Source organism: Vigna radiata, chromosome 2 (genome assembly GCF_000741045.1).
Source record: "Vigna radiata var. radiata cultivar VC1973A chromosome 2, Vradiata_ver6, whole genome shotgun sequence".
Lineage (NCBI taxonomy): Eukaryota > Viridiplantae > Streptophyta > Magnoliopsida > Fabales > Fabaceae > Vigna > Vigna radiata.
Window position 1 is genome coordinate 23029232 of NC_028352.1, and position 68889 is coordinate 23098120.

The following is a 68889-nucleotide window of genomic DNA, read 5'->3' on the forward strand; positions in this document are numbered from 1 at the left end:
TATATTTTTTATGAAATTGATTTAAGAGAAATGAAATGAAAAAATAGTAAAACAAACTTGGTTTCAAATTACTTTTAAAATAATCCTCCTAAACACAAATTAGTTTGGCTAAAATACATATTTTTTTCTCCGCAATATAACAAACTAGTTTTTTTTTTTTTCTTGATCTTTTGCGTGTTTATAAGCTTATCAAAAGGTAAAATTACGTGAACTTCATCCACAAAGTGTAAAATTCTGATTAGAAAATCACATAACAACATAGCAAATCTTTCAACAAGCACGGTTCCTTTGAGGATGATTTAAGTACACATGAATGTTCTGAGAGAAAAAACAATCAACAGTAGCTAGTGAGCCTTAATGACATGGAGAGTGGGAGAGATAAGAGGAAAAGTGGAAAACTGTGCCTGGGTCAACTATTGCCATTTTAAATTTAAATTATTATAATAATAAAATTAATAAAAAAGAATTCTAATGCAAATTGTTTACATTTATTTTTTTATCTTAATAATTGAATATATGATATAAAATTCTTAACCCACAAAACTTTTTCAAAATAAATTAGAGAAACGGATCAAATATACTCTTATAGTATATCGAATAAGTAAAGTTTTCGTTGAGACGATGGTTTAAAGAAACTAATTCTATTTTAGGAACTAGTTACTATTTTTAACGAAAAGATTTATATAAAGATTTTTCAATCAATCATATTACAATTTATATTATAATTTATATAAGTAGAAGATTCAAGTAAAATAATTGATTAGACATGCATTACATTGTTTAATACTTCTTTATTCAAATGTTATATAGTTTGAGTGTTGGAATGTTTTTTATAAATATTTTTCAAATAATATAAACTATTAACAAAACATAAAATTTGAAAACATATGTTTAATAAGTATTTGAAGAGATAATGTGATCTGGAAAAAACATTCTACATCAAAATGAATAAATGGTGTATTGTTGTCTTTATATGCGTATGTTTGAATTAAAGTTATATAATTTTAAAAAAAAATTATTAATTTTTTTTTCTTAATTAATGTATCGAAGCATATGATTTATTATAAAATTTCATAAAAAGACCTCTGTAACTTTAAATGAAACATATATATTTTCTGGAAAAAATAACGTATTAATAATTTCTTAGTGGTCGTAGGTGCGTTGGCCGACTCTTTATTTGAAAAATATCTACTTTACAATTGTAATCATGTTGCTTCTGTACTCTTTTACTTTTATTATTATTGTTTAATTAAGCTAGAGTTGAATTTGTTCCTCGATATCTCTTCTAGTGTTCAATCCACTACATTTAAGTGTCACTTGTTATCTTTTCATTTTAATTTAGGTCATAATAGGTTTTTTACGGTTTTAACTAATGTGTTCTTTTTAAGCATTGAATCACAATGCAATAAATTATCAGTTTTTTTTTAAGTTACATATAATTTTTAATGTAAAATATTAAGACAATAAATTTATCGATTATTTTTATTTGAGTTGTTTACTATTTTTTAAAGATAGTTAAAATGTAAACTTTCCATCTAAGTCAATTTTACATGAGATTTATATTCATTAATAATATTATAAATTGGCTTTAAAGTAAGGTTAAAAAAAATTAAGGTTGCAAACTAAATATTTTTGTAAGTATACAAAATTTTAGAATATTCAATATATAAAATTTACAAAAATTAAAAAGAAAAAATATATTTATTTACACATTAATATATATATATATATATATATATATATATATATATATATATATATATATATATATATATATATATATATATGAAAAAATGGAAGGGTTAAGGTCTTCCTCTCATTCAATACTGAGTTTTTTTTATGGATAATTTTCTATTTAATTTGAGATTTTCAATTTATTTTTAATTCTTATCAATTTCTCTTTAATTTAAATAGGTCTCTTTTGGATTAGAATGTTTTCTTCTCAAGTGGAAACATTTTTTAATATTAGCGTGGATAGATAAAGATGAAAGTTTAGGATTTTTTTCTAAAAGATTTTGAGTTAGTTATTTGAGTTGTGGAATGAGAATAGATCTTGTTAACTATATCTTTAAATAAAATCATAGTTTAAAAGCTTTGAATGCACGTATATTATATTAATATAATTTTATATATTGGATGACTATAATGGTATAATAAGATATACCTTATATAAGTTGTTTTTTAGATATGGTAACGAAAATGTTTTATTTTAATAGTATTATGTTATTAAAATTGAATGATATAGTAAAATAATCTTGAACTTAAAATGTTTTAAGAATAACTATACACATATAATTAGAATGAAATTCACAATATTTTTAAAACTTATCAAAAATAAAGAAAATTTTGTTTAAAAACATTTTAAACATTAAGTATAATATATAAACAATTTTAATAACTTAGATATTCTCAAACATAAACATATTATTTTAATCAATATATGAATATATTTATCTAATATATATAATTAGACGATAAATTTGTCTAATATGCATTATTAAACAAATTTACTTCATATATGAAAATATTTGTCTAATATACATAATTAGACTTATCCAATAATTATATAGACATATTAAACAAATTTATTCCATATATGAAAATATTTGTCTAATATATATAATTAGACTTATCCAATAATTATATAGAGACTATGGCAAGACTTGTTTAATTATATTATTATTTTACATCTATAAAATATAATCATATTACTATTTTAAAAATATTTGTATCTATATTGATATACTAATAAAAAAAAAAAAAAAAACTCACATCGATGTATAGTATATATAATGCTCCAATACTTTGCAACCTAACTCCATGACAACGACAAGACAAAAACACCTACGCACCAAAATGTATTGGTAAAGCAACCAACACACCAAGTACAAGTACATCCTTGAAACTGTTTATACCAGGTTTGATTGGAGATCAACTAGAAACAAACTAACTTTGCTTTATCTCTGTTCTTGTCTTCCATCCTCTCTACTTTGGATTTAGGTAACGGTTACATCTTAACTAGTCAGAACCTTTTTTCTTTCGTACATTAATTTCCATATAATGCTTTCATACATGGTCAATCTATTTGAATTAATCAAAAAGAAAATAGTTCATTTTTTTTAATTATTTATTATAATTATTTAAACTCGGATTCAAATAAATCAGTTTCATGTTAGAAACGTGAAATTTTTATTCCACACGATGAAGTAAGAAACTATTATTCTCTGATGTCACTCAGTAAAATGTAAAATCCCTCTGTTCATCGATCTCTTATTACATATTTTATTTGGTGTGAAACCGAAGCAAGGCTTTTTGTTGGTCTATATAAGTTTCTTTGTAGAACCAAGTTCTTCAACTTCGCAGCTCTTCAATTCACAGGTAAGTCTGATGAGAGTGTAATCAATCAGTTTTCACGAGACAAAGTTCTCCCAAACACTTCAACATGGCTTCTTCAGCGATGGAAACCTGCAAATCAGAGGATTTGCACATGCAGGTTGACGTTGAGAAGAACGCAGAGGATGTAAGGTCTCAGTGGGTTCTTAACGCTCCTGAGCCCCCAAGTCCATGGCGTGTGGTTGCAGATACTGCGAGGAAAACTATCTCTCACTATAAACAAAAGTTTTCCTCTCTCTCAGGTCAACCCTGCACCACACTCCTCATGTCACTTCTGCAGGCCGTTTTTCCTATTCTTGCTTGGGGCAGAAACTACACTGCCACTAAGTTCAGGAAAGATCTTCTTGCAGGCCTCACTATTGCCAGTCTCTGTATTCCCCAGGTATACAAATCTCATCTTATTCTAATTAATTGGAATAACACTACTTCTAACACTACCTCAATTTTGATCATAGAGCATTGGATATGCAACCTTGGCACATCTTGATCCTCAATATGGACTTTGTAAGGCACTTCCTTTTTCCTACGAATCATTAAAAGTTTTTAACATGTTGAGGAGTCCTTACTAATATGTGTAATAAAACCATTTAGATACAAGTGTGGTACCACCAATTGTATATGCTGTGATGGGAACTTCTAGAGAGATAGCAATTGGTCCTGTGGCAGTGGTTTCATTGCTTTTATCCTCAATGATGGAGAAACTAGTAGACCCTGCTTCTGATCCAGTGGGTTATACAAAGCTAATTCTACTTGCTACTCTCTTGGCTGGCATCTTTCAGACTTCCTTCGGCCTCTTGAGGTGAACGTGTTTCATATTCATGTTTCTTTCATAATTTTTGTAATCAGTATACATAGTAAAAGTCATTTACAAAATGGGTGATTGGTGACTTATTAACACTTTTTGAAAACAGGCTGGGGTTCCTTGTGGATTTCCTATCCCATGCTTCAATAGTTGGATTTGTGGCAGGAGCAGCCATCGTTATAGGGCTTCAACAGTTGAAGGGACTCTTAGGAATCAGCCATTTTACCACCAAAACCGACATAGTCTCTGTCATGAAAGCTGTCTGGGAAGCAGTTCATAATCCTGTAAACTACTTCCCCTGTCCCTTTGCTTTTTCTTTCTTTTCCCTATAAATTGGAGCTGGGACACCTCATTCCAATTCAACATTCGCTACACTTATTATAATACGTTATTTTCATTATTAAAAAAATATACCACATAATTCGTTTTTCCTATTTACATATAATGAATTCGGAATGTATTTAATTTAATTTTTATTTGTGAAAAAAATTATTTTGGAAGCCAATCAATAGTTTTTTAATGTAACCAATTTGTTTTAAATTGTATAATAAACTCATTAATTTTTTTTAAAAAATTATTTTTATGAAAAAAATGTAACGAACTGTTTATACACACAGGCCTAGGACTCGTTTTAAAATTTTAAAATTCACTCTCCAATCCTTCTAATAATATTAAAAAAAGTAATAATAATAAATAATGCTCCTATTATAATTTCATCAGTCCAAGGTTCCAAATTAAAAAGCAGAAAACTTCGATTCAAGAACTAAATAAACAATTTTTGTTAATGCATATTAATGCTCGCATATACATGTTGAATTACAGTGGAATCCTCGAAATTTTATCCTTGGATGCTCGTTCTTGGTCTTCATCCTAACAACAAGATTTCTGGTGAGCAATAAATGGAATGAGCTTTCAATTCCCTCCCTCTTATTTGCATGATTCTGGTGGGGTTCTAGTTTGAACACTGATTAATTCCCTTGCCAGAGTAAAAAGAAGAAGAAACTGTTCTGGTTGGCATCAATTTCTCCTCTGGTGTCAGTTATTTTGTCGACTCTACTTGTGTTTTTGACAAAAGCTGATAAAAATGGAGTAAAAATCGTGAAACATGTCAAAGGAGGACTAAACCCGATCTCCATCCATGAGTTAGACTTCAGCAGCCCCCACATTGGAGAAGTCGCAAAAATTGCACTAGTGGTTGCTGTCGTTGCCCTTACAGTGAGTAACAAATTATAATTATATATCAAGTTGCCATATTAATTATATTTTTGTTTTCTTATTTTCCATTTCATGTTGATACGATACAACCCATTATAGGAATCTATTGCTGTTGGGCGATCTTTTGCATCCATCAAAGGATACCAACTAGATGGAAACAAGGAGATGATGTCAATAGGTCTCACAAACATCATAGGATCTTTTACCTCTTGCTACGTTGCAACTGGTACATAGGGAAAATGAGTTTTTCTTGTTATGTTCTTTAATAAAAACGATGCTGTTGTTTTTGTTTAATTGATTAAGCAAGATTAATTGTGGCGCGCAGGTTCGTTCTCCCGCACTGCTGTTAATTATGCAGCTGGGTGTGAAACTCTGGTGTCAAACATTGTGATGGCGATGACGGTCTTGGTATCGTTGCAGTTTTTGACAAAGCTCTTGTATTACACTCCTATAGCTATTCTTTCTTCTGTGATCCTATCTGCTCTCCCAGGACTTATTGACGTCACTGAAGCTTACAAAATCTGGAAGGTTGATAAGATAGACTTTCTTGCTTGTGCTGGTGCCTTCTTCGGAGTTCTTTTTGCTTCTGTGGAGATTGGTCTGCTAGTGGCGGTAATCATTGCCACTCATCTCTTCTTTCTTCTTCACCATCACTATAAAACAGTAAACATAACTACGTAAATACTTATACATATATGTGCATGATAATTAACAAACAATTAGTCCAAATGAAACTATAATATGAAGATATTGATTGAGTTCAAGTCTTAACATAGATTAATTATCCATATATAAAACAATGGATATATGTCAGTTTTTGCCGATACTATCTTTATTATAGTGGGGCTACTGGTTTACAGCATGCCGAACTGTTCCTGTTTTAAGAACATCACATTAGACAGCATATGTGCTAATGGAGTCTTTTCACTCAATCAAATTTCTTCTATATTCTTGAAGAATCAACATTAGCATCATTTTGTCACCTTACTATGTATGCATTTAAAGTTTCAACTGTTTGTGCCATCTGAAATAATAAACTATATATGAATGATGAGAATAAATTCATATATATAGTTTGTGAAAGCGCACACAAACTGAGATTTACTGTTGAACATTATGAAACGCAATAATATTTCAACTGTAGGCAACTCTTGAGTGGATATCTAAAAGCTTTTAAGTTACAAGCTATATTTGTACTTTTTAAGAGTATGATTTTTAACAGAAAAAAGAAATTCTAGTATTCATGAAAACGAGTGACTTGTACATTATATATAAGCAATCCCCACCACTTGACTGGACCCACATATTTGGCACTAAGAGTGATGCAGAATGGATGTGCACCGTTGAAAACTGCATATTCTCTTTGGTTGGGACATATTTATACCTTGAAAATTAAAGCCACCTTAAAAATTCTCTATATGGAATGATATTCCTTGCTAGGGTTGCAATCACATGACTGAGATCTCACATATAAATTTTTTTCAACAAATCACTAACGCTTAAAGTTATTAGGTCAAATTGTTTCTTTGTCTAAATGGCCTAAACAAGTAGTCCTTTTCTCTTGGAAGTGACAAGACATTCAAAAGAAAATTAATGAAAGGAAAAATATTGCTAAGGCCAAATGGATAAGAGTTTACTTTGTTTCTTTTTAATTGTATACTAATTACTTTGTTTCTTCATCTGTAGGTGGTTATATCTTTTTCAAAGATCATTCTCATCTCAATTCGACCAGGCACAGAAACTCTAGGAAAACTTCCTGGCACTAACTTGTTCTGCGATGTCTATCAGTATCCAATGGCAGTTAAGATTCCAGGGGTTATGATAATACGAGTCAAGTCTGCGTTGCTTTGCTTTGCAAATGCCAATTTCGTTAGAGAAAGGTATTTGTCATATACAAATGGGAAATCAATGTCAGAAACATGAATAAAATTTTAATCTTCAATCTGTGTTTCAAGGATCATCAAATGGGTCTCTGAGGAAGAATCAGAAGATGACAAGGGAAATTCAACAACCACCATTCAACTCGTAATTCTTGACACCTCCAGTAAGACTTTCTGACACTAGCTTTTACTATAATATTGATCTTTCTTAAAAAGGGAAAAGAAAATGAAATCAATTAACAGAAGAAAAAAAGAAAAAGTAAACATCTCAGCAAATGGAAAAAGAAAACAAGTACATACACTTACATAATACAGTATGATATGAAAAAGAAAATAGACAGAGACGTGCTAAAGTGATATTTTTGAAAATTCTACTCCGTTGACTTTTAATTAAATGGAAATAAAAACCTTTAAAAATGCAAATATTATTCAAGCATCTTAGAATATTCGTGTTGTGATTAAAACATTTACTGTCTCAGTTGTTGTTTCTTGGATTGAATCATGATGTTTGGTTGCTATAGATTTAGTGAACATTGACACCTCTGGAATTGCTTCTCTGGAGGAACTGCACAAGAGTTTGTCTTCACATGGAAAACAGGTAACTTCATTTTGTTTCAGTCAAAACCGATGATGATCAAGGGAAAATTTTCACGGCCATTTTTAAGCTTGGTTAAATGGACGATAAACAATATCAAAGTGTTGTATAAGAATGATGATGTAGTGGTTTTTGTGTTGTTCTCAGTTAGCCATTGCGAACCCTAGGTGGCAAGTGATACACAAGCTAAAGGTTTCAAACTTTGTCTCCAAATTCGGTGGCAGAGTATTTCTCACTGTTGAAGAAGCTGTTGGCTGCAAGAGCCGCTGCTAAGATATACGATCGCAGCTTCAACTGTTAGCTGCTCTGTCTGATGTTTGGTAAAATAAAAAAGTTAAAAACAGTATCCAATATCCATTTATCTCTGGAAAATCGCAACAGTGCTTATGAGTTTGCTTGTATTTCTAGTCCCAATTATGTAGAAATGGGACATTAGAATAAGTCATCTTGTAGAAATATCTTGTTGGAGATGCTGCAAGTTTCTGCTAATGTGTGTGCTTAATAAGATTGCTGTTTGAAGTTGTGTGTAAAACTGCTGCAAATACTTTGGTTCAGTGTTGGTGGAAGTTTTTTAGCTAAAAAATTACTAAATGTGAAGTTCATTAGGTAGCGTTTTATTTTAAAGTGAAAAAGTTTAGCACATATAAATATATATCAGGAGTGAGCATCGATTTTATATAAATGAATGAAAAATTAGAAGTGTATACGAATACGATAATCTAAAAATATGTAAAAAGGAAAATTAAAAACAATTTTTTTTAAAAAAAAAACTTTTTTTCTAAAAAATATTAAGACCCTCATGCCTAATTTTATTAGAAAAAATTAATCTCTAATCGCCAAACAAAAAAAAAAACGTATACTGACCCTAATGTTATTAAGTAGAATAATAATATTACGAGATACTTTTACGTTTATTGATACATAATAAAAAAATAAAATAGTTATAAATATATGAATTTTTGTACTTTTTAAAAGAAAAAGAAAGTAAAAAAATTTATGTATGAAAGCATTATTTTTCTATTAAATGACGTTGAATGTACATGTTTCCAACTTCCTCCAATTCATTTTCATTTGTCCACTACTAGTACATTAGATTTTGCAAGTCAACTCCTTTGCACACTTACTACTTTTCTGCCACATTATATATTGGGTATTGGTCCTTCGATGTTTTTCCTTAAATATGTTCATTATGTCTTAATTCTCCTCTAAGGTATGCATACAAAAATGATGGTTTATTTTTTTATGAGCAAAAATAAATATAATTAAATAAAATAATTAGACGACAGGGGGTGTCATATTCTTTTTAAATTTTCAACCACAATTAATTAGAAAAATAGTGTGGGTGTAAAGTTTTCATATTAAATTATACACATAGGCTTTAGTGAGTTACATGAGAATGGTGTTATTTTTATAGTCTAGGGCTTTTGCAGAACTGAAAAGTAGATAAAAATAAGTTTAGTGGTTGATGTGCTTAGACGGTAAGAGGGATAGATTCATACAAGTAAGTGTTCTGAGACACTAAGCATGCACTAACTTTAGGCACAACTTCACGTTTTCCAAAATTTACATTTTGGGAACTTCTTAGTGTACTTCTCTAAAATCTTGTCCACATTCAATCTATATATACTGTTCTCTTCTTTTTCTCACTCCTTCTTTTTATTTTTTTTACTATAATATTTTAACAATTTTTCATAATAACAAAATTTTCACAATAACAAAATTTTCAAGTTACTTTTTAAAAATATATATAATATAATAAGAAGCACGTTGCTCTTTCATCATTAGGTCATTTTCTTAAAGTGGTAATGGAAATACTTTTTAAAAATATCATTTCCGAAAGAGACGTCATCTTGGTAATTCATCCTTCCTATAAACCTTAAAGTAGAGTCGTCAAAATGGGTCACAACCCGCGAGCCAATTTGGCCCGTCACGGATTCGGACCGGGTTAGGTTTGAAAAATACAACCCACTTATATGTGGGTCAGATTTTAACCCGGCTCATTTAGACCCGGCTCATGCGGGTTGAACCCGTGGTGAGCCGGGTTGGCCCACCAACCCACCTACCTAATTTTATTTTTTTAATTTATTATTTTATTCATAAAATCCCAAAAAATAAAATGTTTTCTTCACTCACTGTGTATACCAAAAAAGTAACATCTCCACTCACAAATCACTTTCACGGTACTTGCTCTCATTTGACGGTACTCTCACCCTCACTTCACTAAAATTCTTCAAGGAGCAGGTAAAACATCCTTCCTTTTTTCTTCTCTTTTCTCCACATTTTTGTTTTCTCACTTCTCTTTCTTTGTTTTTTTTTTCAAAAATCCTATAATGACAAAAATAAGGGTTTGTGAATTTGTTTTTTGTTCTACGGGATTTGAAGACATGGAATGATTTTTTCATGTTCTGACATGCTTGTATCAGATTTTGTTCATTTTAATTAAATAATTTGAGTATACATTATTTGAACAAGCTCTTTTTGATATCTTTGAATTTGGGAAATTATGTTACAGATTAAAATATTAATTTTTTGTTGATGTTGTTGAGTACTGATTCTCTTTTTTTTTTACTAACATTTTTTTATTGATTGTTGGAATTGTTCTGATATTAGGAAAATCTTTATTAGTGAATTTGGAGACAACAAGAACAAGGGTCAAGGGTTATAACAAGAACAAAAAATGATGAATATAAGAAACTTATTTGTATGTTTTTTGTGTTTGTTTTTGAATGACATTTGGATTATATTGTACTTTTTATTATTATTTTAAATTGTCTTTAACATAATTTTTTGGGAGTGAAAATTGTTTAAATTTAAATTACAGAAAGTTTGTATTTTTTTATTTAAAAAAAATGTAATTAAATGGGCTAGTGAGTCAACCCGTTTACCCACCAACCCGTGGTGGGTCGGGCCGGGTTCAAGTTTTTCTGACTCGCTAATAAATGAGCCGGGTTGGGTTGGCTCACTAAGTGACCAACCCATGGTGGGCCGGGTCGGGTCGAGCCGGGTTACCCGTTTTGACAGCTCTACCTTAAAGTGATTGAGAGTAAGCGGATGTAACCCTTGGGCTTTTCTCGTAGACTATTTCTTCTTGCACCTCATCTAATTTCTTCCTGCAGCCTACCATGGAAATGTAGGTTTCCGGAAATTTTGATCCGAACTAGGTTGGTAGCCCGTACATACTAAAGCCTACAAAGAATTTGTTGCAATTATCTGTTTATTTATTTGCCTCAAATTTTAGCTTTTATTTTAGAGTGCTCAAAGTGTATATAAAGTAAATTAAGGGAAAATGATTTTGCTCACGTACGTTTTTTTTTCAAGCTTCCCTTTGATCCTTTTTTTACCTTTAAAATTGATTAATCTAATCCTCCCATTTTTAAAAGTATTTAATTTTATAGCAAAATTTATTATCTAGTGACAATCTTTAACTCTGGAAAAATTAATAGAAGAACTAAATTCAGATAATGTGATATTAATAGTAAAATTCATATATAAAATGACTAGATGTAAACACATCTAAGTTTGATGACTAAATAATCAATTTTTAAAATATAAGAACCAAAACCAAAATTAATAAAAAAAAACAGATGAAAATTATATTTAACCCATGAATCACTCACTACCTTTGATTTACATATTTATTTTTTTAAAGCAAATAACTTTGACTCGGTTCATTATAAGGATGATATGAAAAGCTATATTTCCAACCCTGCTACACAAATTGTAATGTTTAAAATAATTGAACATATTTTATATTTTTCAAGATATTTATTATATACAATCAGTCTTTCATTTAACAATAACTTACAAAATATCAAAAGAATATGGTAAGAGAATGTAACATAATGCAAATAAAAAATGGAACAAATAAGAAAGAGTGCAATTGACCAGTAGTAATTAAAAATGCGCAGCAGAGCTTAGAGGGATAAGCGCTTTCTTAATTCTCTCTACTGCTGTCTTTAAAACAGTAAGAGATTCTGCATAAGAAATGCGGATGCAACTATCATCTCCAAATGCACTTCCCGGCACCAGTGCAACCTGTTGTAAATCAAAACAGCAACACACCAAGTTAGGCTATCAAGTATCTATGCTTGAACTCTATGATGTAGGTTAATTGTGAATATCATATGGAATATATTATGATAAGTAAAAATAATTATCTCATCAAAACCGATATATTATAATAGATAAATTGAATATATTATGATTGATAATCAAAAGGGTGATGATATTTAATAACACTTTTTGATAATATTTTTAACAACGGAATATGGGTCATTATTTTATTGGTCTATTTGAATTTACGTTTAAAAAATATTTAAAATATACTAATCACAAACTGTCATGTATATATTGTCTAAAAATTATTAAAAAAATGTTGTTAAAAGAATTTTTTCCTAACCAAAAATGAGTTATGATAGACTGAATATATTATAACACGTGATAGAAAGTATTTCATAATAAGAGATTCAACTTATTATGATCTACTTTTTTTTTTTTTTATCACGTCATAAAATGTTCAAACTTTTTAAGATTGTCAAAACTATGAGACCAAAACATCAATCATAATAAGTGGTCATAACACTTTTTTAAATTTTTCAGCTGATGAAATATGTATAGAATCTTAAGAGGATATTTAAATGAGTATACCAGGCCCTTTTCCAGCAGGTATCGACAGAGGGAGTCAGAATTCTCAATTAAGCCAAACCCTTCAGCTTCTCTTCCATAATAAGAGCTGAAATCAATGAAGAGATAAAATGCCCCCTGAAATTGAAAAAAGGTTTTAAAAGAAGGAAGGAGCTAAAACCCGGAGAAGGAGGTTCAAGCAACATGCTGATGAGTTCACACCTGTGGTTCAGATATTTTCACACCATCCATTTTTGAAAAGCTTTCAACCAAGAAATCCCTTCTTTCCCTGAAGGCTTTCACCATGTTGGAAACAGCCTCTCCACCTGCATAGCCGAGTCCTAATGCAGCAACACCAGCTTTCTGAGATATACTGCTCGCCCCTGAAGTGAACTGTATTCAATAAAATGTATTTGATATCCATATATCAGTAGTTAGTTAAGCGTTGGTCAGAGTAGAATAGTTAGAAATATCAGTTACGTATCATTTCAGAAAGCTAAGCAGTATATGTTAGGTATAACATAAATAGCAACACAAGCCCAATTTCTTTAGCAAAAGGAAATCAAGAAAGTTTGATTTTGAGTTGTGCATAATTCACAGAAAGTGAAATGAAAATGCAGCCTACCTGACTTTGAATCTTTCCACAGGCAGCAACAAAGTGTTTTGGACCAGCAATATACCCAAGACGCCACCCAGTCATGGCAAATGTCTACAAGAACAGTTGAAAAGCATTTACAAGGCTTTTACATTTATCATAATTTACAGACATTCTAAGAAATACATCATTTGCATCAACATGCCTAACAGAAAATTTATACCAATTAGAAACTATACTTTATACGTAAGAGAACATATATCATCATAGACCAACCTTGGAAAACCCATTCACTGTTAGTGTTCTGTCCCACATTCCAGTTAAAGATGCAAAGCTTGTGTGAGTTGCAGGTGAATAAATTATGTGTTCATAAATTTCATCAGAGAGAACCTGTACGTAAAACAGCCGTAGAGATCTTGAAATGGACTATCATTGAGGAAAATGTGAAAACACATTCAAGAGTAAAGGGTGCTTGTTTGTACCAGAAGCCTGGGGTGCTTTTCTACAATTTGGGCTATCTCTTCAAGTAATTTCTTAGAGTAGACAGACCCTGTTGGATTACAAGGTGAACAAAGAATAAGTAGTCTTGATCTTTCTGTGAGGTTGGCTTCAAGCAGTTTCGGATCCAAAAGAAAGTTATTAGATATGTGGGTTGGAATAATCACAGGATTTGCATCTGCTAGTCTTGCCATTTCTGGATAACTCACATAGAATGGACCTGGAATGACAACCTGAAACATTCGCAGCAGAAGAAGGTAAAAGAAAACATCCACAGCTTAAAAAAGGATAAATAACATCTGTGTTGTTAGTTTTCTAAAACCACCAATATCGTAAGTGCGTCTTTGGTTTCACGTTAACTTAACTATAATCACTTCAAAATTCAGCTAATGTGGTTTTAGATAAACGCTAACACGTTTTTTCATGTTAAGGAATTAATTTTGGCTACCTTACTGACTTTTTGCTTAAACAAAATCAATTCTGTTAATACCCACCAAAACACAAACTAAGAAATTGTAGATGTTCATGGTAGAGTATATAAGGTGTTTCATTTCATACCTCATCTCCTGGGGAACAAACTGCAAGCACTGCTTGAACAACACTCTGTTTCGCTCCATTACTGACCAAAATCTCATCTGGGGTATATGTGATTCCATTCTCCTCTACAGAAACAGTCATGAAACATACTTCAAACTGCTAATCTCGCATAATGATGATAATAATGAGAAATGTACTCGTTAAGCATCTAAATTCTAAAGTAACCTTTTAGCTTGTGACATATTGCTTGGCGTAATTCCAATGTTCCGGCATTAGGAGTATATCTAGTGTGACCGTCACGAATTGCATTCATCCCAGCCTATATCATCCTTATGCATGTCAGGTCATGATCATGAATTCGTGATACAGTACAGAAATAAAAGGGACAAAAGAAAGAAGAACAAACACATTTATCGTTAACATTTACAAACAAATGGAAATTTACACAAAACTCGCCTCGGCTATAACAGTGGGTGTGTCAAAGTCAGGTTCTCCAGCCGCTAAGCGAATAACGGGAACTCCAGCTTGTAACAGAGCAGTGGCATGATCGCTTATTGCCATAGTTTTGGAAGGCTTCAAAGCATTAACTCTGTGGCTCAAAGAAACATCAACTTCTACGTCATCAAAATCACTCTTATTTCTTGCCTTTATCAGTACCACCCTTTTGTTGAGCTCCACGTGATTTCCTTTCTGCATGGCTCTACAAAGCCAATAAAACCATTAATTAGCAACGACAATGAAGTGATGCTGAAGTGGAATGGCAGAAGAGAATCGAGGTAACCTGAAAGGAAGTGTGGATAGGGATGGAAAAAAGCAACGAGAAAAGGAATAGTGGTCTCCAAACGTGATTGTGGAGATGGCGGCGTTTTGTAGTGCATTGGCCATGGAAAATGATAAGAAGCTCTCTATGCAAATTCAACGTTGAAACGCTAAGAAAAGAAGGAAAGTGCATTATATATAAGTTGAAAGGGGGTAGAGGAAGATGTGAGGATGGAGTTGGTGGAAGTTTTGGCGCGTGCTTAAGAAGCAAAGCTAAGGGTAACTTCTCTTTTCCTTCACATCTTTCTCTACTACTTCTACCAGCTTTTTGTTTGCGTTGGTCAAATATGTACACTTCAACTTCACCAACTAGACCGACAACATTAAAATTTCCTATTTATAAGTGTTTTGTAATGTAAATGATTTTTGACATAGTACTACATATTAAAAGTTTAAGTTAAAAAAAATAAAAATATTAATATTTTAGATTTTCAAGAAAGTGTTTTTTAGTTGGGTATTAAAATGTGACCATCCTAACATTTATAATCCTATCTATTAATAAGACTGAAATATTATTCCTATAAAAATAAACTAGAACGTGTAGAAATTGTTGATTTTAATTGTTCTCCTTCTGGGCTTAAGAGAAGAACAAAATTAAGTTGGAAGTGAGTGCGCTGTTTCAAAATAATGTCTGGAAAAAGAATGTTTTATAACTTGGCACAAAAAGTGTACTTGAGCGAATAGTAAGAAAATGGCTGGTAGAGATGAGATTCAGATACGATGATTGTGATCAATGATAATAATTTTACATCACCCAGAAAATCAATATTCAAGATTCTTCATTACTTCACTTTGTAATTTCTAGCAGGAATCTCAAACTTTCTGTAAATCTTTTTGTTTAGAAATAAATGAAAAACTGAATGTATTTTTAAGAGCTTAGAGAGATGAGTGCATTCTTAATTCTGTCTACTGCTGTGTTTAAAGTAGAAAGGGATTCTGCAAAAGAGATGCGGATGCAAGAATCATCTCCAAATGCACTCCCTGGAACCAAAGCAACCTGTAACGAGTAAAAACATCATGTTATGACTTAGGCCATTATTATGTTTCTTAAGTTTGAACTTAATACTCTTAATATATCAGTAAAATCTTGAAGGCCATTAAATGAGAATACCTGGCCCTTTTCCAGCAGATAGCGACACAGAGAGTCAGAATTTTCGATTAAACCGAACCCTTCGGCTTCTCTTCCATAATAAGAGCTCAAATCAATGAATACATAGAATCCACCCTGAATGTGAAAAGAATAGTACATTTTTTCAAGAAAAGGAGAAACTAATAATTGGGAGGATGATAATCAAACACCTTTCACACCTGTGGTTCACATATTCTCGCTCCGTCCATGTCTCTAAAGCTTTCAATCAAGAAATCCCTTCTTTCCCTGAAAGCTTTTACCATGGTAGAAACAGCTTCTCCTCCTGCATAGCCTAATCCTAATGCAGCAACTGCAGCTTTCTGAGATATGCTACTTGCTCCTGAAGTAAACTGTGCTCCATAAAATGTGTTAGTTATCCCCAAAAGTTATCTATATAACAGGGCAGAAGAGTAGGGACTTTGACTTGGATCATTTGAGAGTACTAAATAGCAAATTTCATTGTTCTGTACAATTTCATTAAAACATAATATTTCTTTTTATTTTCTCATTGAATATCCATTAGATGTCTTGAAGCAAAAGGAAATCAAGAAAAGTTTCATATTTGGTTGTACATAATTCATCAAATGGAAACGAAAAAAACAGCATGCCTGGCTTTGAATCTTTCCACATGCTGCAACAAAATGTTTTGGACCAGCAATATACCCAAGCCGCCAACCAGTCATTGCAAATGTCTACAAGAAGACAGTTATAAAGCAACATAATTCAGACTCGAAGCTTTCTACATTGTCATAATCTACGAACTTTCCGAGAAATAAAGAATTTGCACTGAGTAGAAAATGAAAACAAGGGATGAACAACACAGACAACAACATGCTGAAAAGAAAATCTATAGTAATTAGAATTTACACTCAATCAATAAGAGCACACATATCATCACTGAAAAACCTTGGAAAGTCCATTAACAGTTAGAGTTCTGTCCCGCATTCCAGGTAAAGATGCAAAGCTTGTATGAGTTGCCGGTGCATAAATTATGTGTTCATAATTTTCATCAGAAAGAACCTGAATACAACAGCCATAGAGGTGTGTAAGGAGTTATAGTTGAGGAGAAAACATTGAAGTATCATGGATGTATTTCTGCACCAGTAGCCTGGGGTGCTTTGCTACAATTTGGGCTATCTCTTCGAGTAATTTCTTAGGATAGACAGACCCTGTTGGGTTACATGGTGAACAAAGAATAAGCAATCTGGATCTTTCTGTAAGATTGTCTTCTAGCAGTTTGGGGTCCAAAAGAAAATCATTCAGTATGTGGGTTGGAAGAATCACAGGTGTTGCATGAGCCAGTCGTGCCATTTCTGGGTAACTCACATAGAATGGAGCTGGAATAATAACCTGAAACATTCTTCACAACACAAGGTAAATCAAAGCCTCCATAGTTTGCAAAAGGATAACATATATGTAAGTCTTCTAAAACCACAATGGAAGCAATTTTATAAATGGAAACAGGTGCACAATATGGACTAAATTTTAACTTGGATAATGGTGAGAACAAGGTTTGCAGGGCCTGGAATATATGACAATCATATTGAGTTTGAAAAACGGGGAAAGACAACATGGAAGATAAAAATATTCTAGAATAAGGAAGAATGTCTAGTTGCAGAATAATTTGAACAAAAGAAGCCATGTCAATAAGTTCAGACTAATTACAGAATGATATTAATACAAGTTGCAAATATGCGCACAATACAAGAATAAGGCCTCAAAAGGAGAGCACTTCTGAAGCTTCATATGCTGTTTAACTCAATTTTGTTCTCAGATTTTAAATGGATTAGACAATTTTCTTTGACTTCAAAATAACAATTCTAGATGGTTGTGGTAAGTATAAAGCTGTTTCAAACCTCGTCTCCTGGGGAACAAACTGCAAGCACTGCTTGAACAATACTTTGCTTGGCTCCATTACTGACCACAATCTGATCAGGAGAATGTATAATTCCATTCTCCTCTACAGAAACAGTCCAGTCACATTTTCAAACTCCAAACCTCACATAATATAATCATAAATAAAACACAGAAACACGCAAGTCATCTGAATTCTGAAGTAACCTTTTAGCTTGTGACATATTGCTTGGCGCAATTCTAACGTCCCAGCATTGGGGGTATATCTGGTATAACCGTCACGAATTGCGTTCATTCCAGCCTATCATTCCCATACATCTCATGATCATGAATATACAACACACACAAAAAGAAATGGACAAAAAGCAAAGAAGAATAAACACTTATATTGTCAACTTAAGAAGTGAAATTTACAGAGAAATCACCTCAGCTATCACAGCAGGAGTGTCAAAATCAGATTCTCCAAAAAATAAGCGAATAACAGGAACTCCAGATTGTGAAAGAGCAGTGGCGTGATCACATATGGCTAGAGTTTTGGAAGGCTTCACTGCATCAACTCTGTGACTCAAAGAAATATCAACGCCCGAGTCATCAAAATCGCTATTAGACTTTGCCTTAATCGCCACAGCCATTCTTTTCAGCTCAATGTTTTTATCTTTATGCATGGTTCTACAAAGGCCATAAAAGCATTAGCAACAAGCGATGCTGAAGAATAACGACTCAAGGATATTGGAGTAACCTAAGAGTGGATAGGGATGGAAAACCAAAAGACATGGCAGCGTTATGAAGCGCATTAGCCATGGAAATCGCAAGTGCAGTTGGATAGGCAGATGAGAAGAATCTAACCAAAGTTAAATCAATAAGTAAAGAATGAAAGTATTTAAGTAAAAAGAGGCAGAGGAAATGAAGACGGAGTTGGAGATATAGAAGCAGAGCTCAGAGAAGCATGTCTTTTTCTTCTATACTTAAGCAGATACTTTCTTGTTTGTGTTGGTTGACAACATCTATTTCAACTTCATCGACATATAGGGAAAACCTCAAAATATAAATAAATTGTAGTAGGTGGCAAGGTTTTTTTTAAGGAAAAAGTCGGTGGACGATGTGGTAGTATAATAATATTTATTTAAAAATTGTTGATTTCTTATGTTCTGCTTTCGGGCTTGAGATGAGAAGAACAATAACCATTGGAAGCGAATGAATGAAGCTGTTTTAATATATCGATCATTATTAGTTCGAAATCTCTCGGTCAAGAAAAAGAATAATAGTTACTTTCTTTTTTCTAATTCAAGCATACTTCAATTACCAGTTTGATAATGGTGGGTAGAGAGATATGAGATTCAGATACAGTGGAAGATCATAATTTTTTATGAACAAGAAATCCATTTCTTTTTTCGCCGATCGTGTTGCGAGTGAAAAGGATGTACAGGAATAGTCCGCGATTTGGAATATTAGAGCATTTCACTTCGATAAGTTTTATCAAGATAAATTTACGTTTTATAGGTTATATATTCGGGAATCATATGACCCATGACATTTAGTAATAACGTAAATTCACTGATCTGTCTTGCTTCTATATGTATATGCCATCTTCTTCACTTCAATTATAACTATATCTTGATTTCCTTCAGAAGCATTCAAATTGTATTTTCCATTTCACGACTTCATCATTACCTTTCTGTCGATTCGCACAAGCATCTTTCAGAAAGGCAGTTTTTCTTAATCACCATCTTTCACGAAAGGCAGTAATACTACTCGGTTCATAATCAGATTCTAATGGATTTCAAACTGTTTGACGATGTTGTGAGGGACAAGTACCTTTCAGTAATACCATTTTGACTTTAATATCAAGCCATCCCAAATGACCAAATGCATTAAGTGTAGAGATATATATAATAGTCTTAAAATGTAACATAATCAAATGAGAACACACGTCAATTGCACAAGAATTTGGGATTACATTTTTACCTCATTTTCTACCAATCATATTCAATAAACAGCAGCGAGGTCCGATGAGGAAATAAAAGCCATATGCAAATATCAATCCGCAGACTTGAAGTACAGTCAACAGGGATAAGCAAAACTAAAATACAGAGCTCTTCCTTTTGGGGCCAGGATTATGTGATGAAGAAACCAACACTACAACAATACAATGACCTTGATGAATTGAATGAATGTAATGCAAGAGTTTTGTTATAATCATTAGTCTCTCATATGAATAGAATTTTGACGCTGTCAGGTTAGGAAAGCATACAGCCGAACAAGATGTGTGAACCAGCCAGACCTAATTACTTTGGTCCATATTTGTACCTATTCATTCACCAGGCAACCTACTGGATGTCCCATAGCAAGGACGAATTCAGTGTCGAATGGTTGAGTAGCAATTACCAGTGATTCTTCCTTCGTCATGCTGGCGAGTGGCATTTCTAGGAATTTTAAACAAACACACCACACCTCCACTATATCTGCATATCAATAGATCAACCAGATATAAGAACATTTCCTCCAAATATATTAAAAAGTAAATCTTTAAATTGATTTCTCTAGCAATTTCTGTGCATTTATTACAATTATCTTCTACTCAAGAGAAAGAATGAAGAATCTTGCAGCCTTCTAAAAGTCAACCACCACCGCTTTTGTCTTGTAAGTGTTTATTTCTAAAGGTTTGATTTTTGAAAGCTTTAAATATCATTTATAAAGTTTAAGATGACATTAGTAACTGCTCAATCAATCATACTCATACTTTCCAGCTTCCATTTAATTAATTCACATATAAACATTTGTTCTAATGTAGAAACGAAAAAAAAAAAGGTAAAACAATTTTTTATAAATATTTAATTAAGATCAAGAAGATTTATTATATTTCTTTATTTCTAAGAACATCTCCCTTGCAGGCATACATTAGATCATAAGATTAAGACCCGGGTCTTATAAGATCTGGGCATTGGAGTAAGTTGCTATGCCATAAAAATAAAAGTCTAGATCATAAGAATGAAAAATTATTTTTCTCCTCCGAAATATATATTTCTGTTAACAACCAAATAAAACATTACTGAGAGCGCAGGTCTTATTTGTGTAAAAATTGCAGTAAGATTGTAAAAGTGATGTGACAGTGGAATCCACATTAAAACCTCACATAATGACTCCCACAAAGGAGATGCTCTAAAAAAACAACTTTAAGGACGCAGAAAAGATGACTAGGAGGAGCATTTTTTTTTTTTATTTCACAATTAGACCGACCATTGAACCGAGATTGAACAAATATTAATCAAAATATTATAATAATGAAATTCACATTAAACAATAATATCATAATTTTATGATATTAAAAAAAATAAAAACGTAAAATTTATAGATAATTAACTATTAAAATACAAATGAAAGTTCAAATAAAATGTTAACATAAGTAAATTGAAATTTCAATAGTATTTTTTAATAACAACAGATTTTATACCAGTTTTCTGCTTCTTTGACAGTTTTTTCAGACCAGTCCGGTCCATTTAGAAAAAAGAAAAGGTATGTTATACTCACAGGTAAGTCCTAAAATGCTGATACGACTACCATTGACAAAAACAAGCACCAATGCTGAAAGTAAGATCAGAAAACTAAAGATTGTTCATCTTCCAAGTGCATCTCCAAAGCACCAATCCAAAGATGCGACTTCATCTAACACAATCACTCAAGAGAGACGAGGAAATTTGGTATTGGAGCAAACCCATGATGTCGTTCCTTAACCAGAAATCACCTATTTGCCTCATGAAAGTTCCACCACAAGAAAATAACCACAGATAAAAACTTAAAAGATTCCATGGAGATCTACATCCATAGGCCCCCTCCCTAACCATGACATTCTAGAAGCCTTTGCTGCATACAGACTGACAGACAAATTCCGGACCACAGGAAGCTCGAAGTTTAATGCACTGACTATGATATTCGGAAACCTTGGCATTTTTGAGCTGAGATGGTTATTTTGCATCCCTCACGACAAACCAAAAAGAAAAACCAAGTGGAATCAAATTTATACTAGGCTTCGGAAGAAAACAAAGGATGAGAAAGGTGAAGATATCGCAAAATTAACCCGCAGCTCAGTACAGGATACTTCAATTACATCGAGATGCAATTATTTATTATTCATGAAAATCCAAATCCATCAACAAGACACACACAGACAGGCCAAAGAAATTGTTGAATGTTGTGCAAACAAAGAAATGTAGCATCTAGCACTACATCATATAAATTAAACGGCAGAGAACTTAGATGTTGTTTCGTAATGCTATCGGTACTATTGTCCAATCAGAACTGGAGTTTTGACTCGATAATTAGTATAATAAAAGATTGCATCAAATGTCAACAAAAATTACCGAAACATAACTCCAATTATAATGAAGATTGCACCTAAATACCAATGAAAGTGTATTTAAGTTTTGCCCAATGAAAAGAGAAAACAGATCGGTGATACATTAGAAGAATACAAGTCAAAAGCAAAGCAAAAAAGGGAAAGTAACTACTTACCTCATGTACGAGTACAAGATGCATCAAAATCATCAGGTGCAACACGAGCAATCCAATTACTAAGCGTTCTCTTAATATCAGAGTGATTAACATACGCTAATTCATACATACTACACAAATTGACAACAAGCGTCTCATTGAGAGCCACCGTGGGAACTCTCTCAAGCGCACTCTCCAACACCTTAATAGAATCCGATAAGTCCCTAAGATACATCAAACATAGAGCCTTGTTATTCACAGCCACGACATCCGCGCTGTCCCTCTCAATGCACTCTTCGTACTCCCTCACCGCCGAGACATAATCCTTACCAACCAAATACACCAACGCCTTGTTCCTATTCACAAGGTTCTTAAACTCAACCTCGCTCAACGACCCGTTATTCTTTCCCTCACTCTCCACCTTCAAAAAAGAAACTTTCGCACCCTCCAAGTCCCCAATCTGCAACTGCATATACCCAAGTTGCGAAACCAACAAAGGGTCCGAACCATCATCGCGAGAGAGAAGCTCCTTCATCAAACTCAAACACACGCCGAACTCTTTCTGACTTAAATGGTGCCCTATGATGCAATTCACGACAAAAACTTCTCGTTTACGCCAAAGTTTAAGGGAGACGCCGAGGTTGTTGTTTTCCCCCTTTTCCCTGATCTTCCCGCGCACGAAGTCAAGGAGTGTGTAGAAGCGATCCATTCCCTGCTGACGTTGCCCTAGTTTGATTGGAATTAGGGCATGGAGCCACCGGAGGGAGAAAGGGACCATCGATCCCACCCGGTTAGGGTAGATTTTGGGGTAGGTTTCGTAGCGGTAGTGGGAACTATCGAGGTCTTCGAGGGAATCCAGCTCCGCCGAGGCTTCGTTGAAACGACGCAGTTTTGTGAATGCGAGGGCGTTGAAGGCGAGGTAGGTGAGGTGGTCGTGGGGCTTGTGGAGGAGAGACAGGGCGCGGGCGCGGGAGACCTTGTCGATGACTGAACGCCACGCGCCGCGGTTCGCGAGGTCTTCAAGGGAATTCATGTCGTGACACGCGTCCACAGTTTGGCTCGAGAGAGGGTGCGGCTGAGAATCAGGGACTTCAGATTCCGAGTCCATGACGGAAAGTGACGCCGGATATGTGAAACGGATCTCGCCGGAGTCAGCGAGAAATAATTCACAGTAGAGAAGCAGGGGGTTTAACTGGATTTGTTTGTTAATGATTTCTTACTGGGCCTGGTCCACTTTTTAGGCCCATTAATTACCAGCCATAGAATCTCTTCCAATACTAAAGCTATTACTACTTATACAACCAACCTTGTATTATTTTTATTTCATTCTAAAACCATCTCCAAACTTTTACTTCTTAATATTTTTTATTATCCTTATTTAATTTCGTCTAAAAAAACAAATGAAATAAATTTTTAGTAATGTCTTGTTTAGGTTATTTGTTGTTGCGATATAAAAGCACATTTTTATCATTTTATAATATATTTTATCTTTCGGTGTATAACTTGATTGTGATTAGATATCACTGTGATTTGTAATTTATCATGTAATTCTAAAGGTGTATTATATAATCAGACAACTCATGATATAAAATAAATTGAGTTTTCATGACGAGATCGCAAGTCAATTTACTAATACATAATTTTACTCTTTGGATTATGTTTTATGTACTTTAGTGTATTCGTCTTTAGTGAGATATCACATTATTATATGACTACGATTTTATTTTTTTTTAAATATGTTATTGTAGTGACTGCATTTCTCTACAAATTTGTGAAATATTGTCAAATTACTTCATATGTTGTGTTTTTATTTTATTTTCTTTTCCGTTTTCTCTCACGTACCTCAACTGAATATGAATAATAGTAACATAAAGAAAACTTGGAAATTAATTATCGTAAGATGTTGAATGTTCAACGAGTTATTCGAAGTTCAATAATAGAAAAAATGTTCCCAGATGAAAACTATCTATATGTAAGAGTGTATTATGCATTCGTAGATAATATGGATTTATATGATAAGATTTATATTTATTTATATATTATAAATTCGTTTTAATTCTAGCATGAAAGACTTTCAATATCATCATCAATTATATTTAAAATCAATTTCACAAAATTATTTTCATTCAAAATCAGTTTTACTAATTATAGCCCAAACTAACTTTACTAGGAAATAAAAAAAACAAGTTCATAAGGTTGTATTTCTCAGAAATGCAAATCTGTGATTCTACGGTTCAAAACATATCAGGAATCTGCTGCATACAGCTTCAGTTTTCACATATACCTGCAAAAAAACTAAGGTTGCCTCCTTAAACAAGTAACAACCAACGTGACAACGCGCTGCAAAACTACCACAAAGTAAGGTTCAGTATATTGACTGAAATAAAATAGTTAAGAAAAACAAAGGATCACAAGAACGTCTCCTCACATTACTACACACCATATAAGACATTGAAACTAAAGCAAACTATATTTAAAACTTGAAAAATATACAGTGCCGTGTGAAAAACGGTAAAAGAGCACTTGTTTTTAACGTAATCTCTCTCTCTCTGTCCAGTTTCTACATGATGGAACATGCATTCGGGTTTTCATCACTGAACATGGTGGTGTATGGATCTCCATAAGTTGTCACTGTTCCAATGGTGGCAGAGTTGTCCACTCTTCTCACGTAACCCGGAGGAGCCTTCTTGTCATAAGCTTGAACAGTATAAGGATTTGCCACCATGCTGTAAGGCACGTAAGGCCATATCTCAGCCTTCTTCCCCGTTGACTTCGCCTTCTTTAGCACCTTGTTTGCTTCCACGTAACCAGTTACCGTCACTTTCTGCTGTTTCCTGTTTATCTCCACTGATTCTACTCCTGCACTTACACCATTTTTTTACCTTCATCTTATCCATATACGTTAATAGAAGCTCGGTATAAGAACAAAATTGAGGGAAAACGTTAATTACCATCTAACGAAGAGAGAGTTTTTTTAACCTTGAGCACACAGCCATCACAATCCATCGTCACCCTCAGCTCTACGGTCTGCAATTGCTTTCTGCTATTGCTGCTGTGTTGGCGGCTTCCACTACCTGTTCCCATTAGATCAGACAAGTAATCTCCAACTCCCATTTTTATCAAAACCAGTAAACGGGTTTGCACTTTGCCAATGGATATGAAAGCAAGGTTTGAAGTTCTTGAGTGGGTAGGAGAAGGGTTGAAGTTTGATGGTGTTGGAGATGAAAGTAGACTATAAGAGTATATATAGAAAAAGCAAAAGGACGAAAAGCGGAAGAAGTTACAAGGAACTTTCTTGAAAAACAGAAAAAGATTCCTCACTTACCTTCTAATGATCCAAAATGAAGAACTTTTTTTTACTTAAAAAACTTAGAGATATTTTTACCACAGGCCATGTAATTATTTGAAAGCCTTTGAGCAGCAGATTGAATTATATGTATGTATGAATGGAAAGGTGAGTGAGGCTACGTACCTACAGCAGTAGTGGAACAAGAGCCTTAAAATGGGTTTTAACTTGTGAATGGAGAAAAAATTGACGTGGGGTTGAAGAAAGCAGATAAGAAGAAAGAGGTTCATGTATTATGCATATCTTTCATTCGCAAATAAATAGTAAAAATTATTGCAGTGCTTGTGGTTCAGTTGACACTTGACAAAGTTATCTGTTACATATATATTGACACTTCAAATGACAGCTCATGAGAACCCTCTGAATGTGACTTCAATTCAAATTGAACAACAATAATTTCTGAAGGACGAAAGTGAAACTCTGAAAGCAGTCACCGACTATGATTCCCGAATTAACAACATATATAATGTAACATTGAATAATGATTGAGTACATGCATATATATGAATAACACTTTCTAAAAACCATTTTACGTTAAATTCTTTAAACAATTTTCTGAAAGTGTGTGTGTATATATATATATATATATATATATATATATATATATATATATATATATATATATATATATATATATGTTAATGTTATTATCTACAAAAGTTTGAATAATCATTTTATAAGCAATTTCTTGGTCGTAATTAGTCTCCTCTTTCACTTTTTCCCATCTTTGAATTTGGGATATTTGATTCTCAATGTGAAACTAGCATTTCCTCTTTTCTTTTGTTGCTGGGATATCTCTATCAAGGGAACCAAAAGAAGCAATTTGAATCATTTACGTAACTCATCGTATGATGTTGTAATTAGAAGAAGAAAAAAACAACTGAAAGCACGGTCTGCTTTTGGAAAACAAAACTGATGAGAAAAGGATAAGAAAATGCAACTAAAAGTTGGTGGGAAAAAAGGGCATAAAAATGTTAACAAGCAATAACTTGTTGAAGAAATAAAAGAAATTAATTTTATCATGAGTTAAAATTAATTAACTTTTGCCTTAATTAAATTTGAAGGACTGATATATGATAATTCTTTAATATTTAGTAATTTATTTTTAAAATTAGTTAACTAATAAATTAAATATCTGAGGTCCTTCTATATTACATACATAAGTTCTAGTGACCATATACCAACTAACTTAAAACATGTATTAGATTATCTAAAAGGTTAAAGAATAATATTTATTAAATTATTTAGAATCTTGATCAAATATTATATTACGGTAAAAGATAGTTTGGAGAACCATATATTTCAGAGATTAATTAAAAGAGTCAATACCAATTTACCAAAGATGAAATACAGATAAATGTCATTCCGAGACTTAAACTTAAATATTATATATACCCAGATTAAAAAAATCACAGCATACTAAAAGTTCAAATTTATTTAAGCTTTTAACTTTTTCAAAAGTAACACTATTACATGAGCTTTTTATAACGATTATTTACACCAATTGAAATTAATCAAATATAAAAAATGATATGATGGCAAAATAGTGAATAAAAAAGAAACTTTTTTACACATTAAAGAGATATAAAATACAGTAAGGTGACAAAATGGTAATAAATGATAAATAATTACACTCCTGCAGGTAATAAAAATAATTTTTAAGATCATAATATTTTAACAACTCTTTTTTAATAATTTTTAATAACATGACAATTTTATTGATTTATTTAAATTTATTTTAAAAATATATTTAAAACGCATCAATCCAATCCGAGACTGTAAAAAAAATTGTGAAAAAGTAGTTAAAGATTCTTTTTCCTAATTTTTATACGGATTATACAAAAAACCGGTATGAATTCTGCCCACTTCTCACGTTCTTTGCGCGCGTCTTCTCTTTCGTTTCTCATTTCTTCTCCTATGCTTCACGTCTTCTCTTAGTTCTCTCTTGGCGCGTCTTCAAATTATTAAAACGAGAAAAGGTCTGGTTTGGTCCAATTGCGATACAACATTTTCCAATCGGAGGAACTAACTAAGAAGAACTGAAGTGAAAAAGCAGAGAGGAGAAGAGAAGAGAAAGTCGCATGCATCGACGGCAGCGGACCTTGCTCGGCGCGCGGCGCAGAAGGAGAGGATTCGAGGAAAACCTCCGCGAGAGGTTCGAGGAAAACAAACACGTGGTTTGTTTTCGCCTTCTTCTCTCAATTCCGCACATACCTTAATTCCAATTTGTTGTTTAGACTATAATCTTCTGATTTGTGTAACGGTTTAACTGTTGCATTCGATTTCTCGTCTATTGTCTCATTCTATTGAGCTTGCTCTGTGTTGATTCAATATCATATACAGGAAGATCCTGATACAATTGATAGGCTCATAGCGGATGCTGAAGCCTCCTACAAAGTGGCGTCATCCAGATCCTTACACAGGTAAACATGTCACTCATCTCATTTCATCTCTATGCCAACACTATCCTAGGCTATAATATTACATTCATCGGAAAATATTATTACCGTGAATCAAAACTTTTTCCATAAACTAAAATTTGTTTATGCTCTAGTTAAAATCAGTTTTGGGGAAGCTATAACTCAGAAATTTTACAGAACTTATTTGTGCATGTTAAAATTTAACTTATTGAGAAGCATGTTTAATTATTTCTGTTTATTTTCCTCTATAATGGAAAACTCTTTATCCAAACAAAGCCTAGGTACTTATCACCTTGGCAAAGTTGCCTTTAATATCAGAGGTTAAAGGCAAACTGGAAAAGTGTACAAGAATGTGAAGAGGAAGATTGAGAGAAGTGTTGCTTTTCCAACATGTTTATCAGTAAACAACGTTGTTTGCCATTTCTCCCCTCTAGCCAGTGACGAGGCAGTTTTGGAAGAAGGTGATATATTGAAAATGTAAGATTTTCAGTGCTTGAATTTGTGATTATTTGTGGGGAAATGGATTCTATGTTTTTTGCTATTATTTGGACATTGAAGATTGTTTCATTGGTTGTTTGCAGTGATATGGCTTGTCATATAGATGGTTTCTTTGCTGCGGTGGCTCACACCCATGTACTTCAGGATGGTCCTGTTACAGGAAGGGCAGCCAATGTCATTGCCGCTGCAAATACTGCTGCAGAGGTGGCCTTGAGGCTTGTCAGACCAGGAAAGAAGGTAGACATTAGTAACTAGTTTTTATTGTTGTTGTATTTCACTAATGGTTTGATTTTGTTTCACTACATGTTGCCCTTTTTGATTGTGCCTTTGTTTGATAGGTGTAAGTTCATATGATATATAAGCAGCTAACCTTATTTAATTTGGAGAGAAATTACGTTGGTTATCTGTGTTGTTTGATGGAAGGTGCTTCTTTGCCTAAGTGTGTGCCTTGTGGATTTTGATCTCTAAATGATGTAAACTGTTATGAGCTATGGATAAACTCCGGTGAAGCTTAATTGTCATAGTTACACTGATAGAGGTCATTTATTTTTTTACTGGTAGTGTTGGTACTGTGTTATGTATAATGAATGTTATTATGGAATTTCTTTGAAGACTTGATTTGTTATTGTGATTGAAATCGTTACTAAAAACTCTGAATATATTTTTTTCCACTTTTCCACGTTTTCTTAAAATTATCTTAATTTGATTTATATTATATTGCTATTTAACAATTTATCTCTGTATGATGAAGATATTATTGGCTACGGATAAATTCCAATGAAGCCTGTTTCTGTCATAGTTACACTGAAAGAGAATTGTTGATTTTGTTTGCCATTGTTTTGTTATCTTACCTGTATGATGTATCCTGACATCCACTGTCATGAAACACTTTTAACTAGGATGAAATTTAGAAAAATTACGAACGGGATTTCATTAAAACAACCAACAGACCTTCAATTAATAACTTATAAAGGAAGTGAAATCAGCCAAGGAACACTAGGCGAGGTTGTAATTCTCCTCTTGAGTATTGTCTGCGTTATTTCTGAAAATCCCCTCTGCCTGCAAGGGTAAATTCAATTGTTTAACTGAGAAGGAGCAGACATGGTCATTTTGTAAATTGAAGTAATGATCAAGTTTGTATAGAGTGGTGGATTACAAAGCAGGTGTCATTTTTCCTTTTGGCATATTCTAAATTGTGCTCAGTTGTTTAATTCAATGTGATCATAAATTGTGAAAGAAGAATCAAAGCTGAGAAATATCTAGGTGATCAACCTGCAACCCTCCGAGAGCATACAGATGCCTTTGCATTAGTAAATTTAAAACCATTTGACAAATCTTTGTATAATCTCCAGACATCAATTGCCATTGGGAAGCTGTATAATTGTGTTATGACTGAAGGAGAGGGAAAATCAATTGAACATAAAAGTATTGTTTCTCAATGATTGCGGTCCTTTTGTTACACTTTGATCTGCTGGTATGCTCAAGTAAAGTTGAAAAAGTTACCCTAGTGTTTCTAGTTTAATCCTTTCACGTCTATTTTCTTGTATAATCATTAGAAAAGATCTCAGTTGGTTTAACATGAATAGTACCCCACTGAAAAATCAATGATTTAAATTTATTTTTTTTACTTGTATTTTATCACAATGAGTAAATCTTAACAGCTAAATTCCAGTCACAGGTTTATAACTCTATGAACTTTACCCTCTAAAGTGCACCCTCTACTTGTCAAAACTCCCCTTATTTCAATACAACTTTTATCCTTTATATAAGATTTTTATCTTTTATATAAGACTGCCCTGTATTTGATGGTCTTTACTCTTTCTGCCAGACATATGCAGGAGGCTCTGTTGGTGGTGCTCTAAAATTGAACCATGGAGTATGCGATATTGCAATAAATTGGGCTGGTGGTCTGCATCATGCAAAGAAGTGTGAGGCTTCTGGGTTTTGCTATGTTAATGACATTGTGCTGGCTATTTTGGAACTTCTCAAAATACATGAGGTTTCCCAAATTTAATTTCCCACATTATATCATTGATTTATGACTATTCTCATTTTAATTCAGGTTGAATTTATTCCTTATAGGACCAACAACTGTAATTGATTTCAAAACTGGAAGTGTATTTTAGAATAAAGAAGTGAGTACGGTCTAGAGAAAAAATGGTTATGCAGATGGGTTACAATAGCCTAGTGGTTTGTGGTAGCCTAGTGGTTGGTGGTTATGCAAACTGCATTCTTCACCTTTGGTTTTATCTCTTTTTATTAACAGAAGCGATTACGTGGACCCCTCAACCTATTAGTCATACAAAAAGTTATTCAGTGGGCAGAGCTACTTGACTTATTTGCGCTTTCTGTCTATCTGATCCTATACTCACTCATTGATACTGCTCAAATTCTTCTAATTTCTTATCTTTTACACTGGATCACAGTCTTCAGATTATTGTTTGTTTTTATTTTTGCAGTGATAGTTTTGACTCAACTAGTGCACTTGAGAATTCTTTAAATGCCAAAGAAAAGCAAATCTCTGAATTGAACTTGGAACTACACAATATTGAAACAACCTTATCTAATGAAAGAGATGAACACATGAATGATGTCAAGAAACTTACTGCAATGCTCAATGAAAAGGTAATATTATGGTTTGCAAAAGTCTACATCAGATCTCCTTAATGATATTTGGTGGCATTTTAAGTTATTGTGGTTTATGAATATGCATATATTTTGATCCAATATAATGTTTCAAATTGTACAAGTCCCACAGTAAATGCATTTCAGTTAATATATTAGCAATTCCGTCTGCATCATTTCATGGCACATAGTTTTGTTCTTTCATGTTCATGAGACTCTGAAACTACTTTTTAACTATTCCTGTCACAAAATTCTCAATTCAAATTGTGGTTTGGTATTTAGGTCTGTGAACCTTCACTTTAATTCTCCTTGTCTTGCAAAAGATACTAAGATACTATATGATAATTTCTAATGCCAATGTCTTGTGTTAATCTGTTTGTTGGAACGAGATATTCAAAAAGATAAAAGAAATGGAAAAGAATGCTTCTGAAGGCAGTCTTGCTGAAGGTGGGGTAGAAAAGGGCTACGCATCTGGGTCTGATATGTTTGGTTTCTCCAATCCTAAGGTGCTTAAACTTATACAGGTATGTTGTTTAATTATAAGTTAGTTCTTTTATTTTTTATCTGGAGCATAAAGTCAATAATTTGGAAACTAATAGAATTATCCTGAAAATATTATAATTTATTTCACGTAAGACATAGTAAGCAGTAAAATGTTTTGTTTTTGATATAACTGAACGGTGTTATCAATTCATATAGTAGGATAGAACACATTATCAATTGATTGTTTTAGTCGTTATTGATTATTTATATTATATTCTGGGATTGAATTTTATGCAGGTATGAATATGGATAGTAACAAATATAAATCTAATATTAAAAATAAACTTAACTTTTTACACTGGTTCAAGTCATATCATGTATAAAATGTTTTGTTTTTTTCACATCTGTTCTGGTACCAACAGGTATAAAAGACAAAATTACTGTAAAAAAATGAAAATTTTCTACTTCTATACCAACACAAAAACCGGTATAAAAAGTCATTTTTAATCGGTATAAAAAATCTTTTTTGACATAGTGTTATTTTTATTTTTTCTAAAAGAACATTACTTAATTTATTTATTTGTTTGCTTAAAACTAAATAAATTTTATTGAAAAATAGATCAACTCATTGTGAATTTTTAAACATTTTGGAATTAAAACCGAAAATAAATTTATAGCAAATATATGAGTGAAATCTCCGATTAATAAAAAACATGGAAACGAGTTGTACTAATAATATACCGAACTGGAGATCAAAAGAGAGTAAGGAGTTTAATCATACCATACCAAAAAAACAAGAAGATAAACCAGGTGTGAAACTGAAATAGAACCATGGTTAGTATATAACAGTTCCTTCTTGCTTTTAGAAACTTGATGAGAACACATGAAAAAATGAGACTTCCATTTTTATATAACTTATTCATATCTCGTGTTTAGATTTTAATTTGGACGAAGAAGCATGTGATTGATATATTCACCTGCTTTCTTATAGCTTTTGGATTGTAAATATATAATTCTTAGTTCATCATAAAAGGACCATTTTTAACAAAAAATCACACTTCTTTAGTGTGTCTATAATTTTTTTTTTGTATTTAAGGAAAGATTTTTACCATTGTCACGAGATAGATAATGAAAAATGTGGAAAATTAAAAAAAAAAAAAAAAAACTCTCGGAGTTCTCTTTGAACGAGATACAAATATAGTATACAAGTGAAATTGTATTTAATTCAAAATCTTAAAAAATTAAAATGTTAAGTTTATGGAATTTTACTCATTTTGATATAATATGTATCTCGTATTCACGTTTATACTCCAATAAAAATAATCTGAAGGGCAGGAAATTGCTTTGTATAGTTCTATGTTTAAAGTTTAAAGTAATTCACCTGTAAGATTAGCAGCTATATAATGGCTGTCTGTATAGTTTAAATTCTTTGGATGCTCATGAGCGAGCATACCTTCTACTTCCCCCATGGCTCCAATGCCAACATATTACTTAGTAATAAATAAAGAAAAATTATAAACATACACCTCTCAATTTTGAATTTTCCTATACTTATTTATCACTTAATAAAAAAATTAATATTTTAACTTTTGTACTTTATTCATCTAAATTTATTTTATATTTAAAAGAATATTTTGTTGTGTTGAATAAGTGTAGAAATAAAATTGTGGTATTTGTATCATCACCCAATAAATAAACTCATGTTTAATTTAATTATATGCCAGGTTAGAATCCGTGGGCTCTTAACATATTTAAATCATAAACCTTGTTTGGTTTTAATTTCTCAAATTTTTAAAATTACTTTCATAATTTACAAGTGGAATTTGCGCTTTAAGCACTTTATATTTTGTTATATATCAACTTATAACTTTATATTATATTATATTATATTATATATTATATTGAAGTTAAATTGTAATAAAAAAGTGTAGAACAAAACCTTTTACATACTTACAATTTAATTATATATAAATGATGTTTTTTAACATATGATGTATTTTTCTACTATTTTTAGTTTCTTTTCTTCTTTGTAATAAAAAGTATTTATTTTTTATAATTGGCTGTTCACATTGATTTTTATGTTTTTAATATAAATTGTAGTCATATTTTTTATTTCAATAATTATAAAATATCTATTTTTTTTAATTGTCATGAAAGGTAGATACGCATATAAAACAACATGTACAAATTATTTAAAAATAATTATAAAAACTAAAAGTATAATAAAATTAATAAATATATCATTAAAATTCTTTTCTTTTCAGAATTGAAATAGTTAAAAAGGGAGTAGCTAGGTTAATAATGTATAGAAGTCAAATTTTAGCTGCCATACACTCACAAATGCTAATGTTTCTTAAAAGAGAGCTGCTTAAAAGAAAACAAATAATAACAATGACAACAGGACTAAATATAGATGGTGATTTAGTGATTTTTTTTCTAGAAAATATAACATAAATTCTCTTAATTTTCATGTCTTGAATTGTAAACTTTAATTTCTTTTAAATATATTTTTTCAAAATAAAATATAAATCAACCAGTTATTAATCGAACAGAATTACATAACTTTTCTTAAATAAAAAATAAAAAATCACTGAATTTCCTAGAAATAAGTTATCTCTAAAATATTTTAAAAACTAAAAAACGATGAATTTTATGTATAAATGTAAAATATTTTACAATTTGTTTACTCTGCCCAAGTTTAGGATGTTAATGTTTTTGAATTTAAACTATTATTTTAAGTTTTTGAATTTTATATTATTTTTAAGATAATTATTATCAAAATAAACAAAACTTAAATTTCATAACAATCAGTAATTAAGTAATTTTGGACACATCTAATACACATAATCATATCAAATTTTCAAAATATGTACATACGTTGTTAGTTAAGACAATGCAAGTAAAAGTGTTGGCTAACAGAATCATACACTCACCAAATGATAACAAAAAATATTATATTACCTGTACATACACTACTTTCTCAATGTCAATAATTTTTTACTCATTAAGCCAATCGATCTATTACTTTGATTTTTCACACTTATCATAACTAAGATAATAATTTATCTAAAAATTAGCAGCTTATATTATATTACACTTTATGGCTCATTATGTCGAAATGGAAAAGACCAGTGCACCACGCTTACCAAACTAACCTAAATATGCTCCTATTAAATTTGCACTGTAACTACCTTTCTTAGCGAGAACCATTGGCTTTATTATCAATCTTATTTTCATAATGATTCCAAGAATTTTGGATAAATAAGTCCAGGTTTCACATTTATTCAGACCGTTTGAATTAACGTAATCAACAGGGTAACATACAAACTAGTTGATTGAAAAAATGAATTAAATTAAAAGGCTATCTTTAGGATAACACCAAACGAATTAGTTTACATAAGCTCACCCGTCCGAAAACGGGGTTGACAGATAAATAGTCCAGTACGAGTTCTAGGAATCTAACATGCTGGCAAGGTTGAAAAAAACAGCATTAGATGGTGTGAGATCTAAAATACTTACAAAGCTAGGGGGACAAAATGGATACAGACTTGGTATACATGTAACGCTATCTAGACATATATAAGAATAAGAATGCGATGCTCTCAGTAAGAGGCAGACACGAGTTGAAATAGAAGAAAGAAATAGCAATGCCAATATACCCGGAACGATGAATTCATCCGAGATAAAGCTGCTGAAGATTTGTGGGGAGCTCTTCCAGCAACAGCTGGAGCAACTGCATGCCCGTTCGTTCTTTGTTGCTCATCTGAAGGCAATGGGTTTGGTGAAGTCTCATTTGGAGAAAGGGGCATCCTCTTACCTACACTCAAATCCTGACCTACGCATCCAAGGTGACATAACCAAAGTGAAAACAGGCAGCGTAAGGGTTTTTTATTTGAAAAAAGCCTTTGCATCAGTTAAATGGCAAAGAAACCAAGTCAGCTTCTTTGCCTAAGAAGAATGATTACTACTATAAAATATATTAAGCTCATAAACTCAAAAGTAATAAAACTCACAATTTGAGCGTGACCACGCTAGCTTCTTGTTTTCCCGATCAAATACCAAACGGTATCCAGTCATGAAGTTCTCTGCGAAAAGATTCTATTAGTTTTAAGATTACAGTATCCTTCAATAACTAATACTATATACAATATTTCAGAGTACGGGTAATCAGTAGACATTAACTAGGAAAATAACTTACGTCCAATTGTTCCCATATCCCCTTCTGTTGGCTGGATGGCTAAACAAAATCCAACGACTCCCTGCACAAAGAGGTACCTAATTTATGTAGAACTGTTACAGGAGAAATCGCCATTTCTTCCCTTCTAGAAGTATTATTCGAAAAACTGAGTTTTCCTTTTGCAGAGAACAATGCCTAATAACATTAAATGGATGCTGCACATTCCTAGAAAAAATATTTACATGAGCAAGTTTTAACATGCTAAATCAATGCAGCAATCCCTACAAAACATAATATTTAATAGAAAATATTTTCACATGACAACAAATGAACAGTTGCCCCACTTATGTATCCGTAGAAAGTTGGTTCACCACCTAGGAAAATAATATAACCAAAAATTGTTACAATTCAATTGTCCAATAAATTCATGCACTGCATCATTAGAACAATTGGACATAGACGTGAAGATTCAAAGCAGTTCACATCTGTCTGGCCACAGTAATAAGCATGAAAGTGGGATAAAAAAAAGGCGAACCTTGGGAATTGGAACAAAATGGTGGTGAAAAATATTCTGTATAAATAAAACCATATTTTGATACAAAAATTCAATTAGTTCTGGCAAAGTGGAGAGAATATATTCATTAGGTGTCCACGTACAAAATATATGTTCAAAAATACACTTGGTACTTTTTTCTCATGGGCTACAAAAAATACTTCTCAACAGAAACTCGCTGCAAAATAATCAGTTGATACAATAATAAATAAAAAAAAAAAAAAAAGACATGTCCTCTTCTATTATTAATCCATCTGATAATTTATAAAGAAAGCAATAAGTAAAAAAAATGCATTTTTAATTTGATAAAAGCATTTAATACCTACTTTGATAAGTAAGGTTAGCAATAAAATATCAGAGGAATAATTGGAAATATTCTAACACTAATGAATCCTCTTATATCATGATTCATAGTTATTTGTAATTTAAAAACCTTAGTGCAGGATCACTTCACTCACACCCACCTCATTGCCATAGAATACAAACACGGGATTATAGACCACAAAACTGTTATTCTGTTGGAACACGAGAGTTAAGCTGGGAACCTTTGGCAACTCTTTTGAACTGTCCGAAAAATAACAATAATAAATGAATAAAGCAGTCAAAGAGAATAGAAACCTCCAGCAATTAGGAAATCATGGTCCAAAGAGACACAAGTAGAGGAAAGAGAGACAGACAGACATATATCTATCAAGAAAACTCACCTGGATACATAGCAATACTCCCAAGGAGATCCTTCAAAGCTAGATCTTGAACCATTTACTTGTTGATCAAACTATTACAAATAAAATCATATGAAAACACTGAGGAGAAATTTATAATTATGGAATTCAGAAAACTAAAGTACCTCCTCGGCTATTACTCCATAAGCATGGCCAGGAAGAAATGTAAAAGACGTTCCGCTATCAATCTGTGCTTTAAAACTTGTCATTTTAAGACAAGTATTCCCAATACATGATGAATCCACTCCAACAATGTACGTTGAACTGACCAGGAGATTTATCATCATTAGCATGTCAGCATTTTCTACATTTTTTAGTTCAGTGAAACATGGTAAGCTAATTTAAAGCACAGAATTCCATACTATAATCCATCCAAAGGCAAGAACGGGGTAGACTGTTGGATGGTTGGTCCTTGGTCCCCAAAAAACATTCTACCAGAATCATCTTCATTAAAGCACAAGGAAAAGGAATTGTGGATTAATCCTGAGTTGGCAAGAAAACTTGGAACAGAACTCTCCCCAGGTCCCAAACCTAATAGACCATCGGGGGCAACCCCATCCAAATAACCACCACTTTGCTTCATACCACATCTGCATTCAACAAAACAGACATCAGAGACAATACCAGGAGGAAACTTGCTTTTCAGAACAAGGAGGGAAAAAACATCATCAGGCAAAGTGATATTGAAGTGAAAAGGACAGGGCAGTCAGCCACACCCAAGAACAACTGGAGCCTGAACAGAGGAGTTTGATAAACCGCTACCAGACTGAAGATGCAGTATGTCCTCAACTAACAATCCAGAACTCGATGTATTATCTGACAAGTAACTGACCATGTACGGACACTGCTGCTGGGAACTTTTACAATTCGAACCATTATCACACCAGTGATTACTGCAAGATAGATGCTTACTGGATAACGATCGAGACGGACTATATTCATTCAGATCTCTATCCTGCATAATAGATGCCCCATATGTGAAGGAGCACCTGCCAATCAATTATTGGAAATAAGTGCTAAACCTGTTATAGACTCTAAACCTCACTGAACAATTGTACCCAGAAAGGTACCAGATTGTCATATTCCACTCCAATTGAAACCTTATCCAATCAAGGATCTGCAGTTCGCATCATTGACTATTTTCAAACAATTACTAAAACAAGCTAACAATCAAATAGTGTATTAATAACCTTATCCGATAAGGATTCACAATCATCATTAACTATTTTTCAAATAATCAAAAAAACAAGCTAATAAAACCAAATATTGTATTATTGCATCAAGTTATTAAGGCTATATGTTAGATAGTCGCGTAAACCAACATATTAGTTCCTGAAAGTGTGTAGACTAGTAACATTAGTCCTTAAACAAAATACATGAGAGTTCAAAATCACCAATCACGTTACTGTAGAGTTCAAAAAAATGCGCGTTAAATGACAATATTAACATATCTTAAGAGATATGTGTAGATCAACCAACAAGAAATTTCATAGACTAATTTTAAACTTCCTTAGTTTCAAGAACTATGGTAACATTACGCTTAATCACAGTAACTTTACATGGTAAGAGAAATCAGAGAAGAGATATATTAGGCACCGTATTCATACCAGATTGGAATAGTAACTCGATGACAATGGAGCACACTGTACGCAGTCACACGGAATCCAAAGAAGATCACTGCCTGCGTCCAACGCCACGAGAAACGAAGTACTCGGTGTTCCTACATCAATCCACGTGTAATGTAACCTAATCACCAGAGATACATACATTATAAGATTCAAAACCACATCGTTTAGCACGACGAGAAAAAACAAAAGAGAGACGAGTTAGGGATTAGTATTATCACCAGCCGAAGTCGTTGCCGAGCGACAATGTTTTGCTACCGTGAGTAGGAAACAGAAGCTGGTAGCGAGCGCCTCCGAGTTTGATCTTGCGTCTGAGAATGTCGTCGGCGAGAAGCATGTGGTAGTAGCGCAAGCTCTTCCGGTCTGGCCAGTCGCCGGTCGGAATTCGAACCGGTTTGATTTCGTCAGCGAAGCGGTGAACGAGGCGCGCGGAAAACGTGATCGGAAGCGGCATTCCGCGTGCCGTTAGCTCCAACAACAACAATAGCAGCAACCTCCACCGCATCGAGATCGAGATCTGGCACATGCACTTGTTCCGATGCCTCGTTGAAACGGATTAAGTATGACGATTAGTGTTAACTAGTGAAGCGAGAGTGCGCAGTGTTCATCATCGTCATCGATCGTTTCGTTTAGTCCCTGTGTGGCTGTGTGTGGGAGCAAGAGCGAGAACGAGAGTGTGAGTGGATAAAACAAAGAGAAAGCAAGTGGTGCATTTTTGGTTGGGAGTAGGAATTTAACTTAGGAGCGCTTAATTAACGGGGAAAGTTGTTGGAAGTGATATGATTAGTGTTTGTAATAGTGATTGTTGAAAATGATGATTAGGATAAAAGGAGTAAGCGCACATCAGTACCGCCACGAAGCGAAACGTCACGCCTGGTGGACCCACCGTGTCTTTACGTGCTTGAGAATAAAACGGGCTTTTATCGCCAGTGTTGATTTGTCTTTGCAACTGTGGGCTCCCCGCATTTACTTTCATTCCTTTCCTTTTACGAAATAAAAAAACAAAAGAAGCATACGAGGCAAAAGAAAAGCCTATTATTTAGTCTCATTACATCAAGAATAAACTTAAATAGTTGCCTGGACAGTAAGTAATCACATATGTCTGGTGTGGGTAGGGGATAAAGTCTCTCTCACTCAAATATAAATAATTATGGATCCAACTATTTGTTTGACCAATTTAACTCTAAGGATAGTGTTTTAAAACATATGATAATAAATAGGAAGTAGCGATCATAATTTTAAAATTTTCATTTTTATCTAAAGCTTAAGTACGTATAGCCTCAAATTAATTTGTTAACATTTACACTTTTTTCTTTTAAATGTAGATCACTTATATTTTACTCTTAAAAATTACTCATATTTTTACTTATTTGAATTAATTCTATATTGTTTTTCTTATATGTAAAAATGAATTTATTTATTCATTTAATGTTATTTTTTCTTCTCTTCTGCTGAAGTGCTCCAATCAATAAAAAAAGGCCCACAAGAGCGGTGGTGGTATGGTCCAAGATTTGAAGGGAAGTTGGGTCTTGCCTTTTTTTCACACTCTTAAATGCTAAGTTCGCTCCACCTTTTAAAATATGTAAACGCCTTAAACTAACCTAACTTTTGATCGCTTCCTCCTCGCCCCACTTGAAAGATCTCTCTGCCCCCTCACACTTCCGCTTAAGACTAGGGGGCGACAATAGTCCAAAGTTCAGAATTGATTTGAACTAGTGTATAAGTAGATTGACATATATTTTTAGGACGTATTTAAATGGTGTTTTGAGTAGTTTCTGATTTCATGTTATACTTTTTTGAAATATAAATTTTAAATATTTTTTATATTTAGTAAATAACACTATAATATATATATATATATATATATATATATATATATATATATAATAATGATAAATTTATTTACCTTTTTAAAATGTAGCTTAGTTTAAGTTTTATATTTATTTTATCTTTTTATTTAACTATTCAGGATAAGAAAACTTGTATTTATCGTAAAATGAGTTCATATTTAATAAATGGAGTTCATATAATTTTAATTAAATGATTCGATCGAGAGTTCAGGTCTTAATAAGAATAATAACAAATTTTAATCATGCTCATTCCTGATTCATTACTATTTTCACTTCATTTCTCGGAAGGACATGGCATGAGCACAAGAGAGTTTATTTTCTTTTAATTTCTATTGGAATGAAAACATAATTTTATTGTTTATCATGGACAATAAAAACGTATTTTCTGAAATAGAGTTTGAATTGCTTTTGAAAAAAGAGATAATCTAGTATGGTCTCCTAATGTATGGAAGTTAATTTGTTCTATGCACATTTTATGCTTTGTACATCATCTAAGTGTGAAGTAATTAGTATTATAATGGCTTCGTATTTTGGAAGAAGGATTTCTAAAAAGTGTATCTTTTGAGAGCTTGGGTAGAGTGGACAAGCATAGAATATAATAGGTTGATTTTTGTTGAAGAAAGAAAGTGATTCAAAGAAAATCGTTCTTGGTTTAGTCAGCACGAGGACTTCTAAGTGATAATATTCAACTGTATTTACATGAAGCCAATGATTACGGAAGTTTCCTAGAAAATGATCATGTTAAAGGAAACTTAATTGAAAGTAGAAAGAAAATAAAAATACTGTCATTAAGTAATTCAAGTTGGACAAATAATGAAATTCATAAATATTATTCAGAGACTTCAACAGGATTTCGCAATTTCTTTAAATTCTCATTAATTTTATTTATCGTCGAATAATTAATATTGTTTATTTTTTTTATCAATTTAGTTTTTTACTTTTAGTTCCTAATCTAAGCTTTAACCCGTCAAGAAACACATATGTATATATATAGACAACCCACCTTAATTGACAACGAGCAAAATTCATACAAGATTTGAAGCAAACCTAATCTTTGGTGCCCCATGCACTTGACCAAGACAAAGGATCAAGTTACAAAAGAATATTTGTTTTAAAAGAATTTATGTGCACTAGCAAGATAAATCATACTGTACAAAAATTTGATTTCAACCATGTATCCTGTGTTCCAATTTAAAAGCTTCACATTAAAGACGGAAACAGGTATATCACTTGTTCGACCACTGGAATTCTATTTCTAAATTCCTCGAAGGGCCACTCTTACTTTCTGGCACAAGAGTGTACTCTCCAGATACTGCTCCGAGCATTACTACCCGATCAATCTGGATTGTCACTTTCCCAAATGAACTCTGTCATCAGATAAAATAATACAGGGGTCAAGCTGAAGTGTATAAGCAAAAGAATTTAACATGGATAGACTGCATTTAGTGCAGTCCAATTTTTCCACAATTACCTTTCCCATTTTGCTCTTGTTTTTGCAAGAAATGTGAAGCTTCTGGCCTTTTGGAGGACTCTCAAAGGACCATGAAAAGCTCTCTTCCCACTCCGGATTGGGGCCAGTTGAGACCACCTAACCAGCACATTCCATTATAATTAGCACATTCACTTTTCGAGGAGCAAATCAAATCAAAGTAGAAATCGTGTATATTCAAAAGAAAACATGATGTTCCTCAAACATGATGTTTAGGCTACAAATCCTTGTCCCTTGAGTTCAAAACTGGAAATAGAAAATAAATTGAGGTGGGCGTGACCCTCCACAAGATGAAAAGTGACAATCAAATCACCATTTAAGTCAAAAGAAAAGAAAAAATCAATTTGAGTGATTATGGATTCTAAAATCTGGCAATATAACTGCAGTAGAATATGTAAACGAGGTCAACTGATTTTTTTTTTTTTCTAGGAACTAGGAAGCAACTAAAGGTCCATATCCTAACTGAGAATTTTCTAATACTGGCATAATATCCAAAAGGACATAACAGATCACATTAGCTTTTTGGCATTTATGCAAGATTGACATAGAGATACAATCATATATTACTCTAACATAAAACAAGCACTCGCCAGGAGAAGATCACAAAACAAGATAATGATATGAATTATTATTAAAAATACCTTGGTTTGCCTTGGAGGAGTGTTTCCAAGCGTAAGCTTGCAAAAAACACTTGGGTTTCCAACAGATTGCTTCATATTGTTACCACGCTTGATGATCACCACCAAAGTTCCTGGCAAACACTGCAGTAAAAACTCTGCCTTCTCCTGAAAGCGAGGAGGGGCAGACTGGATTAAGTACTGCAGCAAAGGAATAGCATCTGCAGCTGCTATTGATTGAGCTCTTGAAACTTCTGCTGGACATGCTGACCAAGCTTGCCTAAGCAGGAAAAGTGCATCCAATGCAGCCTCCTGAGTAGCCTCAGAGCCTGTCTTTAAGGATGTAACCAGATGGGGAATGCTAAGTGTTGCTGGTTCAGTAGCTCTCAGTCTTGGGAAGTTGCTAAAAAGAGAATTTAAGGCTTTAAGATATTCTTCGTTCACAGTTCCAGTAGCCCATAAGTCCTTTTCAATAGCAGCTAAAAAAGATCACAAATTAAAATAGGTCATATTTACATACAGGAGAGAGGTTTGCGCAGTGAAGCAATTTATAGTGACACGCAAGAATCAACATTGCTCCCCAATGAATTCAAATTAGAAACGATACCTTTATTTAGAAGACAACTTTCAATTTCAACCTATTCATTGTCTGATACATCAAAAAATATGTGCAGAAAACTAGGTGCCTATTTTAGCTAGAAGAGGTTATGTAGCACAAATAAAAGTCAAGCTGTTCAGCTCATGAAGAAACTAAGGGTACAAGCCACAAGTTTTACTATTCATCTGTTCCTTCCCCAAGTTTTTGGTTCCAAGACCAATAATCAACAAAAAGTTCAGCTTCGCCAGTTTTTTTTAAGATGCATTAATCCATGTATAACAGTTTTGGTTTCTTTACAGAAAAGTATTTTGAAAAGCAAGCTAAGAATCAAATAACTAATTCAAGGACAAGAAAACACGTGTTGGAGATTGCCATGTGAAAAGCAACAAACACACCATTTTATATGAGAAGAGAAAATGAAGATATATAATAGTGGCTCCACATAAAAATAACAAGAATTTAAACACTGCCCCATAGGAACATAGCTCACCAGTTATTGCTCTGACTGTTTCACTAGAAGCATACTCTTGAATGGTATGATTTGAAAATAGAAGTTTAATAAACATTGCAGCCTGAACAGATGTTTCAGGATCACTTGAACCTATCAGATCCAAAATAACCTGAACCCCACCAGCCTCTGCAACTGCTCTTTTATTTGATCGACTGTTCATCACAAGGTTTTGTAGAGCACATATTGCTACAACTTTCATTTCTTCAGTTGGCTGGTCTTCAAGCACATTCACTAAAGCACGACAGGCTGAAACTGCGTCGCTTGACCGAGCAAGACTCTCGTTCTGAAATAGATCACCAAGAGCCAATGTTGCTAATAACCTTGCTTGTTGTGCTTGGGTTTGTGGGTCCAAGAGATAATGGGATAATGGTAAGATGGCTGATTTAGTAACTTTTGTTTCTCTGATCTTTACATTGTTCAGCAATACTTCTAAGAGTCTTGCAGCAGTTTCCTCGCACTGATGAGATCTTAGGAGCTCCAAGAGAGCCTCTATGGCACCACTTTCGGCCATTGCTTCAGCACTAGTTCCATCATCACTTTCCAACACAAGGAGAGCATTTAATGCACCAACAACTGTACTTTCTAAGCCAGATCGAAGCAACCTAACCAAAACAGCAACTGGAACTTCCAGGTAGTATTCAGAACTAAATTGCAGAATACTAGCCAAAACCGAGGCCGCAGATTCCCATAAGGCATGAGGAATGGAAGGATCTGCTTGCAATATAACTTTTGAAATTTCAATAACACCACCCTCTTTTGCAATTTCATTTGGCCATATCAGTGCAATACTGACTAGGGCCTTCACAGCTCTCTGTTGCAATATATGTATACCAGAACCAAGAACTCGTATAAGAGGGCCAATTACATGCTGTGTTACTGGATCTTTCTGAAGGTGTTCTTCTAAAAGAAGATGTGAGAGAAGCTCAGCAGCCAACTGTTGCACTGCTGATATTGGAGAATCAAGCAAAGGGATAAGAGGTTCAATAGCTTGGTGAGAAGACAATGTGTAATCAGCACGACACTGTGGATGTTCTAAGATATTAACCAAAACCTGCAATGCACTATGTTGTCCATCTGGCCCAAAGTCTTGTCTTATTAGCAACATAAACAGGGGTTCAACAACTTTAGCAGCTGGTGGTCCTTTTGCTATGCTAGCATTATTGGTCAATATACGCAACAATTCTGCAAAAGCTGCACATAGGTAATCAGGTGCTTCATGAAGGATGTCAAGTATGCTTTCAATAACTCCAGCTTTCACCATTTCCATTTTGCAAGCTGGCCTGTCTTTTCCCAACTTGACCAGAGCTCTGGAAATGGCCTCATGAAGTACGTAATTCCTACCGTAAAGTAGCCCAACAAGAGGAATAACTGCACCATGTGCAGCAACTAATTCAGCTAGTTGCTCATCATCAACAAGCCTATCCAATGCCCGAACAACTGAATGGTGAGAAGGACTAAACTCACTAACAAGGAGAGTGACTAGAGGTTCAACACAACGTGCAGCAGCCATTGTGGACCGGATCCTTGTATTTCCAAAAAGAACAGAACATAATTCAGCAGCATCCCCTTTGAGGTCCATTGAACAATCTGATGAAAGAATCCTACAAAGAACATCCACTGCATTCATCTCAACATCAGCAACAGCGAGTGCTTTTGAAGGGTTTTCACTCAATAGCCTAACTAATGCAGCAATTGCAGCATGCTGCTCTCTCTCTAAACCGGTATTAAGAATCTCCACCAAGGGCTGGACAGCTTGTCGAGCAATCTCTGCATTTCTAATATGGTCAGCGGAGAATAAACTTTCCAAAGCTTTTGCAGCCCTATACCTTGCAGCTCTTCCTCCTAAACGTAGTACAGCTACAAGTTGAGTAACAGCTCCAAATGCTGATTCATGTCTCCGTATTTCTGCACTGCTAAACAGAATCCCTAACAGATCTGTAGCAGCTTCTTCTGTTGCATCTTGTGGACCTAGTGAAAGATACTTAGAAAGTGCCTCTAGGGCACCTGCCTCAACCATTACAATCTTATTTGATGGACAATCTACAGCAAGCTGAGTCAAAAGCCCAAGTGATAAATACGGTGCGCCCGGGCGTTCTGGAATTGGTTTGAGCAGATCAACTAGAGCAGGTATTGCCTTCCGAGAAGTGGCACCAACTCTTATGTCATCAACTCTAAACAACCTCTCAAGAGCAACTTGATCAGGATAATGCACCAAAGAAAATTCCTCTGCCAATTCTAAAAGATCCTGTATATCAGTATCAGCACAGCCAAGCAAGGAGATAAGTCCACCAGCTGCCCCAGAATTTGCCACAGACAGCAACGTTCCCCTGCTACCATTACAGACTAAGCTAGCTATTGATTGAGCAGCAAAATATCTGTTTGCTGATTCCTCTGACTTCAATAAATTGGCAAGTGCTGGTATCGATTTCATGGTTGCATGTGCTCGTATAATATCCCTATCCTGAAACAATATTGCCAGCAACAAAGCACAAATCCACATGCTGCTATCTTCTTTATAGTCAATCTGCATCGCACCATAAGGAGCTAAGATTTGACAAACAGGAATAATAATTGTACACTAGTCTATTGTCCAACTACTATATAAACGACGAGGTGCATATCTGTGAACAACTTTGACAAATAAGAGTCTATTCATGAAAATGAGTAAATAACTATGGAAAGAATCAGATGCCACTGTATACTTCAAATTGATTGAAAACAAAGCACTACAATACCTGACTGTACAGCGAGAAACAATTTGCAATCCTGTCACTGAGAAACTCAATTGCACCCGCCTCCATTATTGCAGTTTTACATTTTTCATCGTGGCAAGCAAGAACAGTTAGTAACCATATAGCTAAGTTGGCACCAGAAACAATAGTGGTGCCAGTACTCGATTTACCATCATTGGCTTCTTTTGTATGCCTGCAAATGCTGATAACGTCCCTGCTGTCATCATGCTGATAATCCAAAGTAGCCTGTGAAGAAATAAGTATATCAACAAGAGACTGAACTAAATTACCACACAAGTTTGATAAATTGAGATCCTCCACCAGCCTCTGGTGATTTACTTTAGCAGCACAAATAAGAACAGCCACGCCACCAATTTTGACCTTTATATTTTTAGAAGCGGAATTGATTATCCTCTTAGCTATAGAAGGTATACATCCAGGGGCAGAAACAACAATGTCTCCCAAAACAATAGGTTGATCTTTACATAATCGAGATAAAATTTCAATAGCTTTATCCTGCAACACTGGCGTTGAATCAGTAATGGACAGAACTATCGGGCTGATGCTTTTAGGAAATTCAGCCAATACTGCCCAAGCAGGCTTGCTGTGTGCACCATTCACTTCTGACCTGGACAGCATGGCAAGTGCTTCTAGAGCTTCTGATGTGGAACTAAGTCCATTGACAGCAAAGTCTAAGAAAGAAACTAATGCAAGAACAGTTCCAGCTCGATTCACACAATCAGTTACAGCATAATCAACTTGCCTCTTAGAATGTAAAAGGCGAGCAATTGCTGCTGCAGCCTGTGATTTTCCATAAATTGTACCTTCACGTAATACTCTAGTAGCAGCCAAGATGACTTCTTCTGCAACAGCTTTCTCCGCAACTTCACTATCCAAAATAAGATTTGCCACAGCACATGTTGCCAACTCTGCCACTTCCAAAACTGAAGAGTTAGCTAGTGAAACTAGGGAGGGTAATGCATCTCTAGCAATAGCAACCACATCCCTGTTCTCTTTGATGGAAAGAAATATTGCAGCCAAGCAGCGCGAGGACTCCATTAAGATACTTTCTGATTCAACATTAAGCAACTTCATTGCTGACCAAAGAGTTTTAACAGCAATGCTGCTCTCACGCACATCTTTCCTTGTTTCAAAAATACCCGCTAGAGCAGACACAGACTTTGCCTGAGTTTCTTCCTTGGTTGAGCTCAATAATTTAATCATTGTATCAATTGCATCACTGGCAGCACTACCCTCACGTAGAAGATCAGTAAGAGCAACAACTGAAAGCATACTTCTCAAAGCATCTAAAACATAAACCTTAGATTCAGGTAAATCACTGGTCAATAATGTTGTAAGCTGACTGATAGTTGCTGTATCAGATTTATGAATTAAGTGATTCAAAGTCTTTGCTGCAATCTCCTTTCCATTTGGACTTCCATTTTTCAACAGCCAAAGCAATGCAGGAACAGCATCAGCACTTTCAACACAAGCACGTATATCCTCACTGTGATCACATAGGTTCCTAAGGATTGATGCTGAGTCTTCCCTTGCCTTTGCAGATCCTGACTCCAAAATTTGAACAAGAGGAGGTATACCACCAGCAGCAGTAATAGCCCATTTACTTTCATCATTTTCATGAGATAAAAGGCAAAGGAGGGCAACAGCACATTCTTGTTGTTGTTCCGATGAAAGCCCCAGAAGAGATATCAACAGCTGAATTCCTTCACGGCCTTGAAGTGCACTCCACAAACTACATTCAGTATTGCACAATGTCAAGAGAGATTTTAGAAGTTCATCTTGCACTTCATTAGCAGCCATCGTAATTAAACCAACAAGCAGACGTTTTGCATCAGAGTTTGCAAGTTTGATTGACAGTATAGGATTGCTATACAAACTAGCTAGTGCTTCAATAGTCCGTTCCTGCACAAGGAATGACAAGCCAGTTTTAAATTGTTCAAGTAATGTCTGCTCAACTGCCAAAGGATCTGTGGCCCTGGTAGATTCTGCTTTGTCGTCATATATCATAAGAGCTGAAGCTAAAGCCCCCAACGTGTCAGCAGCTTGGGCAGGCGAGGAGCATGATTCAAGGCTTTGACCAAGACTGGAGATGACATATGACAAACCACCAGAGATGTTTGCTAAAGCACACATCGCATTCTCCTGTAATGCTTGAGCATACTCACCCTGCATGAACTCTTTGGAAGGAGCTATGGTAGCATTAATCAAAGCAGGAATGCCATTGGAATTGGCTATCTCTTTTCTTGCATCTTTGCACTGAGCAGAAAGAGATTTAAGAGCACCAGCTGCTTCAGCCCTGACAGCAGCATCATTGCCAGGGCTTAAAAGTTTGAGAAGTTGTTTAGTTTCCTCGGCTGTCAACAATTTTGAACAAACAGATGCATCCTCCATCATCATACAACCAAGTAAAAAGCACACATTTGCTAAAGTGTTAGACTGCCCTGTTTTCAGTAACTTAATTAATATGTCCACCCCTCCAGCTTGTATTGTGGCATTCCAGAATCTATCAGTGTTGCTGGAGAGATTCTTCAATGCCCCAGTCAATAAATTATCAACTACATTTGTCTTCAGGCCCTTTTGCAACTGCTCCCATAGCACTGGAACTACTCCTTCAGTTGAAAAAATTTTTGATCCAACATGATCTTTGGCACCACCTTGAGAAACAGCAAAAATTGTCTTTGCAGCAGCCACTTGACCTTCAGCAGAACTGGACTTGAGTAGACCAAGCAACGGTGGAATGCATCCTCCAAGCAAGACTTTCACCCTCAACTCATTTTCTTTACAAAGTGAACCCAATACAGTTGCTGCCTGTATCTTCACATTTGAAGACCCTGACCGAAGAAGGGAAACAAGTACTGGAACTGCCTGGGAATGAGATCCAACAGCACTGAAAACATTTTCTCGAAGATCAATAAGCTCCAATAACTGCTTCAAAGAATGCTCTTTCTCCTGCATAGAAGATGAGCTCTGACGCAGCTGCTCAATGCATTGGGCAACACTTGCTAATGTACCATCTGGATCCTCCATGCTGCTGCTGTTGCTACGTTCTCTGCAAACAATTAGGAATGTAAGATACAGAATTTGTGCTTAAATTCAAATTTCCATAAACCATATATATAACCATCAAATTAGATAGTTCTCATTATCTTCAATGTATGAGACTCAGAAAGGGTGAGAGAGGAACATATCACTTCTATCTTGGAACGTTTTTACACGGATGACACAGTATACCACAACAGGTAGGATTCACAAGTCACAGCTTACTTAACTATAAGCAAAAGTACCAATGTAAGTGCAAGAATTTCAGTGGAGCAATACAAGCAAATGATTTGATGATTTTAAAGGCCGTAAAATAATCTTTTTTAACATAATTTGCAGTCATATCCTATGTTGTAACCAACCTCAATCCCATCTTCAGAACAGAATGGGGAGGTAGATTCTCTGATTCTTGAGCCTTCCCATCACCATTTCTTTCCTACAATCAGAAGAATGACAATGAGAATAAACAGAATGTTAGTATATCTCTAAATGATGGAAGTAACAAAAATTAACACGAATATATTAGACTTAGTACTATATGGATAAGGATCAATCTTGAAGTTGTATGTGAGGAGAAATGGAAAATCAATTTGAGAAGGAACATAGCAAAACCATATATATCACTATCACAACTTGATTTTTTTTTTCTTTATCAAGAAATTCAAGATTTTCAAAGCATTAAATGTACATGATTACTGCTTCTATTACAGTTTACCACTTCTTATTAGCGTGGCATACTAGCATCTTATTGCACAAAAACAGACAGGAGACCTAAAATGGAGTAAAAAATATACTGCATTATACAGTGCAGCATAAAGCCTCTGTATAATAGACTCCAGTTTATAATAGACGCTGCAAATAACCCATTAAAACAGATGTCCATGAATGCTATAGTCTTAAGAGAATATAATAATGCGACCTTCTTTCCATTTCTAGCATTTACCCTGCACCCAGTCACAGAACCAAGGATATGTAGAAGGATATATAGCAAATGATGGTAGAGTGCGTAACCAAAATAACGCTTCCTATCTAAAATAGAATATTTACCATCATCTTCATATTTCACTAAAACCATAGACGTTTCAATCAAAGAACAGTTACAGATATGTTCCAATGGGAGAGAAGAAACAGATAGTAGAATGAAATAACACACTTCCTTCCATGGTTCACAACTATGCTTTCTGGAATAGTTTGGCACACCAAAAAAAGCACAAATCAAGTCTAGTTTTAGACAGATGTTCATAACCACAATTGAGGCTACCATATTGCAGTTTTAGAAGTCTCCACAACCACAATTGCCGTTGCATCATCCTTCCCTTGTCCAAAATTTCTATAACCACGACTAAATTTTTAAAACATAGCGGACCGCCAAGCAATATGAAGAAATGGTTTCCAATATGTGCAGGAGAACTTAAGGTTTTGCAAAGTTACAAGTATTTCCTAATACTCGAACACTTTTCCGCTACCAGTAATGATGATGGTATAGCATAAAATGAATGAAAAAGAAAAAGGAATAAACAATGAAAATGACGAAGTACCATGTCATTAGCAGCGAGTGTGCTGCCATTGTGGGCAGCAAACCTCCAAGTCAGTGTGGTCGCCAGCTTCGCTTCGCGCAGACACTCCCAAACAGATCAATCCAGGAAACCGCTCCTCTACAATCAGCACTGGAGAGTCTGACAGAACATCAAATCCTCCCTGTCCAAACCGAAATTCAGATTTAAATGAATCACCAGTCTTGAACAACACTAATTACACCAAAATCGCAAATGCTCCAAACAAAAATAACTAATAATAATATTAATAATAGCTACACGGTGACCTAACCAAAAGGCACTGAAAAATCAAGCAAACAATGGAATCGATTAAAATTGAATCGTGGAGACTGGTACACAGGCAGCAGATCAAGAGCTACCACCGAGAAATGGAAGTGTAGAAAGCGTGAAGCGTGTGAGTCAACGAAAAAGTCAAAGCGGTTACGACGAATGAATGCGAAAATATTGAAAAATGGATATGCGAAGAGGTGTGAGAAAGGAAAACACCTTCAGAGAGCGAAAAGCGAAGCCGGCGTGTGAGTGTAACGGTTACTCATCGATTTGTTTTCTTGGCTTGGCGGTGGTCCGAGACAGATTTGATTTGAATAGAGGTGAGGATGGCTCTTTAAGAAATCAGTGCGAAATGTGTGTTTTTGGGTTTTAAATTAAATGGGCATCTTCAATGGTTAATTTTGACGGAGAGGGAGTGTCTGACAGTGAAGGAAATACGCTTTGGGTGTTCACAGTTTTCACTGTCATAAACCATTAGGAGCACCGACAACAGCTCCACCGTCTAAGCTTCGTGGCTTAATGGCTTCACATTCGCTTGAGCCAACGGTTTGGAATGGAATCACGTGTGCAAATAATGTACCTCTATGCATTCTTTATTCATCGTATATAGAATATATAGAAATAAATAAATAAATAATTGGAATGTTTATTACCCTAACACTGTAACCCAAAATGTTAAAATGCCCACGAATGAAATTGTATTTGCACAATATAAATGACGGTAAGAAGGTATTCTTAAATACTCGTGAACTAACAACATAAATTAAGTTTTTAATGCCACAAAATGCCACAACAACGGTTGTACATGTTATCCGTACGGATTTTGTAGATTTTTTTTTTCGTCATATATATAAATTGTTTTTTAAAAGTGATTTTTGCCGTTTATCAAAACAGTTTCTCTCTAAACTTTTTAATTGGAGTTCATTTTATAAAACTAAAATGATCCGATCCAAAAGTAATCTAATATTTCGGAAGCGAAAAATACAATGATTAAATTATTTAGATTCCATAATTAACAATAAATATACTCCAATTATTTGTTACATATATGTCCACATGTTTTTGTTTTAATTGAGCTGGGGTCTTGGTTGTGGCCTAGCCATTTTATAAGCCATCTGAATTATAGACTTTTTGTGCTTAGTTGGCAAAAGTATATTTTCTCTGGCACTCTAGAGGTTTGATGACAATGGAATCCTTCCAATTTTCAAAGACAATAATAAAGTTGCTGAAATTTAAGACAAGCCACGTTAATGTTAAAACTTTAGCATGTTATTTCGGCCAGCTGGAACGGCAACTGGCAAGTCATGAGTTAGATTATGATGCAATAAAATCAGAGTGGGTCTTGCAGTTCGCACTTGCGCCCCGTAAGCATTTGCTGTTATCATGCAATGATTGGGACACTACACTGTTCCAGCTTGCTAAAACACTCTTTTTCTGTTCTTAATTACATTCCTACATTAAACTAACATGGATATTGTGTTCTGTGTTTACGTTAATTAATCTCCTTCCATCTTTGTCCAATTCCTTGCCCTGTCTACCCCTTGTTTTATTCATTTGCTACCCATCTTTTTCTATTTTTCTTTTAAGAAAATTTCTAACATAGTTATAATTTAGTCATGATAGTTTTATAAGATATTTTATTCAAGTTCATTGATGTCATATAAAATTTAAAAATCCTTATTTATAGAATTAAATGTCCATTTTTCAGTCTTCCTCTTAATAATTTCAAGGAAATAATTTACCAACCATCAACAGTCGTCACGCAATAACTAACAACAACATTAAAACTAAAAAAATCTATCACACCAAAAAATATAATAAAAAGAAAGTCATACTATTAACATCTAAATAACGAAAAAATCTACAAAAATTTTAAAAACAAACCGTCGTTCGACCAAGCATCTGAACAGGAAGACTATCAAAGAAGAAACCGTTAGCACATCAATAAACAGATTTGACAATTCTTAGGACTACAATAAAACCATTGTGAACGACCCTCACATGTGTTGAACAACCATGTTATTGTTTTATTTAATTAAATATTATTTTTATATGGTCATAATATAGTATTAAAACAATATTTAAACAAAATTACACTAATTTCGTGACTTATGAAAAGTTCAAACATAAATAAAAATTATTCAAACATAAGTCTGTGTATATGTAGTAAGAGTAGACAAATGACCTTTGACGACGTGGTATAGGTAAAAAAGAAAAGGAAAAATAATAATAATAAACAAGCTAGACACGGAAGTAGTGTTTTAATTACTTTATATGTTGAGTGCCATTGAATTTAATAGAATATGTAGTGACTTTGGTATTTATGTTAAAAAAAATCTCTATTAAGCGGTCAAAGATATTTTGAATAAGATTAATTTTAAATCAAATATCTAACATGATACTAATATAATAAAACATTTCACTATGATATTAAAAAAAAAAAACATATACTCAAAGTGATAACATATATTAATATAATCATTCAAAATATAAAACTATAATCAATAATATAACAAACATTTTAAGTTTTTATACTATAGTTTATTCTAAAATTATACATAACATAATTTGATATCATGTAACAACTCATATACCCATAATAGTTGTTTTTAGAGTTAAATATGTTTTTAGTCCTTATACTTTAGGGCGATTTTAGTTTTTGTCCCTCTTTCAAACTAAGGTACAATTTAGTCCTTCAACTTTAGAAAACTCTGGTTTTAGTCCTTTTTACAAAATTTTTTTAACTTTATTTGTTGTTTTAAACGCGTTTCTCAGTTAGTATTGAGGCAAAAATGTGTCAAACAGTGTAAACAATCCAAATGTTATATTGAAACGTGCTTGAAACAGCAAATAAAATTAAAAAAATTGGTAAAAATGACTAAAACCAGAGTTTTCTAAAGTTGAAGGACTGAATTGTACCTTAGTTTGAAAGAGAGACTAAAACCAAAATCGTCCCAAAGTATAGGGACTAAAAACATATTTAACCCATTGTTTTTACACCTATATTTTCATTTACTCACATCAAAAAGGTGGTCATTACAAAAAATAAAAATAACACACTACAAGACCAATAAACATCGAAGTAAGCGAATATTAAACAAACACGGTGTACTGCATACAAAGTAATCCAAACAACTATAAAAGACATGGTCATACAATTAAAGACTATTTTAAATTCAATTTATCCGGATAGATGTATTGATATCACACTTTGACAAGTTGTGCACTTATGGTATGACCTCTACTGCTTTGCAAAGTCATTGTCAATGGATTTCACTCAACTAGACACAAGGTTAGTCTATCCCCATCACATGCCTTTGGGAAAACCCTTATATTATGACCTCTTTCTACTTTCACCATATAACTAATTATATTTTATAAGAGTCTAAGTGGTCATTAGTGATAACCTTTAGTATTGAATCCTTACATCAATGCATACACAGAAGAAACTAAGACTAATCCACCTTAGATTAGTGCACATCATCCTTAGACAATTCACATGTATAGATCATTCCAATACTAACTTTTAATATCGTCAAAAGTATATTATAAATCGATAATTCTCACGATAACTGAAGTGCAATCCTCACCTTGTAAGCCGGTTTTGTGGGGTTGAGTTACGCTTAAAACCCACTTTCTAATATGGTATCAGAGCCATGATTAAAGTCTGTCCTAGCGAGTTCTAAATGAACATTTTTGTTTCTATTCCACCTGTTGTCGGACCTATATTGGATCACCCAAATTTCTACTATCACGCTCGAGATGTTTATACCTCGGTGTGAAATTGACGAGTGAAGAAATAACAAACTCAGAAAGACGAGATAAAACTATAGAAAAATTATTTTTAGAGATAATAATTTTATATAAAATGAGGTCTAGTTGTTGTAAAATTATTTATAGTTTAAACATTTAATTATTTAAATAACATAACTTCTTTTTTACAAATACTACTAATGCTTTTTTTATGAGTTTTTTTTATCATAATTATCTACCGTTAATTATACAATTTCACAATTTGGTTTGTTTAAGTATTATAATCTTATTCAACAATATTTGAATAATTATGATGTTTAATTTATTTATCTATTAAGTTAGTATTTTAATTTTCAACCATTACTTTTATAATAATATTTGAAGATTTAAATAAATATTTTGATTTCACATTCATAAAAAATGTAAAATAATTTTTTTATAATATTATAACAAATACATAAAATAAATTATAAAAATAAAATATTTGTAAACAAGTCAACTTAAAAAATAACAAAGTCGAGTTACAAATTTTTAAACTCATAAGAAAGTAAGTGGAATTGAATTGACACTTTTTTAACTAAAGCTATAATAAACCAATTCATATCAACTAGATTGACTCTTTTGAATCTCAAAATTAATATTAAAGTTAAACAGCATAGATGTTAAAAATATAATAAAATCAAGAAAGTTTAAAAATTTAATGTACTCAACGAGAAAAACAAAAATATTAAAAGTTATAGACAATACCACATTTTTTTCCCAGTTAATACTTCATTCAGATAAGCACAACCAAGACAATTAAAAAAACAGGAATACAAATAAATTTGTAAGTTCACTCCATTATAGTGAATAGTAAAACTTTATAATAAAAGTCTTATAGTTATTTTTTTTTTAGAAAAAGTCATAATTAATTTCATAAAAAACTATTTTTACCAGGTTCAAAACCGTGAGAATCTGTAATTAATCATAGTCTCACTGAACATTAGTCATAATAGTTTATTTACTATTAAATTAAAAATTACCCCCTCAATTCCTTCATTATTAAAGTTCCCCAACAGTAACTTTTAAAATTTGAAATTCACTATTGGTTTAACAAATTTTCTCAGCACGATTATAGTTCATATGTAATTATAATATCTTAAACTTTTATATAAAATCAACCATAATATTTAACTCTCTGTCTATAAAATATAATTCTGAATTTTTGCAAGAACAAAGATCCCAGAATAAAAAAAATGTACATTAACTTTTATTCTTAAGTTATGCATTTTGAAAAAAAATCCAAAAAAATTAAAATATTTTCGCAGCAATAAGTTACCGAAAATTTTGTTGGTAAGAAATTTATAAAAAAATATTCCAATCAAATTTTATTCTACAATTTATTTTAAACATATAAACAAAATAATTTTAAAATAAGTGTGGAGTTCATGGCGAATTTTTCTAAACTTAATAAAAACCACGAATAAAATTGAATTTCTTCTTTTGTCCGTGATATAGTTTTTATAATATTTAGAAAATTTAAATATTCTTAATTTTTATTTAATTTATTTTCCATTACTTATTATTTTAAATATTTTGTGATATTAATATAAGTAAATTTGATAAATTTCAATCTTTGCATAAAGTAGTTCAACTATTACTGAAAGCAACATTTAATACAAAATTATAAATAGCCCCAAATTTCAACCAAGAAAAATTGGTAAAAAGTTATTAAAAAACAACCCCGTCCGACTAATTGTTTTTAGTTATATCAACTAAGAAATCTTGTTATTCTTATTTTGGTAAAAAAAAAATTAAATTCAGTTGATGTTACTTGTGAAAATTCTCATTAACTGTATATTTACATAATTTTAACCTATATTTTATCAATATTTGTCAAAAATACCTCCAAATGAAATCTGACAAAAAGTAAAATATTTTGTTAATAGAAAATGTATTTTGCATCAACAAAAGATTCATCACGTTGTCAAATAAAATTATAACCTGTATACAAAATAACATTAAATTTGACAAAATTGAACAGAATTGAGCATGTTGAAAAAACAAATACTAAGATCAATTTCAGTACGAAAGAAACCTATTAATTAAAAAAAAATGTCTGACCCTCTTCTTCTACTAATCCAACGATATTTCAAATAATCTCAAATAAAAAAATTAAAAAATGATATAACTTTTAAGAAAGCAAAATTAAAAAAAATTGAAATAATATAATCTTAAGTAATCAAATTAGTTTTATAAATTTTCAAATTTTTTATTTATTTTTTGTTTTTTTTTCACACAATATATTTATTATTATAATTTTAAATTTTATATAAAAACAAATCACTCCCTCGTAAATTTTTATCCAAACACAAAATTAGAGTTTGAGACCAAAACACTTTTATCTTTAGTGCAAGCCAGTCATTTATTGGTCTTATACAAAAATTTCTTCAACTATTAATTCATAAAAGAATAATCATAAGATATTTGCCAATATAATTTTCTGACACATATTTAATTATGGGTTAAAATTATTAAAAAATACAATAAGTGCAAGAGACTAACAATTTATAATGTTAAACAGTAATAACAGTGAATGAAAAAGAATAATATATTATTGTGTGAATTGCGTAGCGGGTGTCCATTAAGATTATATTTATTTTCCCTCTTCGAATGAATATCGGAGTGGTTTTCCTATAAAGCCATGCTTAGCTTGAAGCCATTCCATAGATAGTTGCATTAGCTAAATTCAGCTTCTATCAATCTGTTCCTTTTAATGTCTTCCATTTTTTAGTAGATGCTAAACATGTGTCTCGTGGACAATATGAGTTTGGGCTAAGGCCCTCTTGGGATAAAAATAGAATGGCCCAAAAAACATTCAGGAGACCAGCCCAGGGACATTGAGGTGAATTTGTCGATTAAGTTTGAGCCACGTGTAAGGGGCATTATCGGAATGAGAATGGGAAAATCTTAATGTTACCAACTGCTGTGGAAATGAAGCCACTCGGTATTACTTCAGGGTTCCCTCACGGAGGAACGGAACAAAAGGGACACACAATCGCCATAGAGAAAAGAACCCCGACCAAACAAAAAAAGCCCTAGAAAAGATTTTGGAGAACCAATTTCTCACTTCACAAAATCTCAACCTCTTCTTCTATTCTTTCTTTTGGATAAATGGTTTGCTCATACTGAATTTTCTTTTCTCTTGTTTTGTTTTCTCTTCCACATTTTTTCTGCTTCGGTGTTTTCAGGAAGAAAGGGACAAGAGTAATACAGGATAGTGCATTCCTTTCGGCTATTCGCTTCGGGACTCTAATATTCGATGCCTCTCTGTTTTTTCTTCTCTTTTCTCAAATTAGGGTTTCCGTAAGCGTGCCTCTTTCTCGATTATCGCCAAACTATAGTCATTCTGAGTAATTTTCTCTTCTTATTCTTTATATTCGATTTATGGATTTTTTATTTTTCATTATTAGAAGTTATTTTTTGAATTTGTTTGGTTCCTCTGGATCTTCCCGTTATCAATTTCAGGTTAACATTTATTTTTCTACCAAATTCTTTCTAGATGGTTGCAATTCTAACCATTAGTTTGTGCGTGTTAGGTTTCTTTTCCACTTTTAAATTTGCACTGATTTTAGGGTGAACGCTGCCATTTTTTGAATTGATTGTTGTTTGTTTCTTTGTTGTGTTGTATTTAATCGCTGTAACCAGGTTGAGGAGGGTGATTTGTGTTTTGGAATAATGTCGCCAAAGTATCAGACTCCGCCAAAATATCAGACTCTCGACAATCGTCCAATCAATCAGTGGAAGGTTACGGAACTGAGAGAGGAGCTGAGGAGGAGGAGGTTAAACACCAAAGGTCTGAAGGATGATTTGGTAAAACGGTTGGATGAATGTCTTCGTCTTGAAAGGGATGGTGAGCAGGATTCTGAGAAGGAGGAGGAGGCCAATGGTTTTGATGATGGTCATGTAGATGGAGAAAAGGATTCTGCGGCGGTTACTATGGATGCTGAAGTCGTTGACGCAACTGACAAGCAAAGTACCCAAACATTTGAGACTGCTGAAAAGGGGAAGAGTGATGTAGTTGAACCGATCGAAACAGAAAATGAAGAAAAGTTTCCGGGGGTTGTGGATGAAGACAGCAATAAGACTGGCAAGCAGGATGGTATTGCTGGCCAAGTTGACATTAATAATAGTGTGTCAACCATGGATGAAGAAGTTGAACACGAGGGCCTTCCCTCCGGTGTTGATTCTGGAAATGTGGTAGAGGAGGTGGCTAGTACTCATGCTTCGACTGCAGAGACCACAATTACAGTCACTGAAAGTTTAGTAACAGGAGTGGTAGTCAGTGGTGAGGATTCATATTGTGCAGAAAAGAACAATGAGTTTTCTGCAGCAAAGCTAGAGAATGAGGAGTCAAAGGCGCAGCTGGACGGTGAGGATACAAAGCCCCAACTGGATTCTGAGACAAAGCCCCTGCACGAGGATATTGTGCCCGACTCTTCTGTTCCAGAAAACCAGGTATCTGAGGTCAACCCTAGTTTAGGGTCTCAAGTAAAATCTGATTCTATTTCTACTGATTCTGTGTCAATTAATCAAAAGAATGAACTAAAGGATACTATAATTACTGATAATGTGAAATTAGAACAAGATATTATTAAGCCGGAGATGGTGGAAGAACCATCATCCAGAAATGATGTACCTGTTTCTTATGATGAATCACATGCAATGGATGTTGGAGGGCGGCATGAGAAAAAGACATCTGTTGAAGAAAATATCAATAATGTTTCAAGTCCAGACTTGAATAAGACCAATAGCAGTGATGATGTGGGGTATCCAGAAAAGTTGAATTTAGACAGAAGTTCTGGTGATGATTCCATGGAAGAAGATTTGCCTGAGACTAAGCAAATTGATTCTAAGTTTAATGTTGATGAACTTAGAAAGAAAGTGGAGAGTATTGAAGAGCCTATTGTGAAGGAGGAAAGTAGGACTATAGCTGTGGGAGATGGTGTATCTGGAGGAAAAAATGATACCCACCAAGATATTGACATTAGTCCCGTAGCCCCAACTGAGAAACGAAAATTCCATGGTAAGCAACATATGTCTGAAATGGACATTTTTTTTAAATTGTTATACTACTGAAGGTATAGCAAGAGTAATATGCACTATATGTTGCATTGCTGTTATTGGTTTCTTCTTTACGTATTTTTAGTAACCCTCTATTATTTGGAAAATTGTCACAGAACAAACATCGGTTGGGAACAATGAGCCTGCAAAAAGGCAACGCAGGTGGAACACTGAAACAGTTAAAGGTCCAGATCCACAAAGCACTACTCCCAGGCCTGCTACTACACCTAGAGAAGAGCCAATTGCTCTGAAACGCAACCTCTCTAGGTCTGATTCCTCTGCTACTGATGACACACCTAAAGAGCGCATTGGTAAGCAACATTTTTCTGATTAGGGTCGACATTTTTAGTGTAGTTGTTGAGTTGTATTAATGCGGATCAGTTTTCAAGTGGCCTGAATACGTAAATTCGTGGCACCTTCAGATTTCAATCCTAGACATTTTTTGAAGCACGATTTGCTTATATATCTTATAATCTTATATATGTTACCGTTTTTTATTTGAAGGTGGAAAATTATTTGTTTTTTGATTTTAAGTACACGAATTCATTTAATAAGATAAGGCTCGGTTGTTGTTGACTTGTGCTATGGTTTTTTATGTGGGTGTATTCTGTCTATGTTGTATAGCACATTGATTTTATTGTCATACTGGCATGTGTTGTGTATTTTATGTCTGTTTTTTAAGTTGACTAGTTTTTTGCAATCTTTGGCAGTTCCACCATCACCAAGGTCCCCAACTAATTCCCTCAGGATTGATCGATTCCTCCGTCCATTTACTCTGAAAGCTGTGCAAGAACTTCTTGGTAAGACTGGGAATGTTAGCAGTTTCTGGATGGACCAGATAAAGACCCATTGCTATGTTACTGTAAGACAATTATTTTCTCTAATGTCTTCCTACAACTGTTGATTCCCACATGATGTTATAGTATCTTGTATTAATCTCACGGTCTTAAGTAATCTTTTGTTGATTTCTTCGTGGTATAGTACTCATCTGTTGAAGAAGCCACGGAGACACGGAATGCTGTGTATAATTTGCAATGGCCACCAAATGGTGGGCGTCTCTTAGTTGCTGAGTATGTTGATCCTGAAGAAGTGAAAATGAAGCTAGAACCTCCTGTACAGACTGCCCCCATCAGTACTGCTCCAGTAGTTCCGCCTGTGGTCCCCACATCACAGCCAGAGCCTTCCCCTCGGCTGCACAGGGAGCAGCATTCAGTTCCAACTATGCTCCCACCTCCACCACCATTGTCAAAAAACCCACCAGTAGCTAGAGATCGGCTTCCATCACCACCACCTCTTCCAGAGAAAGTTGACCCACCTATTGTCACTCTTGATGATCTCTTCCGCAAAACCAAAGCAACTCCTCGGATCTACTACTTGCCTTTGACCGATGAGCAAGTTGCTGCAAAACTTGCTGCACAGGGTAAGGATCCGAGGAGGTGGGCCAAGTAACCTGCAATTCTTCCCTGGAAGCTTTTACTGATTTGGTTTTATTTTTCATCGTGCTAGTTAGTGGTATGGATTTATTATGAATGCGGCAGATCTGGTCGTGTTTTGTCTCGGGAAGAAATTGTAGTTGCCAATGCATATTGAGACTTAAATTTGTTTAGTTTTAGAACGTTGTGAACTAAGAGCTACAGGGGTTTGATAGATTTTCCCCACTGTTTGAACTAGGCTAAGCGAACCGTTACCCGAAACTACTTCAACTTTTATGGAAAAATTTGACTTAGATCATGTCTCGTCTCCTAGCTGTTAATTTTGTTTAAGGTAGCCGGTTCTTTTTTGTCTGCTGTTCGTCATACAGGAGATCAATGATTTTGACGTGAAAGTTTATTTTGCTTTAGTTCTACAAGTGATTGAGTGCTACCAAACAGGGCAGTAAGTATTTTGACTATTAAAGATTGGTTCTAGAATCTTGTGTAATCGGAAGATGTATATGGTGCGAACATACACCATCGTAGTTCTGGAATCTAATATAGGACAACTGCAGAATGTCTACTAACTTCCCCGAAACTATGTGAAGCGAGATTTAAAGCGTGTTTCTTAATATGATATTACATCTTCTCAAAAAGTCAAGTTGATACTATTTTTCAACGAAAATTGTGCGTTGTAACTTCAGTGAAGTTAAGTAATGAAATGAATTGAAGTTATTATAAAACTAAAGTTGTTAATTTCATGATTTTAGGTAATTTCATTATAGAATTGAATATATCTCAGGTGACAACTTTAACTTCAGTTATGTAATGTCATGACTTAGCAGAATTTTAATTCATCCGAGATTGTTTCAGCATGTTATAACGTTTTCGTTCTGAAGCTATGTCAAGTTGACTTGTCTTGTCAAAGTTTAAATTTTTTAAAACTTGTACCAGTCTTATAATTTCATAATGAAATTACACAAATGGTGAAAAATGTCAACAATCTATTTAATCAATTTTGTGAGATGAGATTATATGTTAATGTGCCTTTTTATATGTTAAGCTTGAATTAGAACTAAATTTGTATTTAGAAATCGAAATTGATAACTTTATTTATAATGTCATACTTTATATGTCTTTTGTATAAGGTAAATGCGATTAAGGATATTGTTGTATTACACATACAAGTTGCATTTGTGATGAAGTTGAAAGAGGTAAAAGAGGTTTGTGTTGCACATGCAAGTTGTGACGAAGTTGAAAGAAGTAAAAGAGGTTGAGTTTAACTCTTTTACCAACACTTTAAAATTATAAAGTTCGTTTGATAGATTTAGAAAAGAGGGTAAACAAAAATTATGGATTTAACTATTTCCATTAATAAATACTAATAACTCATCATTGTTGATAGAAGAAGACGAATTATTTTCTTTATGGAGAATTAGAAACATGTGCTTCTTGTATAATCTCTTGCAAGAAAAGCTATTGTGGCATTTGGAAATACTTTTGAGCACAAAAGTAGATGTAAGTCATACTTATTTATTTATATATGAATAAGTTAGTTTTAATTTATTATATTTTTACTTTAAAATCTTTATAAAAATTATTTAATCATATCATGAGGCAAATTATATATATATATATATATATATATATATATATATATATATATTATGTCTGTTTTTCAGAGTTGGTACATTTTAACAATGTGTACCGGATTATAGTAGAAAAAAATATCTTCATATATTATGGATTCTAAGTTTTAAAGTCAAAGATATTTAAATAGTTTTCATTCTCAAAACTAAAAAAAAGAAACCCCCAAATCCTTATTCACCTCCCTCTTTCCTCTCAACCCTTTCTCTTTCATCCTAGGATAAATCCAATTGAAAAAAAAAATAGAAATACCCAGTTGTTAAACGATTTACCTTTGTAAAGAGTTGAGTTATTGACATATTCGTCTTAGACAAATGTTCATTCAAAATCTCTTCAATTTCATCATCTTCACTAACCTCTCTAATAATTTCATTATCTGCAGATGTTGAATCATCATTTCTTAAAAAACCTTCAGGCCAATTACCAATTTCTTCTAATGTCATTATGCTTGTGAAAATTAGATAAGACAAAAATTATAAAATGAAAACTCATTATAAAATCATTTTTTGTAAGAAATTGTTTAATAGCCAGTGTTTCTGATTTTTTCTAGGCGAATTACTAATTCCTTCATATGTCATTATGCTTGTGAAAATTGAATAAAATTAGATAAAACAAAAAAATCATTTTTGAGAGATGAAAGAGAAAAGATTGAGAGAAATAAGAGAAATCATTTTTGAGAGATGAAAGATAAAAGATTGAGAGAAATGAGAGAGGTGAGTAAGGGTTTGGATGTTTATTTATTTATTTATTTTTTTTGGTTTTGAGAATCCGTAATATATGAGGGTATTTTTGTCTACTATAATCCGATACACATCGTTAAAATATACCAACTGAAAAACAGACTAACGCACGTTAACAAACCCATATATATATATATATATAGTTTACATAATTTATTATATTTAACTAGTTAAAACGGAATTGGTGATATCAAACAATTTGAAAAAAACTATTATGAATAAAATATATAATTTTTACTGAATTCAAAATAAGAAATATTGATGAACAATTAATATGGTACTATTCCTAGAAAATAAAACATCAATATAATTGTAGACATTTAATCGAGTTAATTATTATTAGCTCTCCATCTTTTTAAACTCAAGTGTGAGACATGACTTTGTATATTCTTAATGAGGAAACATTTTGTGATGATATAATTGCTTTGTAATTTATGATTTTTGAAACTAATTTTTCATTTACCATTCAACACATAGTATTTATTTGTTCACGTTTTGAAGGTCAAAGAATAAAGATTCACATAATCATTCTAGGCGCAAACCTCTATTCCCTCTTCAATATCTTTCAATATTGGTAAAAAAAATAATTTTCAACTTCATTTTTATTGGAAAGAAATCTATTTAAATTAACATTCACATCACTCTTTGTGAGTTTTTTTTTTTCAAGATGTTCTTCACTATTATATAAGACATAGTTTATGTAATTTGCAAGAAACGATGAATAAGAAGCAATATGACCATCCTCATGAATCAAATATCCTTGAGAGCAAAGGTAACCTTTCAAAATTTTGGAATTCATTGTTATTTGGCTTCATATTCTTTTCACCTTTTAAACCTTCAAAAAGAAAATATTTATATGCATAATAACAAAATTTTGTGCATTGCATAGTCTAGAATAATCTTCAAATATAAAGAAACATATTTATGATGATAAGATGTTATAAATTATATACTAAAAATAGTTATTTATTGCAAATTTATTTAAATTTTAATTATGTGTTTCTTTAAATATTTTAAAATATCAATTAAATATTATAAGCACATATTTATATTTATTAATATATAATAATGTATACTAAAAATATTTATCTATTGCAAATTTATTTTGAATGTAATTATGTATTTTCAAAAACTCATTTTTAAGCAATTATACATATTTATACTTTAAAAACACATACATATTTAAACTTTAAAAACAAATTTATACATTTATATATACAAAGTACATATATCTTAATAATATAACACACGTAAAAAACACCTATATCTATTGCAATACTATTTAAATGATTATTATGTATTATATTTAAATATACATAATAAAAAAAATAAGTAATCAAATTTTAAATGTACATGATCTGATCTTATCTAATAAAGTTGTTTAATTTTTAAAAAAATAGTATTAAATTGAGACAAAATAAAAATATAGAGATCAAATTGAAATTAATCAATGACATGACATGAAATACTGTTAGTACTAATCTCAATTTGACACGTGACAATTTCTTTTATTTTTTTTAAAATTTTTAAAAAATATATTTAAAAAATAAAAAAAACAATCAAATAAGAAATAACACTCTTTTTAATGATTTTAATACGGAACTAACGAAAATGACTTAATTGTTTCAATTTTTAAAAATAAAACTTATTTTATAAATGTCACGAGAAATAGAACCAACGGTGTAATTAAAATTACTAAGAAATTGAATTAAGTGAAACACACATGTTAGATATATTCTCATACTTTGACATTTTTAATTAATATTCTTTAAACAAAAAAACATTTAGATGTATAATAGATCAGATTAAGTTAATAATGTAGAAAACCTAATTTTACGGATTATTTTCCCACCTTTCTTCACCATTGTGGTTTAGGGTTTGAAAATTAGGAAGCAGGACTTGCAGTGCCCAACATGGCATTGAGCTGCATTTATTGTTTTGGAACAGTGTCTGAAATATATTTGTGCTTATATTTTCTGAAGGGGACAGAGGGTTGTTTTTCAAGTCCAAATGAGGAATCAAACTAAGAGATTTTTCTTCCTGCACCCCAATAGGTCAGGGAGAATAGAGGAAGGGAGATACGGCCTGCTGCTGCACAGGAAAAAAGGGAGGGGAGGAGAATAATTAGGTTTAGGTATATAATTTTAATAAGGGATAAAATTGAGTAATTAAGTTTTATGGGATACAAGAAAAAGAAAGGGAGTGCAGGAAGAAATTCCCAAACCAAGACATTTTTTATGGACTCAATCCTATCGTATGAGCCATTTAATTTAAACCTATAAGATGATCAACTACCCAGAAAAAAAAAAATCTAAGATCAACTAACAAATGCAAAAAATAGTAGTTGATTCGTGTTCAAAGAATGGGAAAGTTTCAGAGAATCGCAATACATTATACCATCCCTTCGATTATTTCATTAAAAAACTTGGCTGACTAGGTAACAAAATGGAAAGTAAATGCTATGACCATCAGAATACACATGAAAAACATAGATGCACCAGCCAACTGTATCTCAGCATTTCATTGCTTTCTTCAAGATAAAATCTCTAACAGAGATTGGTAAATGATACATGATAGCCATGACAGTAGAGTAATGTCCATAGGTAAACCATGCCGGCGGTTTCTCCTTAAGAATAGCAGCTACAGTGTTTCTAGCAAACTCATCTGTGGGAGTTGATTTCGACTTCTGAGAAAAGTAAGCTCTGTCTCGGATTGCTGCTTCAAAAGGCTTGAACAATTTCCATTCAGGCATGCGGTTGTAGCTGGCTATGGCAGAATCTCCAATATTTGATTTGATAGCTCCCGGCAGAACATTCACAACATCAATTCCAAAATGTCCAAGTTCCAATCTGTATCCAACATGCCCATGTTCAAGATGAGAACAATTACATATTCAACGAAATGTAAATAACTGGGACAGGTCAAACCACCATCCCATATGATGTATTGCTGCATTCCAGTTTCAATCAAGTCACCACATTGATTTGGATCAACCCATATTTTTCATACAACAAGCTGTATTTATGTTGCTAAGTACTGTTGTTTCTGATTGATTTGATGCAGACATAAAAACAAGTTTAGGGTAAGGGAAATTTGAAAAAGAAGAATACCTTAATGTATCTGTCAAAGCATGAAGAGCAGCTTTAGAAGCAGTATAAGTGCCTGACCAAGGTCCAGAAGCCAAGGCAGCAACACTGCCAATATTCACAATCTTCCCCTTTTTCCTAGTTGCCATATGAGGAACAACCGCCTGAACCATTCTCAAGGAACCTGCGTATGCCCAATAAAACGCACCATCTACTTAAGCATTCAGTTCACCTTCTTGTATACCAATTAAAACTATATTTGGAAGGGGAGATTCCAATGCAGACTCTCAAATTCAAAGACACAAAATGAAAAAAAAGAGAGTATAACTTGTTACTTAAAGGGTAATAAGTACTTCTAAATTCCTTGAACAGGTACCCAAACATGCACTAAATCTGTTTGTGCAAAAACTGAGGCCACGATTGCCAAATTGAGTGAAAACAGTATTTCGAATAGAAACGAACAGGTGCCTAAAGTTCATGATTGGGAGAATTCAAACCAGTTTTACTTTTAAAACAACTGTTTCGTTTCTTCGTTTTATATACTGAAATTGGAAACTGTACATTGAAACTAACCCTATTCATGATTCTCTGCTCTCTGAAATTAGAAACTGTACATTGAAATTAACCCTATTCATGATTATCTGTTCTCTGTCAATTATCGACCAAATAGATCTTAGATATCAGACATCCAAATTACACTGAAGTCCCAAATAGAAGGGATTTTGCAAACAAGGAGAAATAATTAGATGAAAAGGGTATGGTGACCGTACTTACCGAATACATTGGTGTCGAAAGTGTTTTGGATGGATGAGAGAGGAACCTCGGCAAGTGGACCCACGCACTGAATACCTGCGTTGTTAACGAGCACGTCGATGCGACCGTACGTTTCGACAACTGCGTCAACCACTCTGCGCACGCTCTCATCGGACTGAACATCCAACTCTTCCAACAAAAATCTGTGGTCGTGTTCCAGCTCCGCCATGCTCGACCGCGACCTACTCGTCGCCACCACCCTGCACTTCTTCTCCGCGAACGCGCACGCAAGCGCGTGGCCTATCCCTCCGGTGGAACATCCTGTGATGATAACTACTGGTTTTGGAGTACGATCATCTTCCATTACTTCCCAAGCCAACAAAAACAGTGCATGTGAGAGTATATTAATCTGAAGCAACTCCAACCAATTTTTCTGTCATTCATTTATCATCTCTAATACGCTTTTAATTCATATAGTTTTAAAAATAAGTATTATCAACATTTTTTATTTTTTATTGTATTATATACTATTTTCTTATATTTGAGTAAACAATATTTTAATTTATTGCATGTTAATTTACCTTAGAAGCCGATAAATAAACAAATGTAAATTTTCATGAGGCATTGACATAATCGATTCATTCCTTCAATCCTCCAAGAGACAAGAAATAATTTTAGGAATGAATGAAATCATGATCACAGAGATTTGGTGTATTAGGATCCTTTTTCTATTACCAATCTCTTACACAATCTCACAATTAAATATTTTAAATAATAAATTCTAATAAGTCACTCTTTCGGAGTGGTGAGCACATGTACCTCTTTATTTATTTAT

At 33.2% G+C, this 68889-nt stretch overlaps 10 protein-coding genes across 17 annotated transcripts; 3 read left to right on the plus strand and 7 right to left on the minus strand.

Moving 5' to 3' along the window:
- Positions 1-3308: 3308 nt before the first annotated feature.
- Positions 3309-8472, plus strand: LOC106756491 (sulfate transporter 2.1). The gene is made up of 12 exons (XM_014638947.2): positions 3309-3775; positions 3849-3897; positions 3985-4192; positions 4305-4479; positions 5018-5083; positions 5180-5410; positions 5510-5636; positions 5736-6022; positions 7097-7290; positions 7366-7454; positions 7812-7888; positions 8033-8472. Exons 1-12 carry the CDS (start codon positions 3443-3445, stop codon positions 8156-8158), a joined length of 1962 nt encoding a protein of 653 aa, XP_014494433.1. The 5' UTR covers positions 3309-3442; the 3' UTR covers positions 8159-8472.
- Positions 8473-11641: 3169 nt separating this feature from the next.
- On the minus strand, positions 11642-15587 carry LOC106755872 (bifunctional aspartate aminotransferase and glutamate/aspartate-prephenate aminotransferase). Its single transcript, XM_014638093.2, has 10 exons — positions 14920-15587; positions 14595-14838; positions 14364-14457; positions 14160-14263; positions 13586-13834; positions 13380-13493; positions 13134-13217; positions 12731-12901; positions 12533-12646; positions 11642-11920 (listed from the first exon to the last, which is right to left on the minus strand). The coding sequence occupies exons 1-10, from the start codon at positions 15021-15023 to the stop codon at positions 11780-11782; spliced, it is 1419 nt and encodes a 472-aa protein (XP_014493579.1). The 5' UTR covers positions 15024-15587; the 3' UTR covers positions 11642-11779.
- A 134-nt stretch (positions 15588-15721) lies between these two features.
- Positions 15722-18995, minus strand: LOC106755649 (bifunctional aspartate aminotransferase and glutamate/aspartate-prephenate aminotransferase). The gene is made up of 10 exons (XM_014637836.2): positions 18680-18995; positions 18366-18609; positions 18148-18241; positions 17943-18046; positions 17188-17436; positions 16993-17106; positions 16695-16778; positions 16266-16436; positions 16069-16182; positions 15722-15954 (listed from the first exon to the last, which is right to left on the minus strand). The coding sequence occupies exons 1-10, from the start codon at positions 18739-18741 to the stop codon at positions 15826-15828; spliced, it is 1365 nt and encodes a 454-aa protein (XP_014493322.1). The 5' UTR covers positions 18742-18995; the 3' UTR covers positions 15722-15825.
- An 835-nt stretch (positions 18996-19830) lies between these two features.
- LOC106756581 (trafficking protein particle complex subunit 12) lies at positions 19831-23620 on the minus strand. Its single transcript, XM_014639062.2, has 2 exons — positions 22450-23620; positions 19831-20402 (listed from the first exon to the last, which is right to left on the minus strand). Exon 1 carries the CDS (start codon positions 23534-23536, stop codon positions 22451-22453), a length of 1086 nt encoding a protein of 361 aa, XP_014494548.1. The 5' UTR covers positions 23537-23620; the 3' UTR covers positions 19831-20402; position 22450.
- Positions 23621-24759: 1139 nt separating this feature from the next.
- On the minus strand, positions 24760-25779 carry LOC106755860 (heavy metal-associated isoprenylated plant protein 23-like). Its single transcript, XM_014638080.2, has 2 exons — positions 25380-25779; positions 24760-25287 (listed from the first exon to the last, which is right to left on the minus strand). The coding sequence occupies exons 1-2, from the start codon at positions 25540-25542 to the stop codon at positions 24989-24991; spliced, it is 462 nt and encodes a 153-aa protein (XP_014493566.1). The 5' UTR covers positions 25543-25779; the 3' UTR covers positions 24760-24988.
- Positions 25780-27624: 1845 nt separating this feature from the next.
- LOC106755868 (histone deacetylase 19-like) lies at positions 27625-40620 on the plus strand. 5 transcript variants are annotated; one of them, XR_002667279.1, is made up of 6 exons: positions 27625-27951; positions 28118-28197; positions 28471-28671; positions 28776-28929; positions 30521-31841; positions 40335-40620. XR_002667279.1 is itself a non-coding variant. In XM_022778851.1 (3 exons), exons 2-3 carry the CDS (start codon positions 28780-28782, stop codon positions 30704-30706), a joined length of 336 nt encoding a protein of 111 aa, XP_022634572.1. In that variant the 5' UTR covers positions 28460-28671; positions 28776-28779; the 3' UTR covers positions 30707-32271. The 5 variants fall into 5 exon arrangements, 1 of the variants encoding a protein (XP_022634572.1); XR_002667281.1 differs by lacking the exon at positions 40335-40620 and having other exon boundaries at positions 27633-27951; positions 30521-31317; positions 31719-32257; XR_002667278.1 differs by lacking the exon at positions 40335-40620 and having other exon boundaries at positions 27642-27951; positions 30521-32264.
- LOC106756448 (aspartic proteinase-like protein 1) lies at positions 35129-39838 on the minus strand. Of its 2 annotated transcripts, XM_014638882.2 has the most exons (10): positions 39099-39838; positions 38860-38998; positions 37969-38207; positions 37615-37842; positions 37378-37516; positions 37235-37305; positions 36995-37094; positions 35999-36059; positions 35814-35885; positions 35129-35635 (listed from the first exon to the last, which is right to left on the minus strand). In XM_014638882.2, exons 1-10 carry the CDS (start codon positions 39401-39403, stop codon positions 35403-35405), a joined length of 1587 nt encoding a protein of 528 aa, XP_014494368.1. In that variant the 5' UTR covers positions 39404-39838; the 3' UTR covers positions 35129-35402. The 2 variants fall into 2 exon arrangements, with proteins under 2 accessions (XP_014494368.1, XP_014494369.1); XM_014638883.2 differs by lacking the exon at positions 39099-39838 and having other exon boundaries at positions 37969-38241; positions 38860-38961.
- Positions 40621-41714: 1094 nt separating the features above from the next.
- On the minus strand, positions 41715-52107 carry LOC106756043 (protein CELLULOSE SYNTHASE INTERACTIVE 1). The gene is made up of 8 exons (XM_014638280.2): positions 51777-52107; positions 51273-51432; positions 50097-50170; positions 46678-49744; positions 43922-46466; positions 42858-43312; positions 42199-42315; positions 41715-42094 (listed from the first exon to the last, which is right to left on the minus strand). The coding sequence occupies exons 2-8, from the start codon at positions 51273-51275 to the stop codon at positions 41954-41956; spliced, it is 6402 nt and encodes a 2133-aa protein (XP_014493766.1). The 5' UTR covers positions 51276-51432; positions 51777-52107; the 3' UTR covers positions 41715-41953.
- A 6178-nt stretch (positions 52108-58285) lies between these two features.
- Positions 58286-62241, plus strand: LOC106756229 (apoptotic chromatin condensation inducer in the nucleus). 3 transcript variants are annotated; one of them, XM_014638559.2, is made up of 6 exons: positions 58286-58469; positions 58544-58705; positions 59001-60378; positions 60533-60727; positions 61127-61278; positions 61398-62241. In XM_014638559.2, the coding sequence occupies exons 3-6, from the start codon at positions 59031-59033 to the stop codon at positions 61863-61865; spliced, it is 2163 nt and encodes a 720-aa protein (XP_014494045.1). In that variant the 5' UTR covers positions 58286-58469; positions 58544-58705; positions 59001-59030; the 3' UTR covers positions 61866-62241. The 3 variants fall into 3 exon arrangements, with proteins under 3 accessions (XP_014494045.1, XP_014494046.1, XP_014494043.1); XM_014638560.2 differs by having other exon boundaries at positions 58652-58705; XM_014638557.2 differs by having other exon boundaries at positions 58286-58705.
- A 4345-nt stretch (positions 62242-66586) lies between these two features.
- Positions 66587-68499, minus strand: LOC106755753 (NADPH-dependent 1-acyldihydroxyacetone phosphate reductase). The gene is made up of 3 exons (XM_014637963.2): positions 68076-68499; positions 67326-67485; positions 66587-67064 (listed from the first exon to the last, which is right to left on the minus strand). The coding sequence occupies exons 1-3, from the start codon at positions 68416-68418 to the stop codon at positions 66728-66730; spliced, it is 840 nt and encodes a 279-aa protein (XP_014493449.1). The 5' UTR covers positions 68419-68499; the 3' UTR covers positions 66587-66727.
- Positions 68500-68889: the final 390 nt, after the last annotated feature.

Excerpts from the sequence above, each read along its gene's own strand:
- LOC106755753 (XM_014637963.2), bottom strand. The coding sequence starts at position 68,418 with ATGGAAGATGATCGTACTCCAAAACCAGTAGTTATCATCACAGGATGT. Across the intron at positions 67,486-68,075 it reads TTTCGACACCAATGTATTCG|GTTCCTTGAGAATGGTTCAG; the intron begins GTAAGTACGGTC and ends GGGCATACGCAG. Across the intron at positions 67,065-67,325 it reads GCTTTGACAGATACATTAAG|ATTGGAACTTGGACATTTTG; the intron begins GTATTCTTCTTT and ends TGTTGGATACAG.
- LOC106755868 (XM_022778851.1), top strand. The coding sequence starts at position 28,780 with ATGGCTTGTCATATAGATGGTTTCTTTGCTGCGGTGGCTCACACCCAT. Across the intron at positions 28,930-30,520 it reads TTGTCAGACCAGGAAAGAAG|ACATATGCAGGAGGCTCTGT; the intron begins GTAGACATTAGT and ends TCTTTCTGCCAG.
- LOC106755860 (XM_014638080.2), bottom strand. The coding sequence starts at position 25,542 with ATGGGAGTTGGAGATTACTTGTCTGATCTAATGGGAACAGGTAGTGGA. Across the intron at positions 25,288-25,379 it reads AACTCTCTCTTCGTTAGATG|GAGTAGAATCAGTGGAGATA; the intron begins GTAATTAACGTT and ends GTGTAAGTGCAG.
- LOC106756229 (XM_014638557.2), top strand. The coding sequence starts at position 59,031 with ATGTCGCCAAAGTATCAGACTCCGCCAAAATATCAGACTCTCGACAAT. Across the intron at positions 60,379-60,532 it reads TGAGAAACGAAAATTCCATG|AACAAACATCGGTTGGGAAC; the intron begins GTAAGCAACATA and ends AAATTGTCACAG. Across the intron at positions 60,728-61,126 it reads CACACCTAAAGAGCGCATTG|TTCCACCATCACCAAGGTCC; the intron begins GTAAGCAACATT and ends AATCTTTGGCAG.
- LOC106755872 (XM_014638093.2), bottom strand. The coding sequence starts at position 15,023 with ATGGCCAATGCACTACAAAACGCCGCCATCTCCACAATCACGTTTGGA. Across the intron at positions 14,458-14,594 it reads CACCCACTGTTATAGCCGAG|GCTGGGATGAATGCAATTCG; the intron begins GCGAGTTTTGTG and ends AGGATGATATAG. Across the intron at positions 11,921-12,532 it reads ACCTGCTGGAAAAGGGCCTG|GTTGCACTGGTGCCGGGAAG; the intron begins GTATACTCATTT and ends GATTTACAACAG.
- LOC106755649 (XM_014637836.2), bottom strand. The coding sequence starts at position 18,741 with ATGGCTAATGCGCTTCATAACGCTGCCATGTCTTTTGGTTTTCCATCC. Across the intron at positions 16,779-16,992 it reads CTGTTAATGGACTTTCCAAG|ACATTTGCAATGACTGGTTG; the intron begins GTTTTTCAGTGA and ends GTCTTCTTGTAG. Across the intron at positions 15,955-16,068 it reads ATCTGCTGGAAAAGGGCCAG|GTTGCTTTGGTTCCAGGGAG; the intron begins GTATTCTCATTT and ends TACTCGTTACAG.
- LOC106756043 (XM_014638280.2), bottom strand. Across the intron at positions 49,745-50,096 it reads GTTCTGAAGATGGGATTGAG|AGAACGTAGCAACAGCAGCA; the intron begins GTTGGTTACAAC and ends AATTGTTTGCAG. Across the intron at positions 46,467-46,677 it reads GTTTCTCGCTGTACAGTCAG|ATTGACTATAAAGAAGATAG; the intron begins GTATTGTAGTGC and ends GGTGCGATGCAG.
- LOC106756491 (XM_014638947.2), top strand. The coding sequence starts at position 3,443 with ATGGCTTCTTCAGCGATGGAAACCTGCAAATCAGAGGATTTGCACATG. Across the intron at positions 6,023-7,096 it reads AGATTGGTCTGCTAGTGGCG|GTGGTTATATCTTTTTCAAA; the intron begins GTAATCATTGCC and ends CTTCATCTGTAG. Across the intron at positions 7,889-8,032 it reads TGTCTTCACATGGAAAACAG|TTAGCCATTGCGAACCCTAG; the intron begins GTAACTTCATTT and ends TGTTGTTCTCAG.
- LOC106756581 (XM_014639062.2), bottom strand. The coding sequence starts at position 23,536 with ATGGACTCGGAATCTGAAGTCCCTGATTCTCAGCCGCACCCTCTCTCG.
- LOC106756448 (XM_014638882.2), bottom strand. The coding sequence starts at position 39,403 with ATGTGCCAGATCTCGATCTCGATGCGGTGGAGGTTGCTGCTATTGTTG. Across the intron at positions 37,517-37,614 it reads TTGCCTTTGGATGGATTATA|TTCAACGTACATTGTTGGAG; the intron begins GTATGGAATTCT and ends TCTCCTGGTCAG. Across the intron at positions 35,886-35,998 it reads GGATATGGGAACAATTGGAC|AGAACTTCATGACTGGATAC; the intron begins GTAAGTTATTTT and ends ATCTTTTCGCAG.